This window comes from Microtus pennsylvanicus, chromosome 2 (genome assembly GCF_037038515.1).
Source record: "Microtus pennsylvanicus isolate mMicPen1 chromosome 2, mMicPen1.hap1, whole genome shotgun sequence".
Taxonomy (NCBI): Eukaryota; Metazoa; Chordata; class Mammalia; order Rodentia; family Cricetidae; genus Microtus; species Microtus pennsylvanicus.
Window position 1 is genome coordinate 52,060,807 of NC_134580.1, and position 72,089 is coordinate 52,132,895.

General features: G+C 40.9%; 1 protein-coding gene across 1 annotated transcript; it reads right to left on the reverse strand.

Moving 5' to 3' along the window:
- Positions 1-17,298: 17,298 nt before the first annotated feature.
- Positions 17,299-51,379, reverse strand: Slc30a8 (solute carrier family 30 member 8). Its single transcript, XM_075963621.1, has 8 exons — positions 51,309-51,379; positions 40,417-40,613; positions 31,608-31,754; positions 26,938-27,091; positions 23,118-23,268; positions 20,256-20,361; positions 19,029-19,163; positions 17,299-17,576 (listed from the first exon to the last, which is right to left on the reverse strand). Exons 1-8 carry the CDS (start codon positions 51,377-51,379, stop codon positions 17,431-17,433), a joined length of 1,107 nt encoding a protein of 368 aa, XP_075819736.1. The 3' UTR covers positions 17,299-17,430.
- Positions 51,380-72,089: the final 20,710 nt, after the last annotated feature.

Below are 72,089 nucleotides of genomic sequence, written 5' to 3' on the forward strand. Positions count from 1 at the left end.
TCATGTTTTACTGAGAGCTGAATGAGAAATATATTTGTCAAGTCCACCTTGCTGGTTGGTCTTTTTGATATTAATGCTTTTGTATTATTAACATTTTGTTATTAAGATTGTCATTTATGAAAAAGGAAGGTTGAACACCATTCTTTCCTTCCAGCAGCTGGCTCAGTATCTCCTGTCCAAGGCTATTGGATAAGTATGCCAAGCTCACGCTGTTACTGACACGTAGATTATTCAGTAGTTACTGAATGCTAAGGTGGCACAGCACTATGGGAACACAAACAGAGACAGGGGCAGCCTCTCCTACCCTCAGCGGAGCAGAAAGCCTGAAGCTAGTCAGACAGGACTGAGAACTGTACAGCCAAAAAGACCGCGTTCACCATCTCAGCCCCAGCTCCAGGGGAATCTGGGGGCTTGTGGCTAGACCACATTATTTGGACTGTAATCAGTTTAACATTAAATACTTCAGGTCCTCCTGTCTGGGATGCTCATTTCTCCTGAGGAGTCATGGGAGGTACAGAAGCCCACATCAATCAGGCTGCTGTTTTTTCTGCCTCGTCTCACTTATGTCAGCTGGACTGATAAACTAGAAAATAAGAGACACTTCTTTCTAAATAAGGAAAACCCTAATTTGAATAAACACCCCCTGCCAAACCCTCACTTTAAGAGGCTTCAACACAATTTGGAGCTTATGGCTTAGCTGCCCCGCTAATACTACTCTTAGAATTCATGCCAGGTTCCTTCTTTGCAAAAAAAAAAGAAAGAAAAAAAAGTCGGCAGGATTTTTAAGCCAACTGTACCTTCTAAAATCACTTAGCCCTTGACCTCTTGCCTTCTTAAAATTTGTTCAAAGGTCAAAGATGTTTAGCATTATGGAATAAACATTAGCGCAGAGGCTATTGCCCCACAGGTTAACTAGAATTATATTTTAAGCCAGGAAACACACTTTGTAATTGCTTTCTTTATTTTATTACGTGACTCCAGCCCAGGCAAATGGCATTTGGAGAAGTCTGATGGTGTCCGTGCTCCTATGGTAAGGGAAACAAGATCATCCTACTAAAATGCTGTACTACAAACTTGAACTATTTTATTTAATGCAGGGTAAAAGTTCAGCCCTGACCCCATGCTTCACACTGCAATTACCCTGACTTTGCAGGCACAGTTCTGGTTACAGCTGCTGTGATCACTTCTCCTCTCCCATGGATTTGTATTTTCTCCCTTATTTCCACTGAAATTTTCTTCCAAACATTGAGATCAAATAGTGTCACAGGAACTTCTCAGGAGGCAGCTCCTCACAGTCAGATCGATTAATAGAAAATTGTCTTCAGCCAAGCAAGCAGTCAAGTGTATGTTTCAATATGTTGGTGGCTACAAGGGAGGAGGGACATCTATACTGCCAAAGTAAGAGGTAGACTAGTTGTATAGTTTCTATATTACCATGCACAGCATCACGGTTAAAAATAAGAATATTACCTCCTTATCATGTGATGGTTGGCAATTCACAAAGGGCTTTCACCTATGATAATCTCATTGGTCTCCATAGAAATTAAAGAAAATAATGAAGATGTGGATTCTTATTTCTAATATACTTTTGCAGAGGAAGAATTTGTCATGATAGAACTGGTTATATTGGTACCTATCCTGCTGTACTTCCTGTCACCTGTCTTCCCATGCTCCAGCTACACCATTCCCCGAAGAGTCTAATCAAAGATTAGTAAATCCAGTCTATACTTTAAGAGTTGACATATTGTATAATTTATCATTCAGAAAACCGTCCAATGATAACTTGGAACCCAGGATCCATGATAGCTTCTGCGAGAGAAAAAAAATGAGTAAGGGAAAAATTACTGATTTGTTAGAAATACCAATCTAGTTGACAAAGTAAAAAAAGATATCATTGCTTTTGAAGAACTCAAACTCTAGTTGAAAGAGTCAAAATAATAAATGTGATAAAATACCTATAAAATGTTACAGAAGGAAGAGCCAGAATCCAGAGAAGATACAGAAATAATTGATCTTTAGCAGGGCCTTAAAAGGTTAATGGAGATTTTAAGACACAAAAGGCAAGGAAGAGATGAGAGTGTATTCCGGGGAGAGAAAATGATCAAAGGCACCGAGCCGGGAACGAGCATTGGCAGCTGGTGAAAATGAGGCAGCTCGCTGTATTAGGGATGAGAGGAGAGTGACTTGACAGACGGAGAGTGACGGGACAGACAGACGATGACCCGCAAGGAGAAATCTAGCTTCAATCCGATCTGTTATGTAGATTCTGCTACGAAACCTCGTCTGCATCAAATCTTGGGAATGAGCCTTCCAATCTATGAAGGACCTCATGATATTAATATAATAATATATAATAATAATAATATCAGTAATATAGCTTCTCTGCATGTCATATATTATGTGATGCTTGTCAAACAGGGATAAGTGTGAACAAAGCTCCTGAAAAGAAGCTGTGTCTGAAGAGACAGGTTGACTAATTAGAATCTCAGTGCTGTGGAGATACTGGAATTTTGCGGGTCCAGAAGCTAATTGCCTTATCTTGGGCCAGTTCTAGCCCCTAGAACAGCCATTCCTTACCTACCTGTGTGTCAGAACCAATATCCTGTGACTAACATATTGAACACCTTTTGGAATCTATTAACAAAGGAGACAACTAACTTCCACCAACACGAAAGTTCAGATAGCACCATGGGAAAGCTTCCCCCACCTCTCTGTAACTGCCTCTCGGATATACCCACCTGGCTTAGTTAGGGTTTCTGTTGCTGTAAAGAGACACCATGACCATGAAAGCTCCTAAAAAGGAAACCTTAATTGGCACTGGCTTATGGTTTTGGAGGTTTAGTCTATTACCATCATGGGGAGACATGTGGAAGCATACAGGCAAGCTTCCCCCATCCCTCTATAACTGCCTCTCTGATATACCCACCTGTCTTAGTTAGGGTCTGTGTTGCTGTGAAGAGACCCGATGACCACGGAAACTCTTATAATTGGCACTGGCTTACAATTTCAGAGGTTTAGTCCATTATCATCATAGTGAGAAAAAATGGCAGCAGGCAGGCAGGCATGATGCTGGAGAGGGAGCTGAGAGTCCTACATCTTGATTCACTGGCAGCAGAGGTAACTGTGTTTCACCCTGGGTGTAGCTTGAGCATATGCGACATCAAAGCCTTCCTCCACAGTGATGCTTCCTCATCCAATGCCACATCTACTCCAGAAAAGCCACACGTCCAAATAGTGCCACTTCCTATAGGCCAAGCATTCAAACACATAAGTCTGTGGGGGCCATTCCTATTTATACCACCACCCCATCAATGTATTTTAAACTTGCCTTGATTATTGTTGCAGGAGACCTGTCCGTACAGTCAATTGACTGTGTCACTAAAGCAACCTTGAATCCAGGACAGAGACAGTGATTTACTGACCTGGATTATCCATAAAGTTCTTGGAGGACTTTGTAGGGCTGCTAGAGAGGACAGGAAGAGACTTGGGAGGAGTTTGTGGGATTTTCCAGTACTGAGGTTCCAGAGAATGTGGAGAGAGGATCAGCAAATAATTCAGATTTCCTTGCATTTTTCAGGTCTTTATCTCAATTTCTGACTCCCGAATTTTTATTATACTAGAACAAATTAGATAATCATTTCATCTGGAAGCTGCAATTTATGACTTTCTCTGTTCTTTAAAACGACAAAGCCTTCATGAGACTGCTTCCATGTTGGAACATGGACCTTGGGTAACCTACATCTGCGTTTCCCAGGCCCAGAGTCACTCAAAATGGTGCCCAAGTAAACTCCTATTCCCTTTCTTAAAAAAAATAAATAAATTTTCAGAAGGCAACAAAATCAAAATAAGTATCGCATCTGAATCAATGTTGAGATTCTCCAGAAGCCCAGACTTGTTCCATGACAGATGTAGATAGAATACAAGCCTTGTGGTCAGATACACAGTAACTGGACCCCACAGTTCTTCCTTGGTGACCACACGAAGAAAATGGATTGCCACTGAAGACCCTGGATAGAAAGTCAAGTAAAAAGAGGAAAAACAATCAAAAATGAAGAACTTCAAGTCATGTGTGGACTTCCTGGGCCATAATCCTGTTTTAATGCTGGCGACAACAGATTGCCAGAGAGTTTTCATGAGGAGATACTTCTCTGAGGTGTGAGGACGGGGCTATCAGGCATCCATCCTACTTTTCAACCCTTCTTATGACTTCCTGTGGGTCATTCCCATGTGCCCTGCTTTATTTTCGCACATGTTTCTTTTAATTATAAATATTAAACAATACATATTTAATGAAACATTTCTTTTTTTATTGAGAAAATGAAAAAAAACAAGTTTCTGCCTCCTCCCAGGCTCCCATTTCCCTCCCCTTCCTCCCACCCTTCTCCCCCTCCCCCCACTCCTCTCCCCCTCCCTCTCCAGTCCAAAGAGCAGTCAGGGTTCCCTGTTCTGTGGTAAGTCCTAGGTCCTCCCCCCTCCGTCCATATCTAGGAAGGTGAACATCCAAACTGGCTAGGCTCCCACAAAGCCAGCACATTAAGTAGGATCAAAACCCCGTACCATTGTCCTTGGCTTCTCATCAGCCCTCATTGTTCGCCATGTTCAGAGAGTCCGGTTTTATCCCATGCTTTTTCAGTCACAGTCCAGCTGGCCTTGGTGCGCTCCCAATAGATCAGTTCCACTGTCTCAGTGGGTGGGTGCACCCCTCTTGGTCCTGACTTCTTTGCTCATGTTCTCCCTCCTTCTGCTCCTCATTGGGACCTTGGGAGCTCAGTCCAGTGCTCCAGTGTGGGTCTCTGTCTCTATCTCCATCCATCACCAGATGAAGGTTCTATGGTGATATGCAAGATATTCGTCAGTATTGCTATAGGATAGGGTCATTTCAGGTTCCCTATCCTCAGCTGCCCAAGGAACTAACTGGGGACATCTCCTTGGGCTCCTGGCCAAAAGACACTTAAGGTCATGCTCAACCTCCTTAGCGATCAGGGAAATGCAAATCAAAACAACTTTGAGATATCATCTTACACCTGTCAGAATGGCTAAAATAAAAAACTCCAATGATAGCCTTTGCTGGAGAGGCTGTGGAGGAAGGGGTACCCTCATCCATTGCTGGTGGGAATGCAATCTTGTGCAACCACTTTGAAAATCAGTGTTTCGGTTTCTCAGGAAATTCGGGATCAACCTACCCCTGGACCCAGCAATACCACTCCTGGGAATATACCCTAGAGATGCCCTATCATATGACAAGAGCATTTGTTCAACTATGTTCATAGCAGTATTATTTGTAATAGCCAGAACCTGGAAACAACCTAGATGCCCTTCGATGGAAGAATGCATGAAGAAAGTGTGGAATATCTACACATTAGAGTACTACACTGCGGTAAAAAACAATGACTTCTCAAATTTTGCATGCAAATGGATGGAAACAGAAAACACTATACTGAGTGAGGTAACCCAGACCCAAAAAGATGAACATGGGATGTACTCACTCATAATTGGTTTCTAGCCATAAATAAGGGTCATGGAGTCTACAATTGGTGAACCTAAAGAAGCTAAGTAAGAAGGTGAACCCAAGGAAAAACATATAGTTATCCTCTTGGCTATGGGAAGTAGACAAAATGGCCGGGGAGAAAATTGGGATCTTGGGAGTGGGGTGGGATGGGGGTAAGGGGAGATGGGGAGAGAAAAGGGAGAAGGGGAGGATGGGGGGAACTTGGGGAAAAAGAAATATTTCTTTATAAGACATTTGTGGGCCTTGGTAAATATTTAAAAGATTTATTTGGAAACATACTTTTCAAACTACTGTACCTTAAAGACTTGCAGCATGTCCAGATCTTCCTGTGGTTTCTGTTCATCAGAGAAAGGTTTTTCACTTACAGTAATATCTCGGTGCCAGTCTTTGCCTTCTGGCTCTCACCTGTCTGTTCAGATAACTGTACTTGTGCAGCCTCTGCTCACAATGCTCAAACACGCTGTCTTCATTTTCTTTTCTCTGGGATAGCACGCTCTTCTTACTTTGGCTTTTACACATGCTGGTTACTCTTTTCCTCAAGTTCCCTGAAGGCTTGCTTCTTTTCCTCAATCTCTTTAGATGACTGGACCTTCCTGCTGTACAGGTTCAACCCAAATGTCACCCTTTTGTCAATAGGACTTCCATGACCTTGCTATCTGTGTAGCTGCCTTCCTCTGCCGTACTCCTAATCATTATCACATCACACGGCTCCATTTTATTCTTCTTGTCACTGCCCCCAAATACCTCTTTCATATCTTCAGTTATTTATTATTATTATCTGTGTTGGTTACATGTTTACTGATGTGATAAAACACCATGTCCAAGGAAACTTCTAGAAACATTTATTTGGACTTACAGTTTCAGGAGAATGAGAGTCCACGATGGCAGAGTAGAGGTACAGCGGTTGCAGCTAGAAGCTGGGAGCTAAAATACCTGAATTTAACACCCTGATTGTTCAGGTCCATACCTATGCCCCCAACAAGATCACACGTAATCCTCCCAATCAATGCTACCAACTGGAGAGCCAAGAGTATGAGGGATAGCTCGTTCAAACTACCATAGTGTCCCTCGCTAGACTGCAGATTGCCAGTGTATTGCCTGGATACTCAAATGTACCACAGGGCTGTCTGCAAAACTGGCACTCATTAGATGTTCAGTGAATAAGCATATTCATGAGAAAGCAGAGGCAGATTGAAGACAAGTTAAGGTCTGCTCTACACTGGCACCTAAGTCTCTATGGGACTGTTCCAGGTGTAGGACGACATGGTCATGTGCAGCGCCATTTCTATTTCACTTCAGGATATAGTAACTGGGAGTCAGTTGTATCACATTATCCTCACCCCCCTACCCTTCCTCCAACTCCACCACCTTCTCCATCCCACACCTCTACTCTTCCTGTGCATGCTGTGCGCGGAAGGAAGAGCACATACCCTCATCCCATCATCTAGAATAATATCTAGGAGTCTACAAGGCTCCACACTAAGCATTTCCTAAATATGATCTCTGAGTGAAATTTCTTATACACACCAATAAAATTTGTATAACAATTCCATCACTCTCTTTTTAAACATTTATTTCTATTTTCTCAATCTCCTGGTTATTTATATCAAATCCTTAAAACAGTTCTACATTCAATCCACTCTCCTTGTTTAACTTTTCCTGAAGAGTTCATTGAACACACTGTGGGGGAGTCAATGGGCTACAGTACTGCTTGCATCCAACCTACTTGTTAAGGTTCTATGACAGGAGTGATCATTTTTCCATTATTTGATCATTTAATTCTTCAAATAAGACCATAAATCTCTAGATTTCATAATATATCTATTCAATATATTCTATCCTTGCCATCCACACATTCACATTTGTGAGCAGGGATATATTTCAAACAGAAACAAGCAATCATATCCTTGGGCTATGCTATGTTCCAGCCACATTAGTTACCTAATGATTATAACAAACTTGTGGCATAGATGCCATTATCCCAATTTAATTCTGAGCAACTAAACTTTCAGAATCTGTCCAAAAATCTTGCAGCTCGAAATAAAAATTTACATCTCATGCAGGGTAGAGGGAATGAATCTAAGGCTAGAGACCAAATGCAGATATCTGTGTTTACAATTAAACACGAAAGAATTAAAGAGACTCACTGTTTTATTCATAAGAGAATAATCTCCCAGGCAAGATTATTTCATTTTGAATAAGGCAACTCATGGAATGCTACTTTCTGCCAAGGGCTTGTGCTAAGGGCTAAAGTACAAAACAAAATAGAAATTCATCGTTCAAGAAAAAAAAAAGATTAAAAAGAAAAAACAAATTTGTTCCAAGATAGTAACACAGCAGCCGGAAAAGGATTGAGAGGGATGGCTCTGTTGCTGGTAATGACCGGCATTGATTGCTCTGTGATGACTAGTGGTGACTAGCATCCATTGCTCTGTGGTGACTAGTGATTACTAGCACTGGACCAGAAGTCAACAAAGTAGTAACTTTGAGATTGGATGGTTAGGGTTTATTGAGAACTTACTGTAAGAGTTGCTGTTTGCTGTATGATATATAAATAATATCTCATTTAACAGTCACAACTACACAAAAAGTGACTGTTTTTAGTTCTTTTGTCAAGAATAGAATGGAAACAGAAACAGGGATAGATAGAACTATTTGCTGGTCTTCTTAGAGTCTCAGTTTACGTGGGTTCCTTACAAGGGCATGCCAACTATTTTATTTTTTATGTAAAATATTAGCTGTAGACTGAAGAATTGAAAAGCAAAGAGGTGAGGAAGCAACACTGAAACAGTCTAGGTGGGAGGCAACATTGCTATGGTTAGAGATGAGGAGGGCTATGGAGTTTCAAGCATTAAACCCCAAGGGACTGAGGAGAGGAACCGCGTCTCTGTGCTGATATCTCAGTCTGCGAGGGACTGCCATGGAGCTACCGCCCAGCTCTCTCAAGAGAGCTAGCAGCAAGTTGGTGCTCTTCTCTGGAGAAGATGCTTGAGACTGGTTCTCTGAATGTTGGGCAAACCTCAGAATGGAAATAGAGAGAGGATAAGAAAGAACTCTGCTGCCAGGGTGAAAATTCTTTGCTGGACTGGCTCTGTTGAGAGAGGCCCAAGTAGGACCCTAAACCAGAAGAAACCTCTCTTTTTCTCAGTCCAGGCTTCTGGTTTATGTCTTACCCTAGGGCCTGCTTGCAAGAAGCAGCAAGCTAAGGAGGAATGCAGTTAACTCATCTCTACCCCAGTATCTTGAAGCCAAGCATAGATGAACAAGTAGGGAGTTGAGAGACATCAGTTAGGCACACCAGGCAATCATGCTGTCATTACGTCTCTTCATTAGCTACTCTTCCAGACGACTATTTCATTCTTGTTCTTCCTATTTCAAATTCTCAGTGTCTTCTCCTTCATTGACACACCCAATTGATGAACTTAGCTCCCATTTCTCATAGGAAAAAATACGAATCGATCCAAAGAGAATGTTGGATTGAGTCCACCAAACTCCCCATCTGCTAGCAGAATTCTCATCGTGGAGACTGTTTTGCGCATAGATGCTCCTTCAGGACTGAATTCACTGCTATTCATCAGATTTGGGCTTTCTTTGTTTACTGATGCGTGCTATTTCAGCAATTCTCTCCTCTCTCACTTAGCTAATAAGTCATGAGCTTCCTTGCATCTACCAGTTCACGGTTGGTTAGGATGGCACCGTGTAGGTGGTGTGGCCAGTGGACTCAGCAGACTTGAGAAAGGTCATTTTGAAGATAATATAATTTAAAAGTGTAATGTAGAGTTAAAACCAGTGTTTCTCCAATTGCCTTCCGTCTGACCTGAGGCTTCAACTTAAGAGAGCAGAGTACACCTACCTATATATCCTTGATTGTGTGGAGACATCAAAAGTGCTATTTTATTTTCGCTTTAGCTCATACTCACATAAATGAATCTCTTTAATTTCTCAGCTGTTGGATTAAGCTTCTGTCCCCAACAAACCCCTCATCTTGTCCAAACTACTACTACTACTACTACTACTACTACTACTACTACTACACACACACACACACACACACCACTCACACCTCTTGACTTCCTCAACTCTACTCCTGAGCAGTATCCAAGCACTAACATTCAAAACTAAACACTGATATCACTGCCCACGTTTGCTCCTAACAATGCAGACACTGAATTCTAGTAACTGAAGAAGGAAAATGCAGTGAAGCACTTCCCTGTTTGGGAGTAAACAGGAAGAAGAGATCAGGAAATGCATGCGGTTGGTCCCATGATTTGATTGCACATGAGCAATTCTGTTAGGCAATCTATTTCCCGGGGGAGAATCAGTGCAGGTGTGCTCGTTTCTCAGAGTTGATGCCTAGCACACAAATATGAGGCTTGTTTTTGAGGACCCTGAGAGTTTAGATACTCAGTAGTTTCTAATCTTGGGTGTGAATAGGGATCTTTCGGACGAATATCAATTTTTCTAAAGCATTACTGCTATCCTTGCCACTGATATTGGCTTGCAGTTTATCTGTATTGGAAAGGTCAGGTAAACAAATGAATTGACTAAATGAAGACTACCAGGGCACAGCATTAGGTTATTTTTTTTTCAAACCCCACATAACTAGCGTGTCTCTGTTGTTGTACAAATGTTTCTGTGGAGGCAAATGACAATCACATTCGAAAGATGAGTAGCAAATTCTAGGACACTCGAAAAAGTACCAAAATGATAGCAATAAGGAAAGGAAGAAAAAAATTGTATGTCCTTGTGACCCAGTGTCTCCATCTGAACTCTCTTATAACCCTTGTGAAAGATGATCCAACAAGATCTTGAAAATACCCTCTGTGGCCTCTTGTGCAGGAAGAATTCTAGGTTCAATGGGGAGGGGCTGCTTCTTGTTTATGAGCTACTAATAACTGAGACATATGAACTGTCCTTTTCCATGCAAACTGCTTCAAGATGCTAGATTCTCTGACACTCCCTCCCACGTCACAAGAGGGCTTATCTTTGAAGGTCACTATTTGTCCAAGTACTGGTCTAAGTATTTGTCAACATGTATGTAGCATTCCATTTTCTACTGTGAAAGTTTGCAATGCTACAGGCAATTTCAAGTGGAAGTAGGGCAGCAAGAGGTTGTTCTTCAGTTCTCTCCAACATCTCCTTCATGTCTTTGAACACAGGAGAGTGCATGAAAACAGGGAAATAATTTACTAAGTCCCCTTTTGAAGATGAGGTTAACTTTCAGACCTGGACCAAATTAACACATCATCCTCATTCCATTGTGCAGGCTAACTTACTTCCATTTAATATCTTTAACTCGTCTGATGCCCTTATCTATAATATCTCCAACCACACTGAAGCATTATAAATCTAGGAAAATAATATTTGATGGTACCATTGGACTGTGAGCCATGGCCATATCATTTTGGTGGCTGTAAATAGAACAATTATGTCACTAGCAGTCATCTATGCTTTTGAAGAAAGAAAATATAGGACAATTCTGTTGATATATCATCTCTGGAGTTTGACTGATACTCCTAAAAGGGGGTACACTTAGACATCTCTTGTCTCCCCCCAGCTTTTACATTTGAAGTTGTTTCTAACAACTGTTACCACATTACCCCGACCCCCATCTTCCTTTCCAACTGGATTTTGATGTCTTTGACGAGGATAAATTTTAAAATGACTCCTATTCTTAGATCAGTGTCTATTTCCCTAAGCCAATCTGTTTACCAAATAGACATCTTACCAATCAATAAAAGATTGAGAGCTGAAAAGAAACTTTCATAGCAGGCTTCCTTGCTGTAATGGAAAGTATTTCCACCATGATTTTGGTTATTGAAAAAAAAAAGGACAAATTAACCTGAACACTCTTCTTCCTGAGTTTATTCTAAACAACATATATTAACATTTTAAAATAGATTTTAAACAGGTGCCCAGTAACAGAGTGACAAGCGTTAAGTGTGAAATTTGAAAGTTAAAAAACTAAACCACATATGGTCAACGTTTTTTTTCTTTAAAACATCCGCCTGCGATGGCCTGTTAAGTGGCCTCATCACTGTCAAGCCAAAAAAGACTTGCAAAACTTGGGAAGTGGGTATTTACAGACAACATTTGCCTGGTGATTTTAATGATGTCTGTAATTAGTCACTTAATCAGATTGCCCTGTGATCCAGAACTGGGGGAGTCAGGGAGATGAACTGAGAAAATAATATCCTGAGGGCTTCTCTTGAGCTTAATATGGAAGACAAGGCTTTTTCTCTGTGAAGGGGTCTTCAGATCATGTTTTATTAGATGGGAACAGAGCTGGAGAGCAACCAGGACTCTATAAAATATATGTGCCTGAGAATACACCTCTTTCTTTTTGACACCAGAGCGCTATGAAGGGTTTTGTTGGTGTGAGGACCTCAAGTGATCTCATTTTAAAATTGGCTAGTAAGAAACTAGAAGATGTTCTTGGAGAGAATGAATTGAAAGAGAGACTAAGCATGCAAGCATGAGGATCTGATTCAAAACCCACGTGTAAAGCAAGATGTGGCTGCCCGTCCTTATAACCCCAGCACCACAGTGGGTGGAGAAAGGAGGATCTCTGCAGGTTTGCTGAATGCCAGTCGAGGTCCAGGTTCACTGGGAGAACCTGTCTCAAATGAGTAAGGCAAAGAGTGATAGAGTCAGATGCACAGTTTTCCTTGCTTAGCTTCCAAAAAGCACACAAGGGCAAGCACAATAGCATTCACACAAGCACATACAGTGGTCACACACATGCTCACACACATACACACACTACAAAATATAAATAAATAAACATTCATAGGGGATGAGTAGGGACAGAGAGATCGGGAGAAAGAGAGAGGACATAGTGTGATATTTCACAGGAACTGTGTAAGACTTTAGAAAGTTATGACTGCCCTCTTGGAACTAGGCACTTATAACCTTTTGTTAATAAATGTACCTGGAGAGACAAATTCAGCTTCTACTTCAAAGATGAGAGCAGAAATTTTCAGAGGCTGACAGGAAGACGTCGGGCTGATTTAATTAGTCCATGACTTCCTCAGCAGGAAGCGCTGTCTCAGTAAACGCCTTTATCTCAGCAAGTCTCAATTAGGCCTTCTTATGGAAAAGCTGTTTAATTTTCACCAACCATTTTGCCTGTTTTTGGAGGTATTTGTGGTGATGACTTAAGAGCCTCTAAAGTGCTGGATGATTTAAAGCTGTGTTTGTTCCGTGTGTGTGTGTGTGTGTGTGTGTGTGTGTGTGTGCATGCATTCTCACATACTCACCTTCATATATAAGTAATAATAGCAAATATGTCCTGAATGATCACCAAACACTTCACACAGCTCTCTGTCTTCTAACTGTCCCAATGTTTTAGCTACTCAGACACCTAGATAGAAAGGTTTTGCCACTCGTGATATGGAGGCTCAGAGTATTTAAGTAACTATCTTGAGAGGTTACAGGGGTAATAAGATAAAGAGCTAAGATCCAAACTTAGGCAATCTAGTTTCCAGATCGAGGCTCCATGCAGAAGCATTCTCTCGGTCATGTCCTTCATAATTCCCATTTTCCTTCTGCAACCAAACAGATGGAACACATAAATCTCTTTTATGAGCCCTAACATCCCCATAGAGCCTTATCTGAGTCTCCACCCTGTGCTGGATGATGGAGAAGCATATTAAGGATGAAGATGGCAGAGAAGTTGACCTGATTTCAGCACTCAGAAGAATGAGGCGTGATGCTTTGAGAGAAATGATGTTTTGAGAGCTGGGGGAATAAAATGTCTCAAAGCAAAGAGGCCTATACTTTTCCACTCTCTTCAAGGGCTCAGAATTCTGACTGTGCGAAGGAAAGGGCAAGGGGTGAGTAGTCAAAACTTCAGAATGGACAGACGGCATGGAAACGTGCTTGGCAACATTTGATTCTTCATCTTAAGATCTTTAAAATCGTCATTTTAAATTGTCTTGCAACTTACCATCTGGATCGTTGGAGTGAGTTGATTTAAAGATTTGGAATTTCCAAGAAATAAAGATTTTCGAGGGTTAAGTAGAAGCCATGAGACATTCCTTTGGTAAACATATCACACTCTCTCACCTCTATGGTTGCCTTGGATATGATGCATTTTATATAAAAGAAAATATTCCCATGATTTAAAATTGCAGTAGAACCAGTGTGCTTGCCAGGTCACTTTATTGTTAGTTCTCTGATCTGCACAGAATATAAAAATAAAAATACACCCCATGGCTCTTGAGACATAGGAAGCAAATTGGCATGATCTGAGACATTGGGGAAGCCAGATGTGTCCTGAGACATGAGAAACCCGAACAGTTGCCTGGATGTGAAGAGGGGAACACATCGATTTGTCGCCGTGGAGAAGGACCAGCTGTCAGCAGAATGCTAAGCAGCATGTCAGTGGAGCTGACTGATCTGAAGAGATGTGACCTCCTATGTCAAAATCATTGTGTTCTTGGCCTTCAGAATTCCAGAAAAATATAAATATAAATGAAAAAGCCATGACAAGGTCCACCTCTAGACTTAGAGGCATTGCCCTAACCCTCATTAATGGCTTTTGGGTTTCTAGCACCCTACTGGAGCCTGGCAATGATCTATAGATTTAAATCCATAAGGTTGCACAATTATATGATGTTAAGAATCACAGAGTTGAAAGAGTTCTTTCCCATATGCTCACTGCTCTTTAAATGGAAGGCTAACAGAATCACACATGTGTCTTTCTCACTTTTGTGCCTTTGTCTAGAATGGCTAGTTCTTAGCTGCTTGGAACCCTGTTATAAAATTCAAAGTCCAGCCTGACTGTTACCACGATAGCATAAATCCTGATGCTCGCCAGGCAACTCTCGCCATTCCCTTTCATGCCTTCCTTCATCCTATAATGGGAGAATCTGCTGTAGTTATCTAAGTATCTGACACTCCTCTGTGGCTTCCAGTTTGTGCCTCTTCTTTAGCGTCCTCTTAAAGTATTTACATAAATGCAAAAGTAGAGGTTATAAACCATGGCTACTGACTTGTGATTTCCTAGACATCGGCCTGCACAGTTTTATTTTAATTGAATTACCAGACAATTAATCGTGGGTTCGAAGCATATACTGTGTTTAATTCTTCCTTATAACCCAACTGTCAAGCACAATGCCTGTTGCAAAGCAAGCACTCAGAGCATATATGGAATCAATGATGTCACTGAATTTTGATTTCTCCTTTTAGGTTAATTATTTCAACAGCGTGGAGAATCAACTTCAAAGTTTTTGTGTGCTCTTCTTGGAGCTCTCTGTTTTTCAGCAAACCCTTTCTTTGGTTGGTGCCAAGATATAAACACTCTGATAGACAAAAATACTCTTTTTTGAATAGCATATCCTTAAAATTTTCATGAACTAATAACCTATTAATAAACTGGTTAGAATTTAAAGCTAGAAAGGATTTATGGCCAAGATGATAAAGGAATAATGACTTGAAAATGATTTTGTATATTTATACCCATGTCCAAATTCATACTAGAAAAAAATTATCTATCTTAAGGACTGTGACCAATTTTTAAAAACTTTTCACAGATTTATACCTTCATAATTAACATATTCAAATGGAACATGCTTCCTCTTCTTATTAAAATAAATCCAGTGTTTAGAATTATATGATTATTATATAGTCAAAAAATTGGAATGATATAGACCTGTCTTGCCAATTGTCCTTCTTCCTGAGGAGGTCCTTGGATAAAACCTATAAAAAACAGATTACAAATCAAAATGCCACTTGATTAATACTTGAGTCAGTATCCAATAACCTCATGAAATATTTTGGGTGCTAGAATATAAAAGGCGAAAGATTTATATGATCTGAAGAGAAACCAGAGTATAGAATATAAAATAATATAAAATAAACCATCCATTTTTCTGTGGTTTCAACTTAAGTCTTGAGACCAGGTCATTCAATCTTCTTATGCAGACAATGGAATGAGAGATGGATGGGCACATTTGTAGAGGACCTGTTCTTATCTACTAAACCCATGCTCACCAAGGTTGGAGAGAATGGAGTGAGTCATACCTGTGCTGGCTTTCAGAGACATACTCTATCCACCTTATATACCAAGGGGAATAGAGAGGACCATATGAGCCTGAGTTTCTCTGACTTTAATACAGCATAACTTTGGAACATATCTAAAGTTAGCCAATGTATGTTCTAGTTTCAGATGAATTGAATTAAATATCCTGTCTCCTTAATGAAGGATCTAGAAAATAGACAGAAGTAGACCCAACATGAAAGGCACCCTCTTGACTTCTTGTTCAAAGGTAGCCATTCAAACTCCAAATCTCCACAACCTTTAACCTGATAATTTGTAAGTCTGCCTGCTCTCTCTCTCTCTCTCTCTCTCTCTCTCTCTCTCTCTCTCTCTCTCTCTCTGTGTGTGTGTGTGTGTGTGTGTGTGTACTACATCCGCAACCAGCATGTGTAACTAAGTCCTGGGAATGGAACTAAATACACTGTCAAGCACAAGACAGCATTCCCCACAACAAAGAATGATTCAGCCTCAAATAAGAACAGTGCTGTTAAAAAGATGTTTGACTTTATAAAGAAAAAGACCACTATTCCGATTGAAGTCTCTCAACAAGGCAAACCTTACTCTTGATCCAGAGTTACTAACACTGAAAGTTAATGCCCCTAGTGGGCTAGCTAAGAGGCTAGAATCCTAGTCTGGTTTCTATGGTTTGGCAGGAGGTGGCACCCTTGGGAAATAATGCCCAATGAGAACACAAAGATGGGGCCCTAATTCAGTGGGACTGTGACATTAAGTGAAGAGGAGCCAAGAAGTAAGCCGGGATGCTCAGTCCTCACATCCTGTGATGCCCTCCCTGCCTTTTCTAAGGACACTGCAAATTTCCATTACCATCCCCAAAATCAACCACTCATGTGTAGCTTCCCAGTCTGTAGAACCATGAGGTATATAATTTTTTTTCTTTTTAATTACCCACTGTAATTAGTTACAGAAATAAAAAACAAAGCTATTCCCCAGTCCTCATTCCAAGTCTGACATCAAATACTATCTTTTGAATGAGTGAATAAATAAGATTTTTAAATTACTTTATCCTCTTTGATTTTTTTATTTTATCTACATAATAATAGTATTAAGATGAAATTCTAAAAATTATGCCATTAGAAAATGCAATATAGCTATTGAACAACAGTGATCCTTAAATATTGTGCAATATTTAACATTCATCTTAATTCTTTGAATTCCTTTCCATGTGACCTGGATAAGAAACATCCTGTTTCATGACTCCTCATTTTTTTGCATTATTAACTTACACTTTATGAAAGCATTCAAAAGTTAGCAATTTCAGAACATTTCCTTCTCCAATACCCTTTGCACTGAGAACTAAAACATAATTCAGTAGCTTAACATAGAGCACCGTATTCATGTAAAATATAATTCAATAGCTTACACACATCGCACTGTAATTTACCTACAATATTAAAAGCGGGAATTCTACCATTTCACAAATAATGTATGTCTCATTGGGGATGGGGGAAGAGCCGAGTTCTAATGCCTCAAGATTCTCTTCAAATATTTGTTTCTCATGCTGAGGACTCCTGGAGAGAGGCATTCCTGAATTCAACTACACCCATTATTGCAGGGAAGCGAACCATTTATTATCTGTGGTTGCCAGCATCTGCTATTTCAGCCTCCTGGTTAGGAGTAATCTATACACGCATTCCTATAATTGGACACAACTACTGATTATGAAAGAATCCAAGAAACTGATGTATCTCATGCGTCTTCATTCATGGTAGATGGAGATAAATAACAAGCAAGAATGAGCGCGTTACACTGTCCTGACTTGCTCATATCTATTCCATTGGATGCTTAATTGTGTGTTACAGAAACTTTGCAGCAGCTTGTCATAGCCTGTGAAACACAGGAAGCTGGCAGTGTGACCAAGCTAGTCCTGTGGCTCTTCACAGAAAAGGCAGCTAGGATCCTGGGCTGCTGCAGATTCTATCTGAATGGTGAGAGAGTGCAGATCAAAGCAACTGTGGAGGGCACGAGCAATCCTTGTCTGCAGGGACTGGCTGTCCTGGCTGGCAGCTGTGGATAAAGAAACACAGGGAGATTAACACAGATAATGCATTCTCTCTCTCTCTCTCTCTCTCTCTCTCTCTCTCTCTCTCTCTCTCTCTCTCTCTCTCTGTCTCTCTCTCTGTGTGTGTGTGTGTGTGTATGAGAGAGAGAGAGAGAGAGAGAGAGAGAGAGAGAGAGAGAGAGAGAGAGAGAGAGAGAGAGAGAGAGAGAGAAAAGAGGCAGGAACTGATTCAAGTGTTAGGTCCTGCCTGATGGGTGAGGTGAGGGCAGAGCCCTCTAAAGAAGCCTTTGGCTCCAACATTGAGCTATGTCCACACAAGGTGGGGGAACTTGCACATAAAATATCCCTCACTATGCATACTCTTCCTGCCCAGTGACCTCTGTAGTCTAGCAGTCATATGAGCTTTGTTGGGAAGGAGAGAAAAAGACTTGCTAAGAAGCACAACCAGGCTGAGCTATTGTGTCTTACAGAGCCCTGGTCACCAGCCCCCAGGAACCTCCCTTTTGTAGCCCTTGGATTTAATTAGAATTTATATCAAGACAAGCGGCAGGAACAAGAAAGCATTTAGAGCTCCCCACAGGCCTCCCCCTAGAGCATCCACCCTCATGGCCATCCTTTTTCCTGGCTGCGAAGTTCCTCCATCATAACCTGATTGTTTACTATATTCTTCCACTTGGGGTGAAATATTTGTACGGAGGATGCTGTAAATTTCCTGGAGTCCTATCTGCGCCCCCTGGAGAAGATGAGGACAACTGACAAAATACAGACTGTCACTGCTGTTCCCGTCCCCTGCCTCTAAGTAACTTCTTTAGTCATTTTTAACAACCTTACATACTCTCCCTAGCCCGAGCTTTCTCTTAAGAGGAAGAAAACCCTCCTACCTCCCATTCCCTCAGTCTGAAAACTTATCATGGACATAATCCCCATCTACTTGAAAGAAGCAGGCTTGACTCTATTCTATGAAGTGTCTTACATGACCACAGGATCTCTGACCGTCTTTCAGCACATCTATTAGCCTGTAGGAATTTCAAAGCTGACCTTCCGTTTCCCTTCTGTTGTATTCGGGGTCAGAAAACTATCTTTTACACAGGAGATCCATTGAATTTTTTTGTTGTCAAATTCATTCCTATTATTTAGGCTGAAGAGGCACCCAGACAAACAGGTAAAGTCATTTTTTTCTGAGGCCAAGGGCTTGAATTTGGGGAGATATTTTAGCCGTTTGTACTATCTCTCTACCCTATGCAATCAGCCCAGAGGATGCCATTGGGATCCTTGTTGCTATGACAACATTGATAAGTGGGTTGGTTTTCAGAGGTGCTGGCTAGAGCAACACATTTTACAGTTGTTTTGACAGACAATAGATAAGTAAGGGCAGCTCTAAAAGGAAGAAAAATGACTGAGTTCTCGGGGTATGGAAAGAATCTTGCCTGGGGTCCTTTCAGAGCTCACTCACTGACCTGTAGCAACATGGACAGAAATGATCACTTGGTTCACTGTCAGCGACCAGATGTGCAGATTGTGCAGGGACACCACACCATCAACTGCGAGGATGAGCTCCTTCACGCTGTTGTAGTTCAGGCCCTTTGGAACACCTGACACAGGAAAAATAGGACCCTCGTGTTACTAATATAACCGCACCTGCTATGAAGGCTAACTCGGCTGCAGTCCTCACCAGAACACCAACTTGCCATCAGTCCCTTCTTTGGTTCTGTACTTCAAATGTTTAAAAATCAGACTCTGTCAAAGGATTTGTCACCAATCTCCAGTCCACAGATTAAAGACTCACAAATTTACTAGGCAGCATCCTAGCAATAGTAATCATCCCTAAAATAACATTTAACTAACAGTGATTTTGTCTTTGCACACACTCTTCATACATAATGAACAACATAAGGTTGGTATCATAAATCTTGGGTTTGCTTTCTGACAATAATTACTGCAAATTTTCTCAAATCATGAGGCTTCTCTGATCATATACATAGTAAAATATGGGCAATACGAGCAATGCTAGATCATGAATGATATGGGGACTTCATGGAACAAGCCTGTTCTTTGTAAATTATAATGCTATGCAATGTGGATTGTCCAATAAGTCTCTTTAGGAACTGTGCTAAGAGGAACATTGCAATGATATCTTATCATTTGGTTTGCAAAGTTCCCCCTGTTTCAGCTGCCCAAGTCAGGAAACAACTTCTGCATCTCAGACTATCATGGTTCACTGTCACTCTCTTCTTTCTAAATGAATTAGATATTTTATGGTATTCTTGGGGACATATTTATAACTTTTGCAATATTTGCCACTAATGTTGTGTTTAGTGTTTATGTTGATATCTTTACTACATTGGGAGACACAATTTAATATATATATATATGTGTGTGTGTGTGTGTTTATATAAATATACAAATAGAAATTGTATAAATGTATATATAAATACATACTTATAAATACATATATGCATACATGCATATATATAAATCGAAATGGTGTGTGTATGTATATATATATATATGTATACCATTTCTATTTGATTCATTCAAGCAAAATCAAATATTAAAAGTCTTTATCATCACTCTGATTTTGCCCTGTAATACAAATAGCAGAGAACATGCCATGAAGTCATCCCTTTATGACCAGAGGGGGAAAGAAGCATCAATCCAAGGAATAATGATGAAAGCCCTCCTACCTTCCATGAGTAAGATGGAGAAGTCTTTTAATATCATGATGGTACTGACCAAAACCAGGATGGAAAAGATAAATGTACACACTGGATCCGCAATTTTGTAGTCTGGCTGGAAAACACAGCAGCTTTGGTTAGCTGATTTCAACCTTTCTGTCAAGAAGGCTGGTTAATAAACTAAGTAAACCTCTCGGAACGTTTCTTTCTCTGTTTCCCATTTTCCTTCCTGATCCTTGGCATTCAACTCAATGGAAGAATGCTGTTCCTGGGGACTCAGTCACCAAAGAAGTTTTAAATTTCTAGTGACTAAGGAATAGAGGCTTCTAAATGTGTTCCCCATAACTTAGGAATTAAACTCAAACATATTCTTAAGTATGCTCTAAAAAACATACCTGATTTAATTTTCTCAAATTAATATGAGAACACTGTAGTCATGGGAATGTGTGAAAAGATGGTCATACCAACCAACCCTTTTGAACCTTAATCATGGTGACGGAGGAAAGGGGGATGTCATTTATTTCCGCCATTAAAGCCCAAACCAGACATGATTTGATTCTTGAGCCCTCTCTCTACCTCTTTATCCATCTCTCTCCCTACCTATCTCTCTATATATCTCCAGCTCTCTTCCTCTCTTTCCCTCTCCCTCCCTATCTTCCTCTCTCCCTCCCTCCATTGATTGATAATCTTGATATCGGAGAGAAATACACACCATTCTAATTCTAGTGTTGTAGTGAAGCTCAGGGGCACAGAAATGTCAATGCTCCACTTCCCTTGGGAAACGCAACATCAACCTAACTCGAGTTATTTTTTTCTAAAGTTGCTACATGAGATTTTATTAATTACACAGCAAAGAAAGTCATAAATCAAAGTATTTACCAATTACATTTTGCGGGCCCTGGCTATGTGGTTACAGCAAAGCTGGGAAAATCCTGCTATAGATCTCAGATGCTATCTAATGATATTCTTAACTTTTGGATCAGTGAACGCTCATGGTCTCTTAAGAATGCCCTGCAAGTTTATTTGTTTATTTTTGCATTTTCAATACAGGGTTGCAAGTGTTTTTAATTGAAATAGCTTGTTTAATACAATGTATTCCAATTATTGTGTCCCCTCCCCTAACTCCTCTGAGAGCCTTTCCACTTCCCCATTAACCCAATCCACACCCTTTTTTCCCTCTCATTAGGAAACACACAGGCACCTAAAATAATAATAATGATAATTAATAATAATAACAGATAAAATAAAACAAACAGAATAGGCCAAAATAAAAAAAAACAGAAGGAAAAAAGCCAAAGATAAAACTTAAGAAACACAAATAGATGCAGAGACATACACATTCACACACAAATCCCATAAAAGCACAAAACCAGAAGTACACACGTACACACACACACACACACACACACACACACACACATACATACAGGACCTGTAACATTAAGAGAAAAGTTCTGTGACAAAGCATTAGGAGACAAATGCCACCGATTTCATTGTGTCATGGTATCTACTGTTGGCAGGGGCCTGTCCTCAAGAATGGTGAGACTCCATTGGAGAACACTAACTTTTTATTTGTGAGTGAATCAATGGAAATAGCTTCTGGGTTAGGGATGTGGGCTTGTGTCCATGTCGCCTTTCAGCACTGGGACCATATCAGGCCCAGATCTGAGCAGGCCATGTACTTGCTGCCATATGCAAGTTAACGTGTACATGGGTCCTACTGGGCTTAGAAGGCCTTGTTTCATGGGTATTCTCCATCCCCTCTGGCAAACTCAAACTACTAGTCTTTATGACTTTAAATTGTCTTTGCCTTTGACTTGAAGCTTTTATTTCACTTTAAAAGTTTTTATTTATTTACTGACTTGAAGCTTTCAAGGTGCGTTTTCTCCATCTGAGTTCAGAATTCTTTTACTTTGACTTATGTTTTGCTACACTTTAGGAAAAAACCACAATTCTCTCCAAATTGAAAAATCATAATAGCATGATAGGTAGAGGAAGAGCTGAATGCTATTTCTTGCTCCACTCTTTCTGTCCCAACACACATCTCTGTCAGTGAGCACTTACATGTTTAGTGTGGCAGACCCTTCTCCATTCTCATTTTGCCTGAGATCTCTGCTTTGGGGAAAAGAAGCTCCTTCCACACAAGAACAATATAGTCAGGTCCATGAATCAAGTGCTCTACCCTTTCCCAGCCAAGTAGTGGACACAAGTCCCAACCTCAGTAAACTGGACACCCTCCCAAGAAATGTGATTCTCCGAGGGCTAAAGAGATAGTTCAGTGGTTAGGAGTGAGTGCTGCTCTTGCAGAGAACCCAAGGTCACTTCCCAGCATTCACATCGGGCTCCAGAGAATCCAACTCCTCTGACCTCTGTGGGTCAGGCACCTGCACTCATGCGCACATTCTCATTCACTATTGTACTAATTTATCAAACAAACACAAATAAATCTTTAAGAAATACGACTCTCGGTAATGATAAAAACAGAAAAATACTTTAGTCGACATATTTATTTCAGCATGATACCCATAGATACTAAAATGTGCCCTTACTTCTACCTTGATTTCTATCTCTGAGTTTTTTCCATAAATTTTAGCCCATTAATATAATTTAAATAAACCAGAGATCTTATCTATTGCTTACATCTAAAAATGCAAGATGTTCACAGTTTCACTGATTTACATCTTAACACCATGTCAAACTGAATTTTCTTAAAGACTCAAAGCCCAACAGATAAAGACAGCTCTTTGGAATATAGGGAATATTAAGGTCTCAGAATTTGTTAGTTTTAACGTTGTAAGGTGGTTTGTGCTGGCAAACACGGGCTGCTAATGTTACTGTATTCATAGAATTACTATCATTACTTACACATACCTTGAAGTAGATAATGAGAGCACTAATTAGCACACTGATGCTCTGAAATACATCCCCAAGGGCATGCACAAAGGCTGCCCTGACACTGGCATTAGCTTGTGCATCCTTGTGGTTGTGGCCAAGGTGCCGTTGGTGCAAAATTGCAGTTAGTCTGAAAGAGATCACAATGTTTTGACACACATACAAAAAGTCTTAAAAATATACACAGCACGATGGAGGAGTGACTGGTAGCATTCATTATTCAAACTGTTAGGTAGTTAAAATATCAGAGTTTTAAGGTGCATCATGTTGGACTTATATTTGATTATTAGTCTATTTTAGAACTTTAAAAAACTCTCAAAAGGAAATATTTCAAAAATTCACCTCCATTTTCTGGGTAATTTATCAACATAATGCTATGATGTTCCACAGTAAAACTGGGAAGCATTATTGCTCTCATGAAACCCAAATCTTGGTCCAATTAGAGGACTGTTGGTTGTCGCCAATGTGCCACTATTGCCGCCCTGAGTATATCTTGCTGTGCTTGTCATTCTGGGTCTCAGGCATTCTAGCTGCCCCAGATTATTGGCTGCTTATCTCCCTTGGCAGCTTACATAGAACCTTCAAATACTATGAGGTTTAGTCCACAGGGAGGAAGCTGCCAGGTCAATTCTATATCAGGTCCTCCTTCGTACAAAGCATGTGGTACTTCAGCAATAAGTTTTTACCTTCAAGTTCTGGGAGTCAAGTGAGGACAGCATTAGTTGAAATTCTTGAGGAATCTCTATGTCTCCCTTGACCAACACTCAGAAGGAGGTTTCTTCTGTCTGATACTGATGTTTTGTTATATGGTTTATGGCTTTTGGAGAGAATTTATCAATTTGTGCACATGTGGATACCAGAGAACCACCTTGGTTTAGGAGCTATCTACCCTATTTTTTGAGACAGAGTCTCATTAGCTTGAGACTCACTGATTTGGCTAGGCAAGTTGACCAGCAAACTGCTGTCTTTGTTTCCCCAGCATTGAGATTACAAACCACTATACCTAGCTTTTTTCTGTGGCTTCTGGGGGTCAAATTCAGGTTCGCATGCTTGCAATGCAAGCATATTACTGACTGAGTTATCTATTCTCCTCCCAAAATTAGAATCTTTCATTGTATTTAATTTGGTTCATTTGAGTGATTATTTGAACTATGAATAATTTTCTAATGGCCAATAAAGAGAATGCTGTGTCTGCGTATTCATACAGAGAATGAGATCATCTTATCTAGTATAAAGAACTTGTATATATACACACGTATTGCAATGTATTGCAAAGTTTAGCATGACACTTCCAAGCATCCTGAAAGAAATATATTTGGGCAACATATCTGTTAAATCTCAGGCCATCACCAAAAGCAGAATCAAGATACCTACCCAGATTTGATCATTCCACGGCACAGTTTTCAGACTGTCAGTATCTGGATAGAAATTCACTGTCAACTGTGAGTTACCATTCCACACGCCCCAGATGGCCTAATAGGCAGGCAGTCTATAGATCTTCTAGATCTGTTATTTATGCTCATCACATTGTCAGTCATTCTCTTTCTTGTTTTATTTTAAGATGATGGGGAGCACATATTGAGGCACTGTTAAATGTTTGTATTATAAACTGGGCATGGTATCTCCCTAGCATTTTTGGCAGAGATAGCAAGGATCACACACACACACACACACACACACACACACACACACACATTTATGTTCATGCCTACTAAAATAGACACTACAATTGGTACCAGAAGAGGGTCTTGTTTAGATACATACAGCAACTGGGCTGAATTCACAAATTTTGCAGAAGAATATTTGCTTCAGGGCTCTGTCTACAACTTTTATCAATGACTCTTCACGGTTGCTGCTGGAGCTTTCTGTCCTGGTTTGGAGTTCCCAAGGAGGAGACTTACCCCAAATTTCAGTTCAGATAGCTCTACATATTCCAACAATCCAGTATCTAGCAGCCCTTGAAACCTATCTACTCTTTTCCTGGAGGAAACATTCTAGTCACTCTGTCCCTTTCTCCATAAACAACCACCTGCTCATTTGCTTGGGGAAGGCAGAGCAACCAAGTAGGCTGTCTTTCTAAGGATGGAAAGCACTAGCCATGGTCAGGTCAATGTTCCCAAGCAGCTGCAATAAAAAGAAAATCTGAATAGTTTCTTTTACGATGATCAAGACCCACCTTAAGGCCCCAGGTTAATATAGCAGGTGGCTACATTATCCACCGTCTCTGCATGGGAGTGACACAACCTACATGACATATGACTCTGGAAATAAAACCTCCATTCTTCCTACTGCCCTCAGGACATACTTTTCTCCTTATGCATTTACCCCCAGTGAGCAGGACACACGTTCTGAGGGTTTTTCTTCTGGAGAAGAGAGATGAACATTCATCTGTCTGCCTTCTTTCTTCCCATGTGAAGCAGAGCTTCAAGAGAGCTCTTGTGGGTGGGACCTAGGCAATGACAGCAGATCGCTGTCTTTAACTTTCAGCTTCATTATGTTGGGTACAAACTAGGAAGTGAAAAATGCAGGTGTCTAAATGTAAGACTCTTACAACAACCCGAGGGAACATTTTCATACTGTACAAGTTAGTATACCTACAAGTTGTGATGATTCCAGCACGCTCTCTCTTTTAAAAGAACACTGTAAGTACCGTTTTTATTTCTTCAACCACTGCCATGTCTTTGATGTCAAATCTACCTTAGGATATGCATTAGTTTGTGCTGGAAGACCGGAAGATAATATGTTTGGTATTAGAAGGGTTTAAAATTTTGAAGTTTTGTATATGTGTGAATTTTTACAAAAAAAATTACCAATTAAATGTGTGTGTGTAAATTTTTACATAAAAATTAACAGTTAAATATCACTGATTTGATGATTCAAAATGCTCCAAGGTCCTGAATTTTGAGCCTAAAGCATACTCTAAAGTTTCAGGTTTCAGAACATTTTAGATTTTGGATCAGGAATGCTCAATCTGTATATTATTTCCAATTTACTGAATTAATAAACTACCACAATGCTTTAGGAGTTTCAAATAACATGAATTCATTATCTCACAGTTCTGGAGGTGAGAAGTCTGAAGAAGGTTTGAAAGACTGCGTTCTTTCTGCAGGCAATTGTGGGAGGGATTTCCTTTTCCCAATAGCTTTTCATGCTGCAGTGTGTTTTAAGGACAAAATAGAATTTGATGGAAAAAAAACCCTCCATTTTTGCTTTGGTTGAATAGACGGAGGTGATGGCCCATTTACAAAGATACAGCAAAAGTGACCTTAAACACAGACTGTGCACTATAGGAAGTCATCCCTAAGGTCTCTGTCAACTCAGCCGTCTGAGGATTCATTATCTATTTACCTAACAAGAGCTGAACCATTTGGAAGCCATATCCATGGGGTCATTAACACACAAGAGAAAGTAGTGTGTGGAAGGAACCTCTACTCCAAATGCATGGATTGAGATTCAAATCCTAATGCCTCACTACCTATTTAACATAGCTGAGCTTCCCTTTCACACTCGATGGGGTTGGAAGACGGCAAAATTCAATTTGATATGTGTGTGTATCGCGAGATCCTTTCCCACCCTCTGGCGTGTTGGAAGCTTTCAAATGTGGTAGCTCGTGTAAGTCAATGCTTAAAACTCCTTAATCCATAGTGACCAATACTACTTTAAGTCTTAATGACACCCAAATACCATGTCAGAACTTTAGAATCTTCACAGACCCAGGAGATTTTTTTTCTTTTTAATAATATTTCTCACCGTAGGGCTGAAGATAAGCCCAACAGACACTCGGCATGGGATGACTTACACAATATTGGCTGCCACCGCACAGCCTGAAACGATGATCATGATGCTTGCTTGGATCTGGTAATCAGGATACAGTAGGCGCTCACAGGCAAGGTATACCAGGACACCAGTCACCAACCAGATGCAGAGGACAGACAGCAGGGCCCCAAGGATCTCTGGGAGTCAAATTCACAGCAAGCATTATGAGTATCACCTTCACATCTCCCACTCCCCACCAGAGGACCATAGATTCTTTGATCCTCTTGCCTGTGAAAATGGCTTCATACTGTTTTGTTCCGTGATTCATGAAGCAGAAGTATGAATGGATTTGAGAACTGAGATGAGACACTTTAGCGTTCCATCCATAAAGCACGAACATCAAAATTCATTATGCTTCCTATTACTGAGTAATTTCCAGCAAATTTTTAGAACATATTAATTGCTGCCTGCCCTCCCTTGTTCTCCTTGGGGATTTTAATTTACGCAGGTGCTAAAATGATAGAAGCTTATTAGGGAATGAAATAATGAGATACAATGAGTAAAATGTGTTTAGAAACTCTTAATTTCACCCTAAAACATTTACAGCTTGCCAGCGCCAGCACCTTTAGAGGAATAAGCTAGGAAAAAGGGAAGGCTTCAGCGTGTGGTTTACGCAAATGGCTTTCATTTACCAACCGGACATATTGTAAACACAGAGGCGAACTCAAGGGTTTCTCTGTGCTCCAACGGCTTTTTAAGAGCAACTGCAAGGAAAAGAAACATCAAAATGGAGACATTTGCATGAATATTTGAAGATAAGAGCGATCTCAATGTGCTTGTTTAAGAAACAAAGCCCTTTGGCTCATGCAAGCCTTCCTTAATACCTCACCCTGTTCTTTCATTCAGCCTTGTAGAGAGATTTTAAAACCCACAAGTGTCTAGACATACACTGTGAGCCAGTGGTCAGGCAAATTTCCATTATGCTATTCTCTACTCTTGATCCTGCCTCAGTCTGTTGCTGTGATAAGCACCCAATTTAGAAGAGGAATGGGTTCATTTGGCATAACTTCCAGGCCACAGGCTATCACTGAAGGGAGTCAAGTCCAGAACTCAAGCAGGAACTTAAACTAGGAACAGTGAAGGAATGTTGCTTGACAGCTTGTGTTTAGCTAGCTTTCTTATACGACACAAGACCATCAGCCTAGGGAATGGTGTTACCCACAGTAGGCAGGGCCCAACACAGCAATCAAGGGCATCCTCCACAGACATGCCCACTGACCAATCTGGTCTGGGCAATCCCTCGGTTGGGAGTCCCTTCTCAGTTGGCTTTAGGTTGTGTCAGATGACAGTTAACACCAACTACGACACTCCCTTTCCATTATTTCTATATATTAGGTCCTGCAAAAGCAGAATTATGGACAAAAAGCAGAATTATGTACTATTACTCACTATATGGCTACTGCTTCCCTGACCTTTATAGTAATTCATATACAATTTTAATTACTTTGCCATATTCATGTACCACTTACCTTAGTCATTTTGTGTTTTCTCACATTAACTCATATTTATGCTTAGCTTCTTTCTAAAAAGTTAGCCACAAATTAGAAGTTTATGTTTCATGCATAATAGAATGCATATGTAATTACTGCCCATACAACAGTCAAGACATCTGATTGTTCGTCTATGGAACATTTTCACACTAAAGGAAGCACTGATGCTGATATTTAGGATTTGATTTCAAGTATCACAGCCATATGGCATACCAATGACACTTACCTGGTTTTATACAGATAAGAGTTTCTTTCTCTGTAAGATAGATTTTTAAAGCAATATATAAAGGCAAGTTGGAATGTGTTGTGGCTTGCATTTTACCTTTCAAAGATTTGCATGTAAAAATGTTATTCTTTAGCATCTCATATTGTTAACTCATTTGAAAATGGTGTCTTTGCACCCAACTAGTTAAGATGCAATCATTATGGTATAGGGTCTTCCTATAATCAAAGATGACTGGTTTGCTTATTCTAAGGGGAAGGGTGAAAATAGACACGAATACAGACAGAGTGCAAGACGATATCAAGATCAACGCCGAGATATTGGAGCCAAGAAACAACAAAGACTGGCAACAAACCAGCAGCAGTTCTGAGAAAGTTAGCAAACATGTTTTCCCTGACAGACCTCAGAAGAAGGCAACTTCACTCATGCCTTTATTTCCCACTTCTGTTCCTCTAGACCTCTGAGACAGTGTCTCTCTGAGCTGGCCAGTTGGAACCATGGTGCTAAAACAGCTCAGGGAAACACACACCACTGAACAAACTCTCAAGAATTACGATTTAATTAGTTAGATTGTTTAAAGTTCCCTTTGCTGAAATTAATGAGACTCAGGCTAAAAAACTTTCTGCTTAGCCAGAAACAGGGAGTGAATTCACAGATGGTGAGTAGTATAGTTCCCATCCCTGGGGCATCTAAATCAGAATGTTCAAGTTGATTATGTCCTACCCTAAGCCCCGGTTTGCAAATGTCTAGTGAGAGATGAGCTTGGCCAATAAAGCCCTCACACCAACGTCAAGCATTAATGGGCAGACTAGCAGCTAGTAAGCATTTACAGGGCCCACCTATATATCTAGGCGGTGCTTCACATGGTACCCACCAATCATGCGCAGCCATTTAACTAAACATTAGATAATATTTAAAATGTTGTGGTTATGTCATACTAGTCACATTTAGAGTTCTCAATATTTATATCATACACCTTATTTCAAAATGTTTTACCTAATAGCAAGAGCTGTATTGAACATTCTTGATCTTTCAGACTATTAGGGCTCATAGATTTCTACAGTCAAGGGGACATAGGCTAAGCCAGTAGTTTTCAACCTTCCTAATGATGTGACCCTTTAATATAGTTCTTCATGTTGTAGTGACTCCCAACCATAAAATTATTTTCATCGGTACTACATAACTGTAAATTTTCTAGTGTAATGTAAATATCTTCTTTGCAGGTTATCTGATATGTAATCCCCATGAAAGGATACTTTGACACCCGCCCCCTACACACACACACACACACACACACACACAAAGGAGTTGAGAACGACTGGTCTAAACAGTGATGTAAAATTCTGAGTCTACTCTCCCTTAAAAAGAAACCATTCTAGAGAAACAAACTGTTCTAATAATACCAGAAAGTGTTGTGCAACAATCAAAAGTTGTGCTGATAAATGCTGAGAGCGTGACAAAACTCACAAGGCTCCCAAGAATGCAGTGACAGCTGAAGTGTTCTCTAAACTTCTTCTCACGAGCTTGGTTGTTGTTTATTTCTCCGAATGTGGAAGGTAAGCCAATTCCGAACACCTGCACCAATAAATTGCTGAAGACAAGCTCACTAGTATCCTAACCTCAAACACTGATAGTTCACCTTTCAGTAAACAAGCTGTGGTTTGTGGCCACCCATATCTTTCACTGTGAAGGTTATCCTTGAATTGCCCAGGCATTCTTGCCCAGTCACCTCAGCCTTGACTTCTCAGGCAGTGTGAAATCAAGGAGCTGTAACTATGTATTTCCAAGACTGGCACAAAATATTCCAACAGAAACTCTTCCAGCTAACAGATAAGCTCCCCCAGCAGAGAGGGAAGATCGAGCTGGGCCAGGTGTAGATGGGTGAGGGGATGCTGTATGGAGAACCTTAGCCAACATTTCCCAGAGACTGGCCTCTTCCTGGGCAAGAGCAGGCAGTTGCTCAGCAAAAGAAGCAGCTCTGAGAAATGATGAAACAGTGGATTTTATGTCTCCTCTTGCTTCATGTTGTCAGCATTTTCTTCCTCTCTGTTGTTGGTGGTGATTTAATGAACAAGTATTCAGCTGGGCCACGCCTTCGCTGACTGGCTGTCTTAGTGCGTTTTCTGCTGCTCTACTAACAAAGAACTACAGTCTAGGTAATTTATAATGAAAGGATTTTATCTTTAATTTAATTTTATTTTTTGCTCACAGTTCTTGATTCAGGGAAGTACCAGACCAATGTTCTTTGAAGTTGGCAAGCATTTCTATGCCACATCATGGCGTGATAAAAAAGCAAGCAAGTGTTTGTGCGTGAGGCCAGGGGAAGAAATTATGCTGACCTCACCCTTCTTATCTGGATCCCACTCCCACAACAACAGGATGGACCCACTAACGAGAGCACAGTTCTCGGGACCTAATGAAGTCCCGCCCCCACACTGTGCCAACAGTCATTAAAGGCCAGCATCAGATCCACAGGTAACAATCTAGCTACAGCAATGATTAAAGGCCGTGTGTGACTGAGAAAGCCCCGTATCTCAGGCCCAGCTCCCTGGGGAGAAATCCTTCACTCCCGCCACTCTCTTGGACTCTGGGGCTTTAGTTTGCAATGTGGCAGAAGCTTTGCTGTCAACGTCTCTCTCATGGATTCAGAGTAACTGAGAGAACATATCCTCGTAGTTGCTAGGCAGAGACCCTGGGGATGGCGGAGCTGCTAATAAGAGCCGCATACTCTTGCCGTCCCACAGGAGAGGAGCTACTTCTATTAATCTGCTGTCAGGTGAATTAATGTTGAGAGTACACATTCCCACATGGTTATTTTAGCCTGAGCACCAAACTCGTGGCCCGGTGGGAATTTTGGAACACGGCTTTGCTCTTTCCCTTCCCCTCTGTTTTGACTCTGCTGCAGTATGCATTCATCATTGCAAAAGCGCGGAACTTTACCTGCTCGGTACCACCCAAAGGTCAGCCGCTTGGAGGGAGGCCGTGATGACAACCACAAGGAAAAGAGGCTGAGTAGAAAACTGGTCAGGTCAATTAAGAGATGAGCGGCGTCGGTGATGACAGCAAGGCTCCCAGCAAGGTGTCCACCTGTGAGATGCACAATATCACACCCGGTTGAAGGCCCAGAGTGCAGTTCAACTCATATGCTTATTACACATTGTTGGCTTACACAACTTGGGAAGAAGAAAAAGATCCAAGTCAAATTAACCCACCTTTTCCCCCATTTGAAAAATAACTGGGACCTTAAAAAGTAAATAAAATTGAACATGTAAAAATGAATGTTAAGGGGGCCATTTCTGAGGCTGAAGGAACACAGAGACAGGAATTATGAGGCAATAGAGACAGCATCTCAACTCCTAGGCAGGAAGCCTTAGGAATAGGTCTCCAAGGACATATGGCTGTGAAGGTGTTGGCTAGATTCACAGGGTCTCATAATGCAGACTGTAGACTTGCCCTTCTACCTGGAAAACAGTGTTGGATCTGCCCACAGCCTTGTTATCTATTTTGCAGTTTTAGCGTAATCTTTACTGCCTCCTTTGTTCTGTTGAGTTATGCTACATAGCTGCACTCGAGAGTCATGTTATAAATAACGAGAGAGCAGAGCAGAAAGGAGAAACGGAGGCCCAGTGCCGTGGGCCTACCAAGAGCAAAAACAATCTTAACAACCATAGGATAGGGAACCCCAAGCACGTGAGCCCACCTTGCTTTTCTGGGCATTGGTAACATCCCTGTTTCTCCCCTCTGTTTCTCCTTTGAAAAAACTTCCAGCCTCCAGAGAAGAAATAAAGAAAAACCATGTCCTTTCCTTCCAGAACAGGGCTTCTTGTTTGAGAGCAATAACCTTTATTACTCTTGCCACCTCTTCCCAGCGAAGAGCGTGTGCTGACTGATGAGTCCTCCCGCAGCTGTTTACTGCCTTGTGTACCGCACAGCGGCGGAGGCTGTCAGTCACCAGACTCTCCATCATCACACTCACCTTGTCTCGCCTAATGATTAAAAAAAATTACCTAGATGGCTCGTAATTGCAATACTCCCCACAGACTGGTGGCTCGAGCTGTACTTAATAACTGGTTTGTCAGAGTTTAATGGTCTGAAGCAAAGGAGTCTTCAAGCTTGTTACTGAGCTGTCGGGGCAAAAATCGGAATGATTCATTAGCCAAAAGGCAACATTTTGCTAACAAATCAGCTGTCCTTCCAATTATCCTCTAATGTTCCTCTATCTGCCAAACGCGGTCCTGATAATAAAGCTGTGTTAATAATGCATTATTTCTTGCCCGGAGAACGACTGCATGCAGATAAGCAGCATGCTGCAATTTCAGCCATGAGTGATGAGGATTCTGTGCGCCACACTGAAATTGCCCACTAAGTCAAAGGAAGAACGTCTTGGAGGAATTCCTTAAGCAGGCTCAGATGGTCTGCAGGCAACTGAGAAGAAAAGAGGCTTGCTTTAGAAGAGGCATGTTGATGTGGAGACCCGGGACCCCACAATCATTTTCCAGCCATCACGACTGGTAATAAGAACTATCGAGAAAACCGTGGGCGCTCCTGAATGCTACACAGCAAACAGTTGGCCAAAGGGAGCATGTGTATTTGCTTCTAAAAGCATGGGGTATTATTGACCATTAATCCAACTATCCAGTCAGCATTTATTGAGCCCTTGCTGTGCGTGGGAGCGTGAGCAAAGTACACAAAGATAAACAATTACAATCCCTTTCTCCGGTGATCTCCTAACACTGCACTGAAGACTTGCCACTGGGCTGGGAACAGAGAGCACTGCAGTATTCTGGAACTTTTCAAAGAAGTCCTGAGAATTAGCGAGGAAGTAGTGGGTTTTCACGAGTAAACAGGGACATGGAAACAGAAATAAAAGAATGCACCATTTTTCTGTAAAAATAGGAGACACAGTATATCAGAGAACTATGGGAAATGAGACCTCAGTGGTGGACTAGAGACAACTGGGGATGTATTCCGTGTCAAGCAGAAGAAGTTGAAGGTTAATTTATGAGCTGAGGGGACCTACTTAGAATTTTTAGGCAAACCCAAGGCATATTTAGATTTGTGTTTGAGAGAGATCTTTGCCAGCAATATAGAGGCTGACTTGGAGGGACACGAAGCTGGTGATTGCTGCACATGGATCGGAAACCATTATATGATGTAAACTCAGAAAGACAAACATCACATGACCTTTCCCATATGTGGATCCTAGCTTTTAGTGTGTGTGTATTTGTGTATGTGTGTGCGCACGCGCATGTGTGTGTATGTGTCTGTCACAAAGGGTGTAAATGGGCACAAGCTATGAAACTAGAAAGAAAACATGAGATTAGAGACAAAGAATTATTGAGGAAGAGGGCAATACCACAAGACAAAACAAGGAGTTGAGAGGATGATGTATAGATTGAAGGGTCTAAGTGGAGAACAGAAATAGATGAAGTGCAACACACAACAGCTGTCTGCGCTCTATGCACTAACATACAGTTCGTGAGCTTTGGGCAAGGGGCTGGAGGTTGAAACACACAAACACACACAGACAGACACAGCTCAGACAGAGACACGGACCTCTAGTCACTGGTAAGAAGCCCTCTATTCAATAGCACCATGGAGGCTTATATACCCAACAGTCAAGTGGGCCAACAGGTGAAAACCTTATCCTCAAGGCAAGGCAACACATGCTCGTGAAGCAGAGCTGGTAAACAACTTTGACACAGCTTTTAGTAACTCATATCAGAAGGAAAGTAAAGATCTCTAGCAGGGAAGAGCAGCTGAAGGCCAGGACTCCAAATGGTCCCAACAGTGAAGAGGGCACCAGAGATCAAAAACAGCAACAGAAATGCTTCAGAATGCCATAAAGGAACTTAATAATTTTATGCTAATTAAAAACATATAACAGTAATTGCTGAAGGGAAACTCCGGTAATGGCAGGGAGCAGAGTGTTGTTGGTTCTATTCCTAACCATGGCACGATAGATGCAGAATGAGCTCAGATTAAGGGGACATAGGCACAGGCAGGCCACAGGCCTGGAAATGGATCGTTTGAGCCCCATGCAGGGAAGATGACAGTAGAACACTGGACCTGCACCTCCTAGTCATAGGCTCCCCCAGATCTAAACAGTTTAAACTCCCATGGTATTTTTTCCTTGGAAGATGAGATATATTGGCAGTACTGAGAAAACAACGGTTCACCGGATGATATTAGCTTTTGTGGGGGGTTTAATGAGAATGGCCCTCAAAGGTTCCTGTATTTGAATGCTTGCTCCCCAGTTAGTGGAATTGTTAAAGAAGGATTAGGAAGTGTGGCTTTATTGGAGGAGGTGTGTCATTGAAGGTGAGCTTTAAGGTTTCAAATGTCCACAACATTTCTGGTTAGCTCTCTGGCCTCATAGATGTATCTCAAGATGTGAGCTCTCAAACACTGCTCCAGCATCGCCTGTTTGCCTGCAGCCATTTTCTTTGCCATGATGGTCATGGATTAAAACCCTCTGAAGCTGTCAGTCCCAAGAAAACTCATTCTTCTACAAATTGTCTTGGCCGTGGTGTATTATTCCGGCAATAGAAAAGTACCCCAAACAGCCTTGCATCCACTACTTGGCTACATCACTGTATGATGTTAATTCATATTTAAGAATTATTTAGCTATTGTATGGGTGGCTTTTTAGTATACTATACTATTTAACATCATAAGCCAAATTTTTGAGTTATTATTTGGCAATTATTTAAAGCATACCACAGTTTTCATGGCTCTGTTTTAAAATTTTCCTAATAGCAGGAACCTCAAAAAATGTCTTTGACCTGAATTGAGGTGGTAGGCATAGGAGGGGTTGGATGGGAAAATGGAGGGGGCAGTGTGATGTAAATTTTGTGCTCATGTATAAAGTTCTCAAAGGGTGAAATTGTTAAACCAAAAATATTTGTGGGGAATAAAACTGATACAGCCCCTTTGGATATCAGTATGGTGATTTCTCAAGAACCAGCTGAACCACTTTTTGGTATATACTCAAATGATGCTCAATTGTACCACAAGGACATGTGATCAACTATGTTCATAGCAGCATTGTTTGTCATAGCCAGAACCTGGAAACAACCTAGATGCCTCTCGACCAAAAACCGGATAAGGAAAATGTGGTATGTTTACACCATAGAGTACTACACAGCAGGGAAAACAAAACAAAACAAAACAATGACATCTTGAAATTTGAGGGCAAATTGATGGGTCTGGAAAACATTATATTAAATGAGGTAACCCAGACCCAGAAAGACAAATATCACATGTACTTACTCATAAGTGGCTTCTAGACATAAAGCAAAGAAAAACCAGCCTACAATTCACAATCCCCGAGAACCTAAACAAAAATGAGGACCCTAAGAGAGACATACATGGATCTAATCCACATGGGAAGTAGAAAAAAGACAAGATCTCCTGAATAATTTGGGAGCATGGGGACCATGGGAGAGGGTAGAAGGGAAAGGGAGAGAATGGGAAGGGAGTGGAGAAATATATATAGCTCAATAAAGACAATTTTTTTTTAAAGAACTAACAGGCAATGAAAGTGTCCCCTCCCTTCTCAGGGCAGCCAGGGCACAGTTCCCTTTGTCCTTGTTTAAAAAAAAAATTGTGACCTGGGTCACTATGGTAACCACAGAACAAAGCAAGTAAAAAAAAAACTAGTAACCAAACATGTGGGTATCACACATTACAGCTACATCTTTCTCTTAGGAAGACAGAAGGTTCTCACTCTCGCATTCCTGTCCTCCTTAGCTTGCTTCAGCTCTCCATCACTGCTAGGCAATAGCATCTCTCCCATCCTTACATAACCCTGAATATGGTACCTCAGATGCCTCTCATTGCCTACTCTCAATTGCTTCTAGCGGTGACACACTTGAGCCTATTTTCTTGAGCTCTCGGTATCTGCATTTCATCTTTTCGAATAGAGATGTGTGCTCATATCTGCAACATAACTCCCCCTTTATGGCCCTCACACAAAGAAGAATTTTTACAAGATGCCAAAACCATTCCCAGTTTGACAGCTCCAGTGGCCCAAGAGTGGGCATGTTGTGCCTGGCTCTGTCATTCCTTAGTTCTTCTGCCACTCATCTGAGCACACTGTGGCGGTCGTCTCCCTAAACGCAGCCCAATGGCCTGATTCGCTCCTATTCTAAAAACAAGCTCTATGAAAGGACCTGTTCCCCCAGATGAACCCCCAATTACCATTCTAGCTATGTCTTTGACAAAATCTACTTTAGGAATTCTCTTTCGCTTCTAAGTCATAAAAAGCTTAAACTAAATTAGCTTAAACAACAGAAAGATTTTTAGTTATTGACTCGGATAAATACAAGCGAATATGGGGATAATTGAGCAGGTGTGTCTTAAGTCTAAGGATCAAAAGATGTTACTAAGGTAGATTATTGAAGGTAGATAAGATATAGGAGAAGCTCTGGGACTACATCATTCCACATTAATATTTTTGCAGGAGAGAGTGTAAGTTTTTATTCAGTCTCCTTATGTAAAGAAAGGCCAGAGACTCTGAGTATAGGGTCCTCAGGCCAGGCGGACCCAGGCTTGCAGCCATGGTAGACAGTGAGAAACCAAGCTGAACTTCGGAAGTGTCAGCCTCCCTTAAGCTACTGTGCCTGCATCTCTAAGGGTATCATGCCCTGTTTTGTTTCAGACAGACCCATAGGACATCTGAATGTAGGGCCTGAGAGTTACCACCTCTCGGACCCCAAGAATAACCAATGAGCTATTGCATTGTGCTTTTGTTAGTTTTATTTATTGATTTATAATTTTTTAAATTAAACCATAATTGCATCACTTTTGGACTTCTCTCAAAAAAGGACTTTCTCATTTTATATGAGAAGCTTCGAGGCCTTGCTCAGAATCTGTATACTGAAGAAGGACCTCCCAGATTCTCCTAAAAAGTTTTGGTAATAACCATTTCTTTATTTGACTTCAGGGAATAGGCGTGCTGTGGAATGGGATCTTGAGTGATGGCTCGAACTTTGATGAGAATGGAACATGGAGAAGACTTTTATATTTAAAGAAAAAGCTACGGGGAACCTAAAAACATGAGGATTATTTTGCAAGGAATGAAAAGTCTGTCTGAGTTAGAACTGAATAATTACGTAAGGATGCAGCAAGAGAAAAAGTATTAATACTTTATATGGCAGACTGATTGTAGAGTATCTGAAAATCCAAAGACAGAATTTTCTTTTTGTTTGCCCTAAATAACAGAAACTTCCAAACTATTGATCTCTTTTCATTTGGGAGAGCCAGAGTGAAGGAGAGCAGAGTGGAGCCGAGCACAGAAGCGGCGTCTGAACCAGTCTCTTCCAGTGGCACACGCTCTTGTCATTTTAGCCCCATGCTCAAGAACATTTCAAGCCAAAGAAGAATGCTGACAATTTTAAAGATGGATGTAGGATGCTAAAAGCCACGCTTAGAACAATCAGCTTGATATCGATACAGCTCAAAACTCAGCAAGGACCAGTCAGCATCCATTATATCCCTTTCCTGGTGCAATCACTTCTGACACTGAAGGTAGAACTCACACAGTTGGACGCCCAGGAATCAGAGAGGAAGGGGGACTCCATGAGGAGAGCTGCCCATGCCTACCGCACTCAAAACATTTTGATTTTGAAACAAAACATTTGAAATAGCAAAAGAGGAATCGTAGAAGCACAGCTGAGAGAAATGAAGGCTCCAAGTGACACAGTTTCATACTACACAAGATGGAAGAGGGGAACGGCCTTCCTCTGAGATCAAGAGCAAACCAAGGAATTCCCTTTAGCCACTTCTATTGGCATGCTCTGGAGACCTTAACCAGATGAACAAAACAAAGGAATAGAAAGTATTCCAATAGGAAAGGAAGGAGTGAAATTTTTATTTGTAGACTCCTTCTTCAATTTATACATCTAAATATACTCTAGAGATATATGTGCACGTGTATACGTGCATACATGTTTGTATATACGCTGTCTGTGTGTGCATTTTTGTGAGATGGTGGATTTAAAGAGGACTGGAACTGCCTATCGCTTCATCGAATTATTTTGCAACTCCATCACATTTTCAGTCTCTTTCCTCAAAATGTATAGCATTTGGTATAGAAACTGTGATACTGATTATTTTTATAAATTTTGACTAAAATGCTGTACATCAAATCTTTGGTTGTTTTGGATTTATTCTAAGGTTTTATCTGATTTTTAAAAACTATGACAATGAGGAATACTGAGAACTCAAGAACAATCGCAGAGGGTTTTTGATCCTACTGCACGTACTGGCTTTGGGGGAGCCTAGGCAGTTTGGATGCTCACCTTAGGAGACCTGGATAGAGGTGGGCGGTCCTTGGGCTTCCCACAGGTCAGGGAACCCTGATTGCTCTTCAAGCAGATTAGGGAGGGTGACTTGATCGGGGGAGGGGGAGGGAAATGGGAGGCGGCTGCGGGGAGGAGGCAGAAATCCTTAATAAATAAATAAATAAATAATAAAATAAAAAAAAATAAAAAATAAAATAAAAAAAAAGTTCAGGAAAAAAAAAACTATGACAGTCTAAAGAAGATTACACAGCTAGAAGCAACACGACTTATTCTGGAAGCTAGAAAATACCATGCAAAAAGGAAATTGGTAGAGCCTATTTTCCTCTATTCTGTTCCTTACTCATTTAGGCTTCTCTTTTGGTAACAAGATTGGTGTAGGCGGTCCTTCTGTCTATGTTTTTCTTTCATTGGTTAATGAATAAAGAAACTGGCTTTGCCTGATAGGGTAGAACAGAGTTTAGGTAAGTGGGGAAAACTAAAAGACATGCTGGAAGAAAGGAGGCGGAGTCAGAGAGACACCATGGATCCACCAGAGAGAGACACTGGGAATTTTACCCAATAAGCCACTGCCACATGACGATACACAGATTAATAGAAATGAATTAAATTAAGATGTAAGAATTAGCCAATAAAAAACTAGAACTATTGGGCCAAGCAGTGATTTAATTAATACACTTCTGTGTGGTTATTTTAAGGCTAAGCTAGCCGGGGGGCCGGGATGAACAAGCGGCCCCCTGTAACACAGGATAAAAAGGAAGCACCTAAGATGTCAGTAACAGTGTGACGGGTAGCAGAGGGAACAGGATTGCTTTTAATCATGGAACTATCTCTCTAATCCTAGCAAAGATTTTTGAGGAGTTGGAAGGAAAATCATTTTCATGACGGGCTTCCATACTGATGAATCATTTCAAGTGTCTGAACATAGGTTTGACAAAATGATTCAAGAATTAAGAAAAAATATTCATGTCTTTCAATCAAATATTTCCACTTTTAGAATCCCTTTCAAGAAATTAACTAGAAGAGTAGGCAGAATTTTATTAAGATTTCCTTTATTGTATAGTCCAGAAGCAGGAAGAATCTCCCCCAAATTTCTATCAATAGAGAAATGTGATTTACAGTGGAATGTATTGTTTAGAAATAAACATATTTTTAAATGGTGTTTGATAAAATAGACAAGAGCATTTAGCATGATCCCAGTTATGTAAATGAAAAAACCCCAAGCGCTGTGCACAGATGAACTATAGGAAATACCCGCAGTGTTATAAGAGGTGATCATTTGCATAATGGATTTTGTTTTTCTTTTATTTTGCAACTCGACTACTATGTGCCTACTGTCATTCTATACATGCAGAAGATATTAACAATTTCTCTTCAAGAACAACTTAGTTGTCCTTCCCATCACGATGCAGGGTCCTGCCGGAGTTTTCCTGGGCGGTACTCACCGACCACCTCTGCCACCATGAAGATGAAGCATATCGCTGAAGCAGCACAGAGTCTCCTCTTGGCATGCACTTGCTTGCTTGAGCCGTTCTCTGTGGCCTTGGCGTTGCTGTGGCAGTGATAGATGCCTTCTGCCTCTGGCTGCTCTGGCCTGTCTCCAGGACACCCATCTTTATTCACAAGTTTCTGTCGAAGTTCTCTGCTGAGGACAATTTTGACAGGATCAAGAGGTGAACACAGTGGCAAGCATGCACCTCCCTGGCAGCCCTTCTCACTCTCAACGTAGCTCTTAGGACATTGGCAAACTAGCAAAGGAGTTAGAATTCAGAGTTCTCCTTACATTTCCTTCTGGGTTCACAACTGCTCCCAACCACTACTTTTGTGGAGCTAAGGGAACAGATGGAAACAGAAGGAAAGAAATAGAAATACTTAAGGGCCAGTCTTTCTTTGTTTTTTTTTAATTTCACTTTATATTCCAGTCACAGTTCTCCAGTGACTTCTCCTTCTGCCCCCCGCCCCCCGGCTTCCCCTCCCAGCCCACCTTCCATCCACTCCTCCCAATGGGTAGAGACTCCCATGAGGAGTCAACAAAGTCTGTCGCATTAAGTTGGGGCAGGACCAAGCCCCTCCCGCTGCATTAAGACTGAACATTACATCCCACCATAGGAAATGAGCTCTGATTGTTTCATTATGAAAAGATTCTGCATACGGACAGAACCTGCCACCATCATCATGTTAGATTGTAAGGCATAAGCAAATAAACATCAGTAGGCCACAATACCTGTTCAGTATTGAGGGGCCTGGGGACCCTCAGACACCTCATCATTCAATACCTCTACTAAATACCCACTGCCAAGATGAAAACTAGGTCCTTCTTCTGCTTCCTAAAACAGTAACTATTATTCCTGCTCTAACACAAAGCTTAATTTGAGGACTCCCCTGGGATCATAGATGGGGGACTATTGATAAAATTTACCTCAAATGCATAGTTTCTTGGGTGGGGTAAGTGAGTTTCATAGAGGCAATGTGACTTTCTAAGGTCAAATATGCCAAAACAGGAGGACAAAACCCCACTGTTCTCCCACCATGCCTCAGACTAGCTGCTGTCTCAATATCAGTGTACCTAATCTGCTAGTGCAGATGACACCGTCCATGGATCTTGAACTAATAGGATTTTTTAAATTCAATAATTTTATTTGAAAACACTAATTGGGTTCTCAGAACTGAGGCTTTTACAATTGGAGCTCTGAAAGTTAAAATTTTAAATTAGCTTCTATTTGAGGGCTTATTTCATTTGGATGATCACCATCTGGAATTAAAAGTCTGATGATCTAGGCTTGTCTAATAAGTATTAGGAGCACTCTAATTATGGTCATATTTGAATTTTTCTGAAAAAAAAATATTTACATATCATTATGGAAAACCTGGAATTATAAAAAGAGGACAAAGCAGAGAAAAATCACTGGTAATCATACCCCCAAAATACAATTATTGATATCTTGCTAGATATCATAGATATTTTTATACAATGAGAATCAATATTAGTTAGAATGGTATGAAGTATGTAAAGAATACAAAAATCATATGGAAAAGTTAATACATGAAAACTGTTGATTCTGCCAATCAAACACCTAGAGGAACCCAAGCACTGTCTGCACAGGGCCCCAGAGCCTCTTCTCTCCTTCTTGGCCATTTCTGATCCTAAGACTGGTTTTCTTCCTGGCCTGGAAGGGTTGTCAGAGTTTATCAGCTATATTCCTGGGTTTTCATTGTGCAAGTGGAGAAGTTATCTGCCATACCCCCCACTATGAGCTCATGAGTTTCAACTCTTGATTTCCAGCCTCCACAACTGTCTTGGAGGTTTCAAGTATGGGAGCTGGCTGCATATGAGTTTTGTAACCACTCCTTGATTTTGGTCTCCTTCTCTGCGCTTCTGATAAAATGATGAGAGCCCAGGTGCAGGCTCCCCTCACAAGGGAGCTACTTTGCCATGTCACAGTAGACTGAAATCTCAGGAAAGCTTTTCCACAGCTAAATCTTTCCTCCCTTAAGTTGCTTCTGATGGGTGTCTGTCACAGAAATGAGAAAACCAATATAATATTCTCTCTGAAAACTGCCCCCAAGAGTCTGGAGGTAAACCAATTGTGTCAAATGAGACCCATTTACTATATCCAGAGGGCTATTAGCTCAGACCTCACTACATTTAGCTGCCTAAAATCAACCATGCTCCCTCCTAGAGCTGAGAAGAAAACAAATTTTACACATACACACACCAACTTGGTTCAGTGTGGGCATTGTTTCTATACGATTGTGTGAAGAACAACATGTTTTCTTTTGGCCTTTTAATTTATAAAATTTTAACATTTCTGCCCTAAGTACCTTATCAAAAAGGTATGCCTAATCCAAAATTCATAGGTTTATGCCTGTGTTTTCTTTTGGAAGATTTACAAGTGTATAATGTTAGCACCTACCTTAACGCCTATGATCCGTTTTAGTGAAGTTTTTTTTTTTAGTATGGTGTCAGAAATATACACGAATTAATTATTCAGCCTGTGAATATTTAGTGCTCTTGCTATTCCTATACAAAAACACAATTACTTTTATTATTTATTGTTTACCACTGCTTTAGAGAACTTACTAAATCCGAAGTTTGCCAGTGTATTCTTTGACATTTTTATATGTAAAATATGTTATCGTTTGCAAATAGAGTTTTCAGTTTTCCTTTCTAACCCGATGCCACTCATTTTGTTTTCTTGCATAAAAGTTCTGGTGAGAATACACAGTGCAAAGCTGACTAGAAGCGGCGATCCTGGGCACTGTTATCTTCTACCTGGTCTGGAATACTGTCAGACTTTCTTCATAATTATAATACTCCATTTTTGGGTTGACAGGAGATTCTCTTTTGGACTGAAGAGATGGTTCAGGACATGAGTGCTTAGCACTTTGACAGAAGAACTGGGTTTCAGTTCTGAAAACATACATGAGAACTCACAACTACCTACCAAGTCAGTCAGCTCACAACTACTGCGATTCCAGCCCCAGAGGACTTTAATACCCTCTTCTGACCTCTTCAGTTATATACACTCAAGTGTACATGTGTGCATGTACACACATGCACACACACGCAGGCACACACAAAAGTCAAATAAGCATTTTAGTCTGGAATATCAGGTTATATATCTGATTGCTTGTGTCTTCTATTTTTTTTTTTTTTGGAGCTATTTTTTTTTTTATTGAGAAAAGGAGAAAAAAAAAAACAAGTTTCCACCTCCTCCCAGCCTCCCATTTCCCTCCCCCTCCTCCCACCCTTCTCCCCCTCCCCCCACTCTTCTCCCCCTCCCCCCACTCCTTTCCCCCTCCCTCTCCAGTCCAAAGAGCAGTCAGGGTTTTCTGCCCTGTGGTAAGTCCTAGGTCCTCCCCGCTCCGTCCATATCTAGGAAGGTGAACATCCAAACTGGCTAGGCTCCCACAAAGCCAGCACATTAAGTAGGATCAAAACCCCGTGCCATTGTCCTTTGCGTCTCATCAGCCCTCATTGTTCGCCATGTTCAGAGAGTCCAGTTTTATCCCATGCTTTTCCAGTCACAGTCCAGATCCTCTTGGCTAAGGGAAGTAGACAAAATTGCCGGGGAGAAAATTGGGATCTTGGGGGTGGGGTGGGATGGGGGTAAGGGGAGATGGGGAGAGAAAAGTTAGAAGGGAAGGAGGGGGGGCCTTGGGGAAACAGGAGGATTGGGATAAAGGAAGGTTGGACAGGGGAGCACGGAACCACAATTCTTAGTTAAGGGAGCCACTTTAGGGTTGGCAAGAGACCTGACACTAGAGGGGCTCCCAGGTGCCCAAGCCGAGGTCCCCAGTTAGTTCCTTGGGCAGCTGAGGATAGGGAACCTGAAATGACCCTATCCTAGAGCAATACTGACGAATATCTTGCATATCATCATAGAACCTTCATCTGGTGATGGATGGAGATAGAGACAGAGACCCACACTGGAGCACTGGACTGAGCTCCCAAAGTCCCAATGAGGAGCAGAAAGAGGGAGAACATGAGCAAAGAAGTCGGGACCACGAGGGGTGCACCCACCCACTGAGACAGTGGAGCTGATCTATTGGGAGCTCACCAATGCCAGCTGGACTGTGTCTTCTATTTTTATTAGTTAATTAATTTTGCTTTTTTGAGAAAAGATCTCGCTATGTAGCTTTAGGTGTCCCAGAACTTACTATGTAGACCAGGCTGGCCTCAAACTCATAGAAATCCACCTACTTCTGCCTCCCAAGTGCTGGCATTAAAGGTGTGCACCACCACGCCCCTCTGCTTGCTTCTTCTTATACTTCACTAAGTGTGGGTCTCCTTCTTCCCTCAGGATCACTGACCACTGGTCCATGAGGGTAGGGGACACGATTTGGATGGCTGTGGATATGATGGACGTAGCCCTCCAGGATAAGACTTCAGTGAAGCAGTTCAACTTTATTCCAAAGTATAGGAACTATACAGGACTGGGGAGTCTGGGACCAGACCCTAATTTGCATTAGGTGGAAGACTTCTATCATAAGGCTTTGTATGTGGCAGTAGTGTACAGCTCAGGTGGTAGTGCAAGTCTTAGTGACCACACACGGAGAGGGGAAGGCGTCTAACAGGAAGTTGTGCCAAGCCAAGGTCATGCTAGAGATAAGACAGGCCTCCAGCCTTCGAGACTGCTTTCTGGTAAGGTCAGTCCTCGGGGCTTAGAAAACAGTCTCCAGATAAGGTAAGGTAGAACGTGGTCAGTCTTGCTGGGGAGGGAGTCCCTTGTGCTGCCAAGCTTTGGAGAGAGCTGCCAGGCCTTGACAGACTGCCCCCTCTGACTATCAAGGTCTCCCAACACTAAGTATAAAGGAAATTCAAATGAATATACACCAAATTTTAGAGGGGCATTGCTTAAAGACATTTGCATTTTTCTCTGTGTCTCTCTGTCTGTCTGTCGCTCTCTCTGGTACTACCATCACGAATGTATTAATGCATTTGGCTATGTGCCACATTTCTCTAAGGTCCTGTTCATTCTTCCGTTTTCCTTACTTTCATTGCAGTAAGTACATAATTATTGCTTTATCGTCGAGAACACTGAATTTTTGTTCTGTCAGCTAATGTCAACATCAAGGGTCTGTTCTTAGGTCCTTCGAGTGATTTCTTGTATTTTATTTATTAATCCTTTCCACCCTACAAGTTACATTTTGATGTTATAATTTCTCTTTCTGTATTAGTATCCTCCATTTGTGAATTGCCATCCAGTCTCTCATTAATTCTGTAGATATAATTACAGCTTGTTCTTTTGATATATTATAGTAGCTGCAATTAAAACATTAGAACTTTAAGGCCAACATTTAGACCCTTTTAAAGGCACTTCCTATTAATGGATTTTTTTTACTATTTGTATATTTTTCCATGTTTTTTGTATCTTGTGATTTTGGTGAAAGTCAAAATATTTAGAATATATATTGTTATGATGCTAGATACTGATCCTATGTGGATTTTTTTTAGTTTTTTTCATTACTAGTATTATTATTTCTTATTTGTTGACTTGGCTTACTCAGTTCAGCAGCAACCATTTTTTCCAATTTCCCATGCCCATGAATCCCTTGTGTTCCTTGAGGAGTCCCATCTTTGCACAAGTATAACTTCACTCCCTCCTCACCTTCCAAGTACGGTGGTCATTTTAGTTCCTCTTTCTTTGTCTCTTTCCATGGCCTCACTATTAAGCCTTTGGGTGTTCTGTCTATGCTAGTTTCTCACCTAGAGTTTGGGCTCTTTAATTGACTGCTGCTTTCAAAACTTCTCTAAGATATAAATTACTCCACGATGTAGGCGGTTCCGTTAAATTTGGGGTTTCTGTTAGTGTTGAAATAAGAGCAGCGGGGCTGCGTCCCCAGCACCCCAGCCGCCCATATGGCTTATGCCCTGAAATAATTACACGGAAACTGTATTTTTTTAAACACCGCTTGGCCCATTTTTATCTAGCCTCTTCTAGGCTAGTTTTCACACCTGGACTAACCCATTTTTAATAATTTGTTGTAGCCCACCAGCTGGCTTACCGGGAATGATCTTAACCTCTGTCTGTCTGGAGTATGAGAATCATGGCGACTCTCTGACTCAGCTTCTTTCTCCCAGCCTACGTACATTTATCCAACAGTGTGACTCATTTAGTGGTTTGAATCTGTCCTATTGTGAATCTGTAATTTTTTATTATCCAGGAGCATTTCTTAAAATGTTAAGCAGTTCTAAAAACTGAAGTTGCATCATGTACAGGTAATACAGTAATAAGGTACAGCCTGTTTCTTGCCCAGTCTAAACCTTGATTGCACCGTTTTTATGGTAATTACAGCAGTTCCTGCCTATCAGCACAGTTCAGCATGGAGCAGTCAGTCGCTCCTGCCTCAGATCCATTTGGTCCCCCTGAGCTGCGCACAGTTTCAGGCACACAGCAAGTCCACATTGGAGTCGCACTCAGCAGTTTAATTCTGAGACTGAGTGTACAGCATAGAAACTCTTTTTATCCAAGTTACAACCAAATCTGACATGCAGAGCACTGTACAGTCTGAAAACATGTCTCTGTCGGCAGGAATCTGCCATGCTCTTCCGACTGCCTAAGCCTGATTCTGCCATCTGCCTGGCGGGGATTGCTGAGCCATTGGCAGGGTCTCAGAGCACTCTCCTTCCGATCCCAAGCGAGAACACAAACATCCAGTCCCATAAAATCCATTGAAATGCTTTAAAGCCAGAGTTCATGCTGGCAGCACAGCTCCAGGAAGCTGCGTTTTAAAATGACACAGCATTTTTTCTGCTGCTGTTGCCGAATCAGGAAATCTCTCTACAGCATGCCATCAACAAACAGCAAAAATCTGTGTTAAACTCTCTCTCCCTTATTTTTAAGTCTTCTCAGGTTTTTAAGTGGATTTAGCCCCACATTGGGCTCCAAATGTATCGGCATAAATAAATGCATTGCAGATATTAAAGAATATTTACCACTTTAATGATAAACTTACAGAACCGAAGTTCCAGCGTAGTACAGGAGGTAGGAAGGAAAAGGCGGAGCCGCCTCCCACGTGCCCATTTATCCGTAGGCATTCGCCTGAGGCAAACCCCGCCTCCTAAAGGGGCTGTCTTAACCCTACATGTTAGTCTGCTTGAGCTGCAAGAAAGCATGACAGTATGGATAACATAACAGAACAGAATTGTGTCTTCTCACAGATCTGGGGCTTAGACCTTCATGGTCAGTTTGCTAGTAAATATCGACATCAGTCACATTCTTCTTGGCTTAATCATGACTGTCTTTATATAGCCTCTCATGGATTTTCCTAGTTGCTCACACAAAACAAGAGAAAATGAGATCTTTGGCTTGTCATATAAAGCACCCCTTCCTGTAACGACCTTTAAACTTGGTTACAGCCTTAGAAGTCATGTATTTTTAAGAAACCCAAACTGGGCAGTCAAGGGTAAAGATGTGAATTTGGAGTGTGGAGAATCCAAACATCCAACTCATCACACACCCTCTGCGAGGTTACTAGGTGATGCCCGTCTGCCGTAAGCATCCGCTCCAGAAGGATTTACACGTCTGACATCTCTGGCTGTCACTGCTCAGCTTTAGCTGCTCTTTCACTGGTTTATTGCTCTCCAGAAGTATCAAGGCCAGGCTTCATTTCTCAACAGAAAAAAAAGAAAAAAGAAAAATCCTCTATTGTTTTCGTCAATGTTGTTCTGCTTGGAAATAGGCAATTTCTCACTCCTTACTGAGACACAGCAAGTTTTGTGAACATTTTGCTCTTCATTTTCTGCATGTGCCCTTAGGACAACTCCAGAGACAGCAAACACATAAAACTTGCCAGTTAAGTGTTTGCTAAGCACTGGAGAGATAGCTCAGTCAGTAAAGCAACTGCCCGGCGAGGAGAAGGGCCTCAGTTTGATCCTCGGAAACAATATATAAAGCCAATTGTGTGGCATGTGCTTGTAATCTCAACACTGGATAAGAAGAAACAAATGGATCTCTGGGACTCAATGAGCAGTCAACCTAACCTATTTAACATGTTGCAGGCCAGTGAAAATAGTGGGAATCACCTGAGGAATGTCCTCCCCATACACAAACAGCAGTACACCACACACACACACACACACACACACACACACACACACACAGTTGAAAAGATTCTAGCACCTTATCTTGCTTCCACTGACTTTCTTTTTGGGTTGGTTTTGGGTTTGAGATAGGGTTTCTCTGTGTAGTCCTGGTTGACCTGGAACTCAGAGATTCACCTGCCTCTCCCTCTCAAGTGCTGGTATCAAAGGCACGTGCCACCACCGCCCAGTTCCACTGCCCTTCTTAACAATGGATCAAGAATTGCAGAAGGAGAGGGTACACCCTAGTGAACATGGCACACGCAAAACTCAACATTCCTTTTTTTTGTGCTGAAGTATGTATAAAGATGGCACCCAGCAACGCCTGTCATGTTAAAATCTAGGCCTTGAGGCTTGATACAGCCTGTTAACATGGGAACAGTGGTGTTGCTGTGGGCTTGGGTTATGTGACAGCTACCAGCTTCCAGTCTTGTACTTCTGTCCTGAACTTCCATTTAAAAAAATCTCAGGCTGATGCAATCATAGAGAAAAATAACAAAGACACTAGCCAAACATCAGCATGAAGACCCCAGGCATGTAAGGAAAGGGAATTTGGATCTCCTAGTCCAGACACCAGAAAGAAACGAGCTCCTGAGCAAATCAGAAGAAAGTCATGCCTAAGTTTTCACTCGTAGAACTGTGTACCATAAGCCACCAGCTCTGGGATTAGTTCTTTGCAAACCATCAGCTGTTGGAAATGATGCCTCTATGGAATTAGACAAGGCTTCCTTCAAGATTAAGTATCTCAACAGCACATAACAGTTTAAATAAGGAGCTCATGATGAGTAAGAGAAAGCCTCAAGGAGGGAGAAGAAAAAGACTGCTAAGAGGAAAAGCTCGGAAATGAAAGAAAATGCATGAGTAAGGGGGCTGGAAGAGGTGGGGAAGGTCTAAGAGATCCACAAAGATGCAGATTGTCTTGGGAGCAGTTAGACTAGGTGCTGAGGCCATCCAGAGTGGAGGCGCAGGAGAGGCAAAGATATAAAACTGACCAATAAGGTCAACTTTCAACTCAGCCATCTGACCTTACAAGGACATGCCCTCTCTTTGGCATTCATTTTCTTCAGTGTAAAATGGAGAGATCAGGATTTTTTTTAAAATCTTTTCAAGATTTAATCTTTATATTTGAAAAGAAAACACTGATTTTATGGCTCTTAGAAGTACTATGTCTTGAAAACCGTACCTCATTCACCCTATGATGTAAACAAGACCATTACTATAAACTGTTGACTGCTTGTATTACAGAATCCTAATAATGGATTTTAATTGGCATTATTGATATTTCAATAATATAGAGGTATTCCTAGGGCTAACAACATGTTGTCCAATGTTTCTACCTGAGCTCATATGAGACTTTGCTTTTTAGTACTTATGAGATCAATAACTGGCACCTCAAATTTTCTAAGAAAATGATTCTTTTAATATTTGATAATGAACGACCCATGCTGTAGGCCATTCATTTGTAAAACTAAGTTATAGATACTCCTTAGGGAAAGTTCTCTTTACAGTTTTGATATATGTGATGCAATCAAATATAACATTATTTGAGATTATTAATTTGGTTCTACAAAATAAATGAAAATATTACATATAGTTTTAATAAGTACATTTTCTCTTAAAAATCTGCTCTACCTGAGTCTATTTCAAGTTTTTGCTTAGCCTCTTAACTCCTCATTGGCATGATCTCCCCATATATACCTAGTTCTTCATCTGACATATGTCTTTCTTTACAATGTGTATATACATCTATACTTATTTTGCAATGGTCTTATTAGGATCAAATTTCTCTTCCCTCTTCTTTCCTTTTGTTTTTTCAGGGTTTAGAATTGAACCCAGGGCCTTTTGCTAGATACACACTCTGTCTCTGAGCTACATCCTTACACCCATTTCCTCACTTTCTATATAGATTTCCCTTAAATCTGTTGCGATTCTGTTTTGTTTTGTTGAGTCCTTATTCTATCATTTCTTGAATGAATTTTTCTTCTCATCCTCAAGCCCAGGTAAACCATAGCTTCTTTTAATGTTTTCTCTTAAAATTCTCATTAAAGGTCTCTAGCATTATTCCGTACCTATTCTGTAATCATTCTCATTCACAATTCATATTAGCCTCTTAGTTTTAAATAAGCAGACATCTAGGATTAGAAAGATTTTCTTTTTAATTATATATACAACAATAAGATAAATATGCTAAGTCAATAATTGCTTTAAATGAAAATCAAAGAATATATTACACATGACACCATTGCAAACCTTAAAAGAACTGGAACGATGTAAACATTAAATCCAGCTACATTTATTGCAGGTACATCTACTGATATAAAATAATCCATTCATTAGTTAATCTTAAGATACATGTAACTCTGGTTTTGAGCCATCATTGAAAAGTATTATTTTTTTCTAGATATAATTTTGACAGTTTACTCTTTAACTTAAAAATAGGAAAATTTGAATAAAACAACAGTAAACAATTAGATTGCTCTTGCATGCTTTCTGTAATAAAAACCAACGAAGAAAATGCCTTAATGAGTGTTTCTTTTATGAACTTATAATATTTAAGGAATCATAGCAACTATACAGACTACAGTATGTTTTGAGATATGAATCACACAAATCAGTTAACTCTTCTGGGATGCTCCAAAATGATCCCAATTTGTAAAGCAAGAGTTTACTGTTCTAAAGCAATTATATAGGTTAGCTTGTTGTGTGCTCAAGTCACAGAAAATAGCAACACAGATATGAGTATCTTGTTACCTGTCTAGAGTGAAGGTATACATCTTAGTAGCTTGGTCATTCACAAGGGAAGTTCTCTCAAGAAACTCCATGGCACCCAGAACAGGAGCTGTTTCTGTTTGATTCACTGTCCAGTTTGGGAAGAAAAGGAGCCCTGGGATTCCTATATTCAAGCAATAGGAGGGGGATAAGCTTCCCCTACTGCGTTCACAGGCCTCCTGTATCAGTGTTGTTAGTAGGTCTGTGAAAATTAATCTTCTTCGAAGATGACCTGGACTCAATTCATCAGCCACAGAAACTGCTTTTCTGAGAGACTTGAAGGTGGAATCATAAGAAGTCTGCGTGCATGTATGTGAGTGCTTGCTTACGTGTGTGTGTGTGTGTGTGTGTGTGTGTGTGTGTGTGTGTGTGTGTGTACAGATGCATATAATGTATGATCTCGCTGTGCTCTCTAAGGGGTGGAGCTGCTCAGGGATTACCTGGTAATGCTGCTATGGCTCGCTGACCTTCAGAGCACACCTGAGTGAGCTGCAAATAAACACCTGCTGTCTTCTCTACATTAGCCTCGTTTTATTTTCCTTTTGCTTGGTTTCTCCTCACAAGCATGTCTCCTAGGGTTTAGTTCAGAGACCATTTTACCTCTCCTCCCCTAGGATCATTTTGGGATTTTCCTCCTGAAATGGGGAGCAAAGGTCATTAGTCACCGAGGTCTATGATCTGAACCTTTCTCGATTTGGCATCTTTGAAACTCCTTGACAAGCTCCCTGCTAGGTAAATAACACCCCTCACAATAAAGTCCATCTTCCTTGGCTGTACCGCCCTCAGCTGAGTGGAGAAGACCTAGCCCAGGTGGCGCTATCAGTCACAGTTGGTCAGGAATGGAGCCTTCCGTGTTGCTCCCAAAAGAACAAGTCACAAAATTCCAAGGATTAACCTGGTCCAATAGCAGTCATTTGAATACAAACCAACGATCTATAAAGACTTAGTGGGGGAAACTGTGAGGCAGAGCAGAGAAGAAGAAAGAGCCCCAATCCACTGAGCCCTTGTGGCCGTCTCCCTTTTTATTCCATCTGCTGGAAAGTCAAAGGGCTTTGACTCCAGAATAGCCTCTAAGCCTAATGTTATGGGAGTATGCCATTTGGTTGAGCACAGACCACTCTCTATGCCCTGATAGGATCAATGTTCTCCTTTACAAGGAGAGTAGGATGTTGGTGGCACTGGGAATGGATCATGAGAAAGAAACCACCCTAGTCTGTGGAAACCATGCATCCGGCAAACCACAAGACTTCAAATATTCGCATTCATAATATTAATTCTATGGGCTCTGTGTAGAACACTATTGTCTTACTATTAACTTTGCTCTGACAGTGAAGGGTGAAAAAAAAATAGCTCCAGGGAGGCAATCTGCCCTTGTTGGAGAAGGCATAGATCTCAGAAGCTAATGTCGGCAGAATAAAAACTAAAGTATTTCCTTCTCATGTAACCCTAAGTTACCTGAGAAAACTATCAAGTTATTCTGTAGAGACAAATTAGGAAAAGGCAGAAAGCAGCTACTAATCCATCTGGATGACACCAGACTCTACTCTGCGGCATGGATCATTGGTGAACAGTTTCTAGCACAGAGGGGAGAAATCAAATCTAGAAGGATGAGCGTTGAAAAGACAAGGAAGCAAGTACAAATCAAGCAGAAACGCACTAAGGACGAGAGGAAGAAAGGATCGATGACACTGGAATACAGGGGCTGTAGAAGTCAACAGAAAAGAGCAACCCACGAGTTTGAGACTGTGCCATACGCTTTGTTATTAGAAGACATGGACCTGCAGGCATATTTGTAAGTGTTCATGGCTCTGTGAGTACAGAGGTCACATACCTTGCCTTGTGGATTGCCCATGGGTAAGGAGAAGGGGCAGGAGGTAGTGATGGTAGAGGATGCGGTGAAGCAGAGATAAGAAAAGCAGGAATGGGGCACTCAAACAAAATAAGACGAGAAAATATGGACTGATTCCATCTAATTATAAATTTAAGTAAAAGAAATTACCCTGGTCGTAGGCTCGGTTCTGAAATTTCATATGTTGGGATCTTATTAAATATGCATAGCTATAAAATATGCAGGGACATAGATAATATATTTAAAATTAAAAATTAAATGTCTATATTTTTAAAGTATTGAGAAATTAGATGCCATTTTCATCAAGTATTTATGAGTTTCTAAGTGTTATTCTTGAAGATAATTACTGTACAGCAAAGTATCTCATGTAAGCAGCATAAGAGCAGAGAAAAGTGGATAATAGCAAATGAAACGTCCATATTAGAAACAGAAGTAAGTTTTATGACCATAAATTTAGGCACAGCTAAGTTATGATCAAGAGTTGCCTTTATGTGCGGCTGGAAGAGGCGGCTCAGTTGCCAAGAGTGTTCATTATGCAAGCCAGATAACTTGAATCAAAGTCAGGTGTGGCTGCACTCCTGTAATTTAAGCATTGGAAGGCAGAGATGGGTGGATATTGGGAGCTCTAGGTTCAGCCAGCCCACACTCGATGGTGAGTTTAAGACTCAATGAATATGGTGGAGGGAGTTAGAAGAAAGCAGCTTAAAAGGGGAGAGGGGAGGAAAACTTGAAGGAACGGGATAGTCAAGATGGGGGAAGGACAGAGACAGAGAGCAAGAAGAGGGATATTTTGACTGAGGGAGCCATTCTGGGGCGAGCAAGAAACCTGGCACTAGAGAAATTCCCAGGAATCCCCAAGGATGACCCCAGCTAAGACTCTAAGCAATAGTGGGGAGGGTGCCCGAACTGGCCTTGCCCTGTAGTCAGATTGATGACTATCTTAAATGTCACCATAGAACCTTCCTCCAGCAACTGATGGAAACAGAGGCAGAGACCCACATTAAAGCACTGGGCTGAGCTCTCAAAGTCCAGCTGAAGAGTGGGAGGAGTGAGAATATGAGCAAAGAGGTCAAGACCATGACGGGGACACCCACTGAAACAGTCTACCTGAGCTAATGGGAGCTCACCAACTCTAACCAGACAGGGAAGGAACCAGCATAGGACCTCTGAATGTGGGTGACATTTGTATGTCTGGGGAGAATGTGGGGCCACTGGCAGAAGTACCAGAATTTATCCCTACTGCTTGTACTGGCCTTTTGGAACCCATTCTCTTTGGACAGATACCTTGCTCAGCCTAAACATAGTAGGGAGGGCCTGGGACCTTCCCCAAAGCAATGTGCCTTACTCTCTCTGAGGAGTGGATGGGGTGGGAGTGGGGGAAGGTGAAGGGAATAGAGGAGAGAGAGTGGGAACTAGGATTGGTATGTAAAATGAAAAATGATTTTTTTAAAAAAAATTGAAAAGTAAAAGAAAACAGCTTAACTCTTCCTCCAGCCTCTGCGTGTGTAAGTATGGATACACACGTCTGTACACGCACCCATGCATACACACCATGTACACATAGAAACAACATTAAAAAAATTAAATACTTTATGTTAAATATTTAAAACATTCTCATATTTATTACAACTTTTTAAACCCCTTTTAATTGTACTATCATCTTCCTTCCATATATTTAGTTGACACAACGCTTATGAGGGTAGTTTTGTACCCTCTCCTAGCTAATGTGGGTCAATCTGGCACAAAATGCCATTGAGGGTAAATAGTACTAATTGGATACCGCAGGAGACCCAGGGAATAAATTAGAAATGCAACTAGGATCAGAACAGAAAAATCCCCTCTTGTTGACAGTTGGTTTTGGTGGGCATTCTGTTGTTCATCTCCGTTTCCTAGGCAACCAGCTTCCCAAGCATCCTGAATTACAGGTTGTCCTCTCCACCCACTCTCCATCATAAGCTCACTACAACTGAAGGGGCAAAATGCAATTTACAAGAGTTACCTCTGAGAATAAATATTCTGTCAGCCACAGAACATCATGGACACAGCAACTTTAGCTTTCTGGTGCTGGCTGCTTCCGGCACCACTGTCTTATTGGGATTTTACAAACAATAGCTAATCCTTGTTTAAAAAAAAAAAAACTTTCCTACATTTTATTTGCTGAGTAAGGTGGCATATAAGCCATAACAAGCATATAGAGGTCAAAGGAAAATCGCGGGAGTTGGCCTTGTCCCTCTGTCCTCTGGGTCCCAGGGATCAAATTCAGATTGTCAGTCTGGGTGGTATCCCCTTTGCCTCCTAAGCCATTTCAACAGCCCAACACCACATCCTACTCACACATTGCTTCATATTTCTTTTACAGAATATGTACGTTTATAAGAAGCGCTGTCAGATTCACCCCAGATGCAGCACTACCAAGTTCTCTCGATTTGTGTTCTTCCAAATAAATGTATATCTCAAAAGCATTTGCTGGTGCTGGTGTTTACATGTAACTGTCATGAAAAGGGAAAAGAGAAGCAATCTTGTTTTCAATCATATATTTGAGTTTTCATCATGCTTTGTTCTTTCACACTGTGTGGGCCAGAAGAGGGGCATCAGTTTAATGCATGAACTTATAAATTAGAGAGGCTCAGTTTGCATTTCTGATTTCTGCACTCCCTTAAATGTGTGGCCTTGAGCAAATTGTGTACCCCTTTATTTTTTTTCAGGTTTTTGTCTAGAAAATGAGAACATTAAAAAAGTTCATCATACAGAGTTTTTCTGAAGCAAAAAAGAGAAAAGTATCTAATAGAGTTTTTATATATATAATATATGTATATTCTTAGTTTAATCTCTAACATAAAATCACACACTATACGTTCACATTCAAGTCACATTCAAGTGTAATGTCCGAGTCTTAGCAAAAGGCTGAGAATTACCAATGAATGGAAGCATCCCCAAGGAAGGTAGCAGCCACTGGAAAGAGTCTGGGGCCTTGAAATCAACATCAGTTTCGATTTTTCGTTTTTTTTTTAAATATTTATTTATTTATTATGTATACAATCTTCTGTCTACATGTATGCCTGCAGGCCAGAAGAGGGCACCAGACCTCATTACAGATGGTTGTGAGCCACCATGTGGTTGCTGGGAATGGAACTCAGGACCTTTGGAAGAGCAAGCAATGCTCTTAACCACTGAGCCATCTCTCCAGCCCCAGTTTCGATTTTTCAAAGGCACAGGACGCAACCGTCTCAACTGAGACATTCCCGTCCACTTCTAACTGCCCCTTTCCCAGTAAAATGCCCCTCCATATAGTTCCTCCATTACATGCTCTCTTCGACAACAGGGCAAGAAATTCAGTCTCTACTGTAGTCCAGACTTCGGTGTTTCCACCCAGACGATAACAGTCTTATTTCCAAGTTGAATAGCATTTCCACAGCAAGGCGACTTTATGGCTATTACCCACCATGTCAGTTTTTCGAAAGTTGAAATTTTGATTGGGTTGTCTTACAAACAGCCTTATTAAACTTTTATTTTTATCTAAAGTAAGCATATACAAAGCATCAGTCATTTCCAATATCTCATATATTACTGACAAATGGACTGAAAACCATTCAATTTTATTTTTTTCCTTGACAAATTAGAGCCATATAACTTTTTGCCTTAACCGTTTCCATTTTTTAAGATGCTGAGCATCAGAAACACATCCGCTGGAGATCCAATTTGTATTTATTGAGAAAAGACATGATAAAATATTGATACTGAAACAATAAAAGAAACACTTTATTAAGTCTCATAGATCCAAATAAATAATAGAAAAATAAACTAGAACAAGTTGGGAAGATATTGGGCCTAGCTGGTTGGCACGTTTACGCCGAGTGCCTTGTATCAATTATTCTGTATGGGACAGTTGCTGTGCCAAGCACTCTGCAAATTTGAACTAGTTCACCCTTACCAGCACCCTCTAGGTCAGACTGGTTTGATCTTACAAATTTCAAAGCAATTGTTTTGAGCCTTTTTAATCCCACAAGTACTTGTTTCTTTCTCCTTTGTTTTATATATGCAAGCAAGGGGGGATTGTAAAGACCAAAAATGTGAATTGGGGCACTACAATACAGAAAATGGTCAAATACACCCCCTTCCTTGGTTATATGTGTACAAAACAGCCACCCAAAGCTAAAGCCCTAAATGTCTTTAATTAAAAATCACAGCGACACAACTCTTTCGACCATATCTGGAACGCAGTGTTAGTACCCCATGAGTACTGTGGATTGGCTGCTCTGGGGTGGCCTGAGAGGCCTGTAACTTTTCTTAAGGAGAATTTTCACAGAACCCCCATATGAGCCGCCAGAGAGCAGAGCTCGTCTTCCCTTGTGAATTCCAAAGCCTGGATTTGTGAGGCTTCTGGCTGCCAGGAGCACCTCTCAGGAAACAAAGGGTGCCTTGGAGGTTCTCCCGCAAAGGCAGAACATTGCTTTTCCTGTGAACTCCTGAATGCGTGGAGGGATGGCGGTACTGTCTTCTCTTCTTGGCAACACAACCGCAGGCTTTACAGCTAAGTCGCCTCTTCTGGTATTAGTGAATTTGTTTCCAGAGTGCATCTACAATTTCAAGTGCCGCTAATTCAACCGTGGCAAATCTCACCACTGATGTCAGAGGATGTGTTCTTGGAGTTTGTATCCAAGGGAGAGAAGGGAATCCTTGCCTCCAACACAAGGCTCTATCTAATCACTCAGATACTGATCAAGGACCAAATGACAGGAGATTCCATTTCTTTGTAGCCAGCTAACTCTAGAAGACAAAACTATTAATTTAATTAGGACAAGAAGACACAAAGAATTATTGGAAACAATGTATAAGCAACGGATCTTATAAAGGTTTATGTAGCTAGGATTAAATTCCCCTCAGGCATGCAGAATCTCTAGCAATGAGTATTATCCTCTGATTCGCCACAAAACATGTGGCCCTCCTTCTGCATTCCCACAGTGAGAGTTACACTTAAGATTCCAAAAAAGTTTGCACTGCAAGCTGGCCCAAAGTTTTAAGTCTTAACATTTTGGTTTTTGTTTTGTTCTTGTGAGGGGGATTTCCAAGTCAGTATGTAACCCAGAATGACCTCAGACACCATATCTTCTGCCTCAACAGCCTAGGCACTGAGATTGCAAGTATGTGCCCACGTGTTGGGCTTCAGAAGGACATTGGGTTTTTGTTTTGTTTTTTTTGTTGTTGTTGTTTTGCTTTTTTTTTGGGGGGGGGGTTTCGAGACAGGGTTTCTCTGTGGTTTTGGAGCCTGACCTGGAACTAGCTCTTGTAGACCTGGCTGGTCTCGAACTCACAGAGATCCACCTGCCTCTCAGAAGGACATTATTTATAATTTTTATTTTTTTGTTTGCATTTTGCTTTGTGCTTCCAGCCTTGCACATAAACATTCTCCACGGAGCCACATCTTTAGCCCAAATGTTTTTATCATTGATATTTTTCTCTGAAAATTTAGTATTGTATTCTTTGTGATTAGCATCTAGCAAATTTTTAGTAAACATTTCTTGACTGAATAATGAGAAAAGATTTGTACGAAGTTGTTTTAAAAATAACGTCTAAGACACAGTGATAATGCTCTCTTACTTAAAATACTACTTATGAAACATAAATCCATGTAAAAATGTAACGGTTGTTTATTAGAATGGGATTTGGCCTAAAATCTGTCTCCTAGATAGAAGATAATTTCTAAGAAGTGTTTTTAAAGGTCACTTGAAAAGAAGTGAAAATAAATCCTGCAGTTTATATAAGGGTCCAATGAGCTCTCATCTTGCATCACTTCTATAAAGCATCATAATTATGGATATTGTTGCCACATGAGGAAAGTTCTTTTTAATCAACATCATAACATATAATAATCCTTTCTTCATAGCTTTTAAATAAGAAATAGGCTCACAACTAAAGTTGGTACACAATGGGTTTGCTGTCTACACAAACACCCCTTCAAATGGTTGAATAACCAGATTAAAAGTTTTAGAAGATTTTTATAAGCCATGTGGTCTTTGGCTACTAGTTCAAACTCTTTGCTGGACAGATATTTCCAACCAGTATTGCATTAAACCCCTGAGAATCATTCTTCTTAGGACTGAATTATCTGATATGCAGCTCTCGTCCATCCACCCATCTTAATTCATATTTCCAAGGCAATGAGCACAATTTCATGATGAATTCATTCAGTAGGTGAATGTTGGGGGTATGAGTTGTAATTCTTCTTTTTAAGTGTGTTAATCAATGCAAATTTGCTCCAATTTCCTACCAGAGAGAAGGCAATGACAAAAGTTCCTTAAGAAGACTTTCCTCAGTAATAATAGCTTTGCTCCTTTACAATGAATAAAATATATTCCAATTGCTTGTTGTGTTTAATATTCACGTTCTATATTAATAGGTCACTTATTGTCAAGTAAATTTAACCTTTTAAAAAGTAGCAAGTAGCTATAGCAAAGTATGTTTAAAATATAAAAAGGTATCTCTTTTGAAATCAAAGGATAAGGTAACTGGGAATAAGTCAGTCATTAAAAGATACCCTGAATATTTTCACAGAGTTGTCAGCACACCTGCAGGCGCATGAGTGTGCACACACAATCTTTTAAAAGTAGGTCTGGTTGATTTGAAGCTACTCTCTGCTGACTGTCCAGTGGTAACTATGGAGAGTATTTGCTTTCCCAAATACCTTGGGGGCTCCCAGGCCAGTCCTCTCCCAGTCCAGGAAGGTAAGACACACTTCCTGTTGCTCCATAATTCCCTGTGAGTGAGCAAGGGCTAAGCCATTTCCACTTTATGTCTTCTTTACTAGAAAACTGCACAAGTCCACAAAAGTTGTTTATCGATGGGGAAAAAGTAAACAAAAAACTCAAGGACGAGCCATAGGAAGAAAACTCAGCTGTCCGCTCAACCCCAAAACAGCCACTTATTTTCACCTTTCTCACCCTCCCCACTCCTGAGGAAATTCATGCAGCTCACGATTAAGCTCCAAGCACACACTAAGATTGAACAGTCCAAACACATGTACCTTCTCCTGAGAATTGTCCTTGAAAAGCAATGCATTCAGTAGTAATATCACCCAGCAATCTCAAAGTTGTCACTTGAATGCCAGCCTTTTATCCATAAAGTCTATAATATTCATTCATAAAATTGGAGCAAAGAGTTAAGGCCCCAACAAGTAAATATCACTGATCTAGGTACCTCCAATGTCAATGGTAGCTATCATGAACTTCTATTTTATCCCCCCCAGGCCATTAAACCCAACTCTCTCCATCAAAAAGGATGTCAGACATTGTACATTATCTTACAGTTACAGTTCTGCATGGCTTAAGGGAAATCTTACCGCCTGAGATGACAGACATTGCAACTTAAAACAACACTATTCTTCATAGTGACATGACTCAAAACGAAGCATTCACATTGTCACAGGCATGCAAATATTTTCCTATCTTTCAGAAAATGTCACGAGAAGGTGAATCTTTTCTGGCTCAGTCTAATTGTGGGAGTGATGACAGTTTCTCAAGACATAATTTCTCTTCTAACACCCTTAGGGCAAAATTAGCCTGCATCTCCGCATTGAGGCTCTCATTTACTTGAGGGTTTTAGTTATTCTTCCGCAGCATGGTGTTTACAAACACTCAACAACTTATTATTCAGCCGAGGAGAGGAAATGGGAAGGCTACCAAAGAGAAAGCAATTTAGCTAAGACATTAAGTAACGTGAAAAGACTAATTAGAAGTGTGAGTTGGCCATCGCTCTCCCTTAAGAACATCCGCAAGAGACTCCATCCTACCAAGTTCCAGAAATAAATGCGGCACACATGATAATCAGACTTTAGAGATGCTGGGCCAACGAAGATGAGTGTAGTGGTGACTTCGGTGTGATCGGGAAGAACCCAAGGACTGTGTCTGCTGCTCCATTTTCTTTTTTAAGTATTGAGGTCTGAACCCAGTACTGAGGAATACTATGAAAGCATTCTGCCACCTCTCTACATCCCCAGTCTCTTCTAAAAGAAAGGGTAGCATTCACTGCTCATAGATCGTTCCTGGAATACTCAGTCCCTTCTTCTCAAAACAGGCAATCAAGAGAGTACGGCTCTGCTGGCTTGAAATAACACTGCTAGGCAACTGCAAATAGCGTGTCTTCTTCTAGACCACTCCCTTTCTAACAGTGCAGAGGGATGCTGCCTCTACCTCCTGCCAGACCCATCCTCACGTCTTTCTGTGACAAGGCGACCGCAAGGCCAGCCCTTTCCAGTTTTTTATTCAGGCAGCACTCAGCTAAGATGATCACCTGTGGAAGAAAGCAGTACAAATGCAACAAATAAAAGCCTGAGGAACGTGACCGGTGGCCTCTACAGCTTTTTAGGAAATTACAGTTACTCCTTGCAAAACCTCTGCTATACGTTTTGTTGTTTATTTTATTTTGTTTAATTGCTTGTTTGCCTCCTCATTTGCCTACCCATGAAAATGTGAGCCCTTGCTACACAGGGACTGGCCTATTTCCCGACTGTTGTACCCACAACTTTTAGTAAATAATATCTATCTTATCGTGGAGGCAGAACATTTTTATAGAAATCAATGGATGGGTGGATGAAGAAGAGATGAAATACTAGAATGACACCATGGCACCGTGATTCAGGCTAAAGCCTTTGAACTCACAGAAGCTTAAATATCACCAACTGGACTTCCATAACCTTCCTGAATTTATATGATTGCATATAAGATGGGGGATATTTGGTTTCTTTCTACTCTAAAATTTTTTAGGCTTATTATAAATATTAAATATAATAGTGTATGTAAGAATCATTTTACAAATAGCATTCTAAGTAATTGTTCACTATACAAACGATGGTCAAATGAACGTTTCAAATACATAACTGGTCTGTTATTAAATAGGCAACAATGTGTCATTAAATATGGAACCAATCATCAAACACTTTCAGCTCTAGCTTTGAAATCGAGCAACACGGAAGAAAAACCTACATTAAATTGGACTTTTCTATCTTTAAAACCTAACACTACGTGGAATTGTCGGGAATATTAAGAATGGAATGATATTGCTAACTGGCAACTCTTGCTTGTATGCTTCCTTGAGAAGGAGAGACAGCTAGGAACAGGAACATGGAACTGATGTTCATGGATTTTAGAAACAAAAACAACAAAATAGCTCTGACATTGGCTACATAAATTAATACAGACCTAGATCCTGTTTTCGTTACTCTTACTCTTAAATTTCAGGTATTTCATAGCCTTACATCTTACAATAAAGCTTACAAACTATGCTTATTCCTGTGATGCTTAAATTGTGCAGTAAACATGAATTTTAAACATATACGGAAAGAGCCAATTTATTATTAGACATGAGGAGTTCTGCATTATTCCTCACTGGTGCAGAACTGATTGGCTTTTCTAGCCATTGCACAAATATTTATTTTTCCATTTTATCCTTCTCATAGCCGCCGCTGAAATTAGTAATGGGCACAACCACCTGGCAAATGCTGGTGCGGGGGGCTTTAGATTTTCAAGTATCCAAGCCCCACTGACTTCCAAAGCCTTGAAAATTATTGCTCATAGAAAGCCTGTATTCCCCTCTATGTTGTCTCTGCAGACAATAAAAATTTCCCAAGAATGTCTCCATTCAAAACAACATCTGGTGACTCTTGAGCTGAAAAAAACTCTTATAGGGCATATAGCTGACGATCCTGAAGTAGCAATGAAAATCAACGGCGCAGACTCCTGGTTCCTCTGCTAACCCCCATAAGAGTCTTGAAAAGGCAGGCTGCCTACACCTTCGTGTGAAATACAAAAATATAAAGCAGTAGAGAAATTTACAAGGTATCAAAACTCATAAAATGTTCTGGCCATATTTTCTTTGACTTTAGCCATGAATTTCATAGACTATGGAAACCCAAAGCCTTCTCTGTGTGTATGTTTTAACAGTGTTCTTGGGAAAACAGAAAGAACAAAAGGGAAAGAGATGGTGTCTCCATCCAAGCATTCATGCAAGCTATTGCCATAAGCCAGGAAAGAAACTGAGCTCGGGTCCTTCACAAAAGAAATCTCTGCACACGGGGAATTGCTAAATGTGGTTAATTTACAGAGACTGGAGGGATAACATAGGATGTGCTCACTGGCAATCATGAGACCTGTGAGATGATGGTGTGAGATGGAACCAAAGTACTTCAGTTGTTCTACTTATGTATTGGAGATGTTTGCTATTTTTGGTTCTGGTTTACCCTCTTCTACGTGATTCCTTTCATAAAACATTTCCTTTTCTTTTCATAGATTCAGAGCAGACATGCAACTTACACACTCAGAGACCCTTGGCACGCTCCTTTTTCACCTGTTTGGTAGTTGTTAACATTATGACCCAGCTGTCCATCAAGGTAGTTTTTCAAATAGAAAGTCTGCTCTTATTACAAAGAATTCAGAGGCTACAATTTAAACAACTAAATTTGTGTTGTTTATCAGTCTGCAACATAAACTATATTAGTAGTATAAACGTTTGACACGGTTCCTTGCCTTGATTACCCTCTGGCCAAAGATCCCGTCCCCTTGTATAGATTTTACTGTTAAGACAGTTAGCACTCAAAACAGTTCCACATAGTCTTCAGATATTCTCAGTGTCTGGAAAGGCATTACTTGGGTTGGTGGCGGTGCTCATGTGACTCTGTCAGTCTTTATAGCTAGTTCCATCCTTCCACAGTTTGCATCTCCCTTGGATATTTTCCATCAGTTGTCTATCACAAAATCTGGGACAAGTGATATAGGCCTATACCTCCCAGCCCCTCGGGAGGCTGAGATAAGAAGATTACAAATTCAATGCTCCTGGACTGTAATGTACCCTCAAGGACAACCTGGTAACTTAGTGAGAGCCTGTCTTGAAAGAACATTTTTTTAATTAAAAGGGCTACATGTAATTTTTAATACTGTAAACATGCAGTCCGTGTAAAGAAGAGAGGGGAAGGAAGAGGAAAGGAGAGGAGACGAGAGGAGAAGAGAGGAGACTAGAGGAGAGGGGAGGGGAGAAAGGAGAGGAGAGGTGAGCGTCTGTCAGAAGCTAAGGTGATAGCACACAACAATGACACTTGTCCTCTAGTAAGTCACGTGGATAACAAGTTCAAGACCAGGCTGACTATTTTAGTTAGGCTTGTGAAGAGACACCATGACCACAGTAACTCTTATAAAGGAAAACATTTAATTGGGAATGGCTCACAGCTTCAGCAGTTCAGTTCATTATCATTATGGCAAGACACGGCAGTTGCAGGCAGACATGGTGCTGATGGAAAAGGGGCTGAGAGTTCTACATCTTGATTCACTGGTGACAGGAAGTGAACTGTGAACCACACTGAGAATAGCTTGAGCAAAGGAGACATATTCTCTTCTAAAATTGTAATTTAGTAATATTATATAATTTTATGAACTTACTAAAAATCTTTGTATTGTATGCTTAAGACAAGTTAACTTTGTTGCATTGAAGAATTATCTCTCAAAATGTTATTAAAATAACAAAATGAAGCAAGTGATTTCTTTTACAAAAGTATAAGTTTAATAATAAAATATTGCCTTATTTTATTAAATCATATTATTCTACACATAAAATATAACTCACAAACTTTTATCTCAGTATTTTAAAGAGTACGATCATGTTTTGAGGGTACCAATGATTAATAGTGAAATTAGTTCAGGTTTCTAATTAATGCTGTATTGAAAGTGTCTTCCTTGTTATTTTAGTATTGATAGACGATTTATGCAAATGCCACCCATTAGTCTCATTTTGATGTCAGTTTATGTATTGCATTAAATCAATGAGGTCACATTTTAAAACATGCATTCATTTGGTTGGGGGTAGATCTTTAGTCTCGGTGTCATCTGAATAAATGAGAAAGTTGAAATGTTGGTGTATTCTATTATCAGGTATTAAAACATCTGCCCTGAAGAGCATGGCTAATGTGTGAATGACAAGGGTCAAATACTGAAGGTGGAAGGGACTGATAAAGCCTGGCCTGAGGCCTCTGAAGCCAGACACACTCTCCAGGAACCCACACACGTTTCCTGCTTGTCTACCCACCCTGCTCAGGGCACAATGAATTACCCCACCAAGGCCCTCTCTTTTGGGTGTGTATCTCACTGATATGTAGGAATGTCTGGTCACAAGGAGAACTGTGTGGTGAACACCAGTAAGACTGACTAAAGAATGTCTAAGTAGAGGAAAAGACCCAAGGAGCAGAATAGAAAGTAAGGTCCTCTGTAGGGTAAATATCTATGCAGCAGAAGAGAACAGTTTTCAGTGGGACCCAGAAGCCCTCACAGGACACTGGCCTTACTCTCAGACTCCACGTTAATAGGGAAGGTCTTTGGAAAACCTAGAGCTTGAATTCCAGTTCTGCTGGTTTTAGTTACGTATCTTTGGGAAGGTAGCTTAGTTTCCTTATATGCAAGGGTTAAATGGTCATGACTATATTTCATTTATGGGGTAGCTGTAATATTTAAATGAGGCAACATGTGAACACTGCTTCAAACACTGTTTGAATCTACATGCTTTTATGACATGTTATTATTAGTATTAAAGGCTGCCAGCGCCTAGATGTTGAAAAAAAAAAGCGGGTCTCTAACTGCATTTTCCTCTCTAGGACCCTGCTGCAGACCGAAGTATCTCCGGAGCTATCCAAAAGTCGCCACCATCACTTGAGATATTTACTAATAAGTAAGTAACCTGACTTTATAAACAGCCACTGAAACTAGATCAGTTGTCAATGACCACTGCTCTATCGTTCTTGGTTCCCATGTCCGTAAAATTCCACACATCTTGGCCAACACTGTGATGGCAACTTACATTTTAGCTTTTTGTTTGACATAACATGACAATGACCTCCCTGGAGATATTTATGCACACGATACAGCGTTGCTCATTAAGGTCACGATGTCATACAGAATAGCTCTAGCGCTTACTCCCGTGCCTAAGAGAGACTTTGTGCTTTATTTTCTACTACTACTAGAACAAAGCAATACCAGCACGTGAATGACTTATGAAAAAACGCTGTTTTGTTCATGCAACTTGGAGGATTAATAATTAACAAACATGTTACCAGCTGCGGTGGGCACTTCGACCCCTACGTGTGTAATACTGGATGGCATCGTGACGTCAGCACATGAGGAAGGCAGATTACATGATGTCCTAGGTTGCTCTCTTGTTAGAGTGACCAACAGCAACTCAGAGTGAAAAGGGTTTACTTCAGTTTACAGGTTATGCCCTACCACGAAGAGAATCCAAGGCAGAAACCTGGAGGCAGCGACTGCGGCAGGGACCACGGAGGAACATTCCTTACTACCTTGCATCCTCTGGCTTGTTCAGCTACCTTTCTTACACAGCCCAAACCCACCTGCTGGGAATGGCGCTGCTCACCATGAGCTGGGCCGTCTATCATCAGTTAGCAATTAAGAAAATGTGTTACAGACATGCCAGTAGGCCATTCTGATAGAGGAAATTCCTCTTCCCAGGTGTATCTGGGTTTGTGCCAAGATAACGAAAACTGTGATGCGGTGAGACAGGAAGTCAGACACAAGGACAGCCCATCTTTTCTCTATCCTAGCTCCTCTCACAGAACTAATTTGTGGTGGCGTATGAACTCCTTTAGTCTCCGCTGAGGCCAACACTCTAAATAATCCACTGCCTCTAGGCCACACTCTTGAAGGTCCCAACACCTTTTAGCATGGCCACATTAGAGACCTCACTTCTAATAGATGGACGTGTGGGTAACAAACCATATTCAATCCACAGCACTACTAAATAACAACTCACAAGTTCTCCCTACCATAGGACTTGGAAATTGTCGCTCTATGTTCAGCTTTTCGGGGTTTCACTACTGGATTTCAGCTTTTATGTGTTGACCACAGGAAATATCTCTCTGATGATTTTAACTTGGTGATGCTGGCCTCTTGTTAATCACAGCTTATTCTTCAGCCCCAGCTAGCCAGCCCTGATTGTTCCAGTAAAGCAAATTTTACCACCACAGGTTTTCTTTTCTTCCTTTTATCAAAAATAGATTGTTTCTTCCATATATAACATTATGGTTTCCTGTCCCATCCAGAGCCACCTCTTTTCTGTCTCTCCTTAAAAAAATCATAACAGGCCTGTAAGGAGTAATGGAATATAATATGATAAAACAAATAAATCAGAATAGGACAAAACAAACAAAGAGTAGGAAAGAGACCAAGTAACAACACAAGAAATAACTATAGATGCAGAGACCCACTTGTTCACACACTCAGAAATCCCACAACAATACAAAACCAGAAGCCAAATTACATACAAAGCCTGTGGGGTAAGTAAATAAATTAATTATTTAAATAAAAATAAATTTTATAAAGCCCCAATAAGGACGTTATGAGACAAGGACCCTTTAACGGTGCCCTTGAGTTTGTTTTCTGTTGCCATCTACTGTGGAGTTCGTGTTCTCCTCTTAAGAGGAGTTTTGCCAGTGAGACTCCCTTGGAGAAGACCAAATTTCCATTTGCAAATGGTTATCCTTTGGAGATAGCTTCAGGTTAGGACTGGGGATTCTCCTTTCCTCTCTAGGACGCCACCTGGTGCAGAGCTGTGCAGACAGGCCCTGGGCATGCTGCCACAGTCTCTGAGTTCACATGGGTCAGGGCTGCAGTCTTTAGAGGGTCTTGTGTCTTTGGCATCCTCCATCCCCTTTGGTTCTTATACTCTTCCTGCCTCCTCTTCCTCATGGTACCCTGAGCCACGAAGAAAGGGATTTGAAGGAGACATCCTATTTAGGTCTTAGTATTCCAAGGTCTCTCACTCACTGCATATTGTCTGGCTGTGGGTCTCTGCATTGGTTCCCATCTGCTGCAGGAGGAAGGATTTCTGATGGTGGCTGAGGAAGGCACTGACTGATGAGTACAGACAGCAGAATATCATTAGGAGTCATTTTATTGCTACATTCTTTTAGCAGAACAGCAGTAATTGGTGCACCCGTAGGTGCCTGGGCTATCTGGTCTCAGATTCTTTGTCACCCAAGCAGCAATGAGTATAAGTTCCATCTATGTAGTAGGCCTTACATCAGATCAGACATTCGAGTTTGGAAAACGCAACTTCTCTGCCGTACTAAGAATGTCCTGTGGCTTCAGAAATGAGCTATTGATCTTAGATTTTAATTTAGATCAGTTCTTCACTTACAAGTGAAATAAATGGCAGTGCTCACATGTTAGACTCCAAAGCAGCAATTATTGTAAGAAAAACAGCCATCTGAACTTCCATTTTAATCCAGTCCCTTCATACAGTTTGCAGGCGGTATTGGGAAGAACAGTATCACCTGTCTGTGAAAAGCTGTTTTGAGTTGCATGTCAAAAGTTGAAGAGAAATTAGAAAAACAACTTGTGGTTTTCAAAGACCAACGGTGACAGATGGGCAGTGGCTTTTATTTTATCTGTGAGCAACTGTTGTTTGGAAGGATTTATTTTTTTTTTACTTTTGAGAAAGAGAGTAAAGGTGTAACTGAAAAAATAAACTAAGATGTCTCTGTGTTAAATTTACAAATTTTAAAAAGTTGGGAACGGAGCAATTGTATGAATTTTGTGACTTCCAAAAAATGAATTCTTGAGCACGTTCATGGGGCAAAGACAAATGTCACTAAAAAAGTAAAAGAAGAGATGGGCTCGCATTTTACCACAGAAGCCATGTATTTAGTCCTAAAGACATTTGCATCTGATCTCAGGCCACCCCAAGATGTCATCATATTGGTCCTCGTAACAAAGATAGGTCTCTGCAAAGACAAAGACAGACCTGCCTCTCGGGTGTGAGGCCTCCCTTAAGCTCTGTAAAAATCTCTCTTGAGCCATGTTTCTTGACATCTGTACATAAAACATTATAATAGAAACTGCATCTGGGTGTTTTTTTTCTGAAGTTCTATTTCACAGTTTAATAATTAAGAGCCGGAAACCTCTCTCTCACTTTATCACATTCTTTAACAAGAATAAATTACCTTGATACAGCATCTTTCTCCATAACAGTGGAAGCCTTTGGCTCGTTCTACAAAAATGAGTTTGGCGATTAATAAATCATATCCTGTGGGACTAGAGTTCTTGTTTGAAGCTTTTATTGAAACTATGTCACATATTCAGACCTCCCAATTGTCCACATATTTATATGGATAAACTTACCACAAGTGCCTCTTTTTTGTCTGGAAGATGGGGGTAGCAAGAGTCCCTGCTATACGGGGCTCTTGCAAGAAATAAGTGAGTTACTATAGCTGAAATGCTCAGACCAGCAGCTGGTACACAGATGACAGTAGAGGCATTGGCTTCTGTTTATAGATGTCCCTGTGTGTAGCTTAGTCAGAAAAGCCAGTTGGCATCATGCAAATGAAAGTTTCTTTCAAAAAAGGTCATTCTTAGAAGTACAAAAAAAAATGTTGATAGCTATGAATTATTGCTCGTTGCTTTGGGGACCCTCGTATATTTTTAAGAGCCACAAAGAGAAGTAGATCTCAGTATGTCTGGCCTCTTCTCATAGTGCAGGTCTCAATTCATTTATCACAGCCTCAATGAACAGCCCCCCAGCCACTCTGGAGACCGAGACCCCTAACCTTTACCCCGTCTTCAGCCTGGTATCTTCTGAGCTGTCTTCCCAAGTCTTACGAACTGAGAATTCATTCGTTTGGTGGTTTATCTATCTATCTGGTTCCCTGAAAGAAAAAATAAAGAATCTTGATGAAAGAAAGGACCATTTACATCTTTGGCCTAATATCTAATATACAGCAGCAAGTTCTCAATGCCTACTTATGGGAGGAAATAAAACCGCAATTATGGGAGGATGATTTTAATGAGGGCATCCATTGCTACTTTTAAAGTTTGTAATAAAAATGTGGAGGAGGACTTGGACTTGTGACTGAGGAGATTCACATAGAGCTTATGCATGGCTGAGATAAGATGCCAGCCCATGTCAGGTTTTCTCTCCTGTGGTAAAGAAATAACCCAAATCAACTTATGGTGAGAAAGGGTTTGTGTGGCTTAGAGATGATACAGTCTACCATCAAGGGTAGCTGAGGCAGGAATGAAGGCACGAACCTGAAGACAGGAACTATAGAGACCATGGAGAAATGCTGCTTTCTACCTTACTATCCATGGCTTGCTTGCTCAGCTAGCTTTCTTACACAAACAAGGACAGGTGCCCAAAGGTGGCAGAGTTCAGAGCAGTCTGGGCCCTCCCATATCAATCCTTAATCATGAAAATGCCCCATAGACAGGACCACAGGCCAGTCTAAGAGAGGCTGTTCTCAATCGAGGTTCTCTCTTCACAGAGTACTCTAGTCTGTGCCAAATGTGACAAAAACTAGCCATCACAATGGCACCCTTGTCATCCGGACACACATTGATCACATTACTAAACTGCAGAACTCCCTTTGTTTCTCCCAAGATCTCATGTTAAAATCACAATATAAAACATTGTAACACTGTAAAAGTACCACAGTTCTTAAAAACTCAAACATTTTAAAGTTCAAGCTGTCTTTAAAATATCCAAAGTCTCAAAAACAAATTAACTGCTTTCTTACTCCGAGAGGGAAGAAACCGTGCATCAAAGCAATCTCACTTCAGAGCTGGAAAGACACTAACAGTTAAGAGTACTGACCACTCTTCAACAATTGTGAGGCGGATTCCTTTTCCTCGGGGAAGAGAAATCCATGGTTTGTTGCCCTTGCCAATAACAAAAATGTTGGAAAGCCGGGTGGCAAAGCTGTTGCCATTGGCATCTTTCACATGGACCACATCAAAAGAGCCAGGATGTCTCTCTCTGTTGGTGATCACACCAATTCTTCCCAAGTTAGCACCCCCAGTCACCATACACAGGTTACCAGTGTCAAACTTGAGAGAGACAAGAGGCTAGCGGCCACACAGAGCAGTGGGTGAACGGGTCTCTAAGAGACATGCTGGAGACGTATTTGTACTCTTGAGAGACATGCTGGAGACGTATTTGTACTCTTGAGAGACATGCTGGAGACGTATTTGTACTCTTGAGAGACATGCTGGAGACGTATTTGTACTCTTGGTAACAAGCCTTTCTAGGCAACGTGCTAGATTAAACAGCATGATGAAAACTAAAAAAAAAAAAGAGTACTGACTACTCTTCCAGAGGACCTGGGTTAGATACCCATGCTGACTCTCAACCACCTGTAACTCCAGTTCTTGGACAATACCCCATTCTCCTCAGGTAACAGGTACACATGTGTTACACTGACATACATACGGGTGAAACACCCATGCATATAAAATAATAAAATATCTTTAATAGCAATCACACTTAAGCAAAGTCAAGTTCACCAATGTAGCTACATATCTTGTAACTGAATGGTCTGATCTGTGGTCTCCACTGAAACTAAGGCTGCTCCTTACCAGTGGTCTCTCCCAACCTCTCCAGGACCCCTTCTCGATCCGATGACTTCAATGATCAAAACTGTGTGGAGATGGCTGCAAATGAGTAAACTTCTTTGACAGTTAAGATGCATTTTTGCCTCCCTTCTGCATGATAGCTTCTATGTGCTGACTACGGGAAATACTTCTCTGATGATTTCATCTCAGTGATGCTAGTCTCTTATTAATCACCGCTAATTCTCCAACCCCAGCCAACCAGCACTGATTGGTCCAGTGAAGCAAAGTTTTACTTGCACAGATTCTTAATCCAACACTTTGCATAAATGGCACTGAAGGAGTCTTTGCTTCCCTCTGAAACTTTACAAGCTAAGTCTTCAATTGTCCAACCTATCGTCCATGCTCCCCTAACCTCTCCTTAAGCTGAGTACTACCCAAGAGTTCCACACTAGGGATTGTCCCATTGTTCAGCCCTAAAATTTAATGCCCCACATTGGTTCCCACTCTCTAGCATGGGCAACACCAAATCTTTTCACTCGCTAT

Excerpts from the sequence above, each read along its gene's own strand:
- Slc30a8 (XM_075963621.1), bottom strand. The coding sequence starts at position 51,379 with ATGGAGTTTCTTGAGAGAACTTCCCTTGTGAATGACCAAGCTACTAAG. Across the intron at positions 40,614-51,308 it reads TATACCTTCACTCTAGACAG|AGAACTTCGACAGAAACTTG; the intron begins GTAACAAGATAC and ends TGTCCTCAGCAG. Across the intron at positions 20,362-23,117 it reads CTCTCATTATCTACTTCAAG|CCAGACTACAAAATTGCGGA; the intron begins GTATGTGTAAGT and ends TGTGTTTTCCAG.